At 43.4% G+C, this 72,089-nt stretch overlaps 1 long non-coding RNA gene across 3 annotated transcripts; it reads right to left on the bottom strand.

The window, feature by feature from the left end:
* Positions 1-31,963: 31,963 nt before the first annotated feature.
* On the bottom strand, positions 31,964-57,316 carry LOC110343743. 3 transcript variants are annotated; one of them, XR_005881644.1, is made up of 4 exons: positions 45,677-45,762; positions 45,323-45,443; positions 32,568-32,647; positions 31,964-32,318 (listed from the first exon to the last, which is right to left on the bottom strand). It is a non-coding gene; the product is annotated as an uncharacterized LOC110343743 (long non-coding RNA). The 3 variants fall into 3 exon arrangements; XR_002386070.2 differs by lacking the exon at positions 45,677-45,762 and adding an exon at positions 57,226-57,316 and having other exon boundaries at positions 31,964-32,647; XR_002386073.2 differs by having other exon boundaries at positions 31,964-32,647.
* Between the last annotated feature and the right edge of the window lie 14,773 nt (positions 57,317-72,089).

Below are 72,089 nucleotides of genomic sequence, written 5' to 3'. Positions count from 1 at the left end.
AGCACCATGCCCAGTGAATATATGTCAATCAATAAATCTGGAGTAAGCACCAAATGAGTCAATTGTTGATTTAAAAAATGCACTTTGGGCTGCAATATCTTGCCTGTTGTGGAGTCAGAACTAGGAGGGAGTGTGGTGCTGGGCCCTTCCTGTGAAGCTCTTTTTGCAAAGCAAGCCTGAAAGCTAAGGGGAACAAGTCAGGATAAAAGCTCAGCACTTTGGCTTCTCACCGTGAGGAAAATCACCCAGTTCTCAGCCACAAGCGAAGAAAACGTCACATAATATGTGGGCATAGGACACCTGAGACTCTTCTAAGGGTGCACCCCCCACCCACCTCCACCAATAAGGGACAATGCTCGCTGTCCAGGCCAGTTATATTTGAGCTTCAGAAGGCACATGGCCTTCACTCATCGCCTAGCAAGCTTCTAGAGGAATCCTTAAACGTACTCTGGTGGCAGAACTTTCTTCCGGAAGCACTGATTGGGTTAGCAGACAGACACCTCACAAGAAACCTGTTACCTGTTTTACCCCAGAAGAACTGGAGCTCATTTCAGCCTTTGTAGCATAGAGACAAGCTACCAAGAAGAGCTGCTTCTCCATGAACCTCAGATTCCAGAAGAGCTCCTCATCAGATTCAGCACAAAAATCCAGGAGCAGAGCATTCTCAGAGGAGGGTTCTACAGCTGTCCCTCTGTTCAGAGGAGTGAGACAAGGGAAAGACCTGACAACCCCATCTCCAAAGAGCTAGTGGGGTATCCCCACCTGCTAGTATTTACTTACAAAAGGGATGGGGGCTCCCTTCATAAAACCCCCACCATATCATATATATATATATATATATATATATATATATATATATATATGCATGCATGCCACTGGAAAGACAACTTTGCGTGGAAAAGACAATTTTTAATATAAAAATTAAGGCTATTCCTAGGGCTACAAAGGAAGGTGCCAATTTAAAAGAAACAAAAGATTAGGAAATAATAATGAAAGCTGTATGCTTATCACTTCAGGTAGGAATATCTTATGAATAATACAATCATCGTCTCTGGTTATTGGTATGAAGAAGATAAGTATTCACTGTACAGAGCGACAGAGGGATGGCTGGCGGTAGGCACAAGCTCATCACCGGGTTAGGGATCGCTGGGTCAGCCGTGAGCAGGATTATCCCACACAAGGGCCCTGAGGTCAGTTTAGATTGTTAAATTTATCTCTGTGACTGCAGGGCCAAGGCAAGACATTTTGTGTTTGCATGTTATCTTTCAGTTCTGTTCACTGTGACTTAGCAAGGGGGGTGCTGGTGATGACAAAGAAAAAAATCAGAGGTCCTGTCTCCTTTTTCTTTCTTTCTTTCTTTCTTTCTTTCTTTCTTTCTTTCTTTCTTTCTTTCTTTTGTTCTTTTCTTCTCTTTTAAGATGGGGCCTTACCTGGTGCTCCCTGGGTAGCCCAGCTGACCTGAAGCTCCAGAGATCCACCTGCCTCTGCCTCCTGAGTTCTACAATTAAAGGCAAAGGCCACCACACCTGACCCTACTTGGGCTTTTAGTGAGTTACTAAGCCATAGGAGAGTCAGACAGGTGTGCTTCATAGCATCCTCTTGCAGAGTGTTGCTTTAACTTAATTTTGACATGGACACGGTGGTGTTGTCTTCGTTGGGGTTCTGGAGCTATGAGGTCATCAGAAGGGTTGCCAGTGGCTGCTCCAGAGTCATTCTTATATCTTGGGTTTCTTGGGATTTCCCCAGCATTAGTGTAGCCCTGTTTAAGAACCAGATGGGTCCCACTGAGTTTGTTCGATCACCCCAGGTATCCTGCTGTCTCCACCTCCCTGGGAGCTGGGATTACCAACTTGGACCTCTTTAGGCTTCTTTGTGTATGTTGTGGGACTTGAACTCAGGTCCTCAGGTTTTCATGGCAAGCACTTTAACAACTGAATCATCTCTTTAGCTCCCAAAGAAAGACACTGTATAATCCACTACCCATGGGGATGAGTGAATACTGTGCTTGATAGCTTAAGGCCTCTATAATTATCATCTTTAATAAATTACATACCCAAGCATAATCATTACTCTCATCTAGCCAACAGTCATAATTTAACAAAGGCCCAAGTGTCCACTCTGAACTAGCTATGCAGAGAGCATGAGGGTGTAAAGGAGCAGTGTCTTCATCTCCCTAAGCCTATAGTATAGAGAAGGAAGGGGTAAAAGAAGCAATGAAAATTGAAGAACGCTGGATATAAAGCAGGCTGTGTGAGAAAAGATAGTCAAGGAAGGGGTGTGTGGAAAGGTGATGCCCAAGAGTAGAGAAGGAACCCGCCAGGTAAGCTGGTGGTGTGCCCATTGGGTAAAGAGAAATAAGAGTCCATCTGGAGAAGTCAGACTTTGGTCTATGAGAAGACCAAGTGGCTGGTGTGCCCTAGAATCAAGAAGCAAGGAGTGGAATTGGAGACGGAATCAGAATCCATAACAGAGGTGACCCCTATCCTGGAAAGAAGTTTGAGATTTGTCACATGAATAGTGTGGGAGGAGTTGTAGGACCTGACGCCCGTGTTCAGCAACCCTCCGTGTTGTTGCACAGAGAAGAGACAGCAAGGAGCCACTGTGACTGAGGACAAGGCCACATGCAGTGGCTGCCTTCAGCTCTTTCTCTAGTAAGTCCAACAGCCGGGTTCCCGGGGAGGGGAGGTGCTTTCTTTGGGTTACATTTCTTTTCTATGTATAATCCACGCTTTCCCTTTTCTTTGTGTGTCCATAGTATTTTGTTGAAAACTGGACAATTTGCATAATAGAATGAGGCAACTCTGGGATTGGATCCTATTCTCTTCCCAGGGTGGGTCAGGTCACTACAGTTGTTTTGTGTTTATTTTCTATAAAGCTTGAACTTTCTCTCATGAATGACTGCTGGTCTCTCGGCTTGATTAGCTTAGCTTTCAGATAATAACTTGATGGAGCCAGTGAGTCTTCCAGGACACTTTGAACACTTTCTCCATTTCCAGTGCTCACGCCTTCCAGTCACTTATGGGAGGGGGAGGGGGAGTCGAGTGAGCAGGAGGAGAGGATGGGGGAGAACTGGGATTGGAATGTAAAAAACAAATTAATAAAAATGTTTAAAAAGAGAGTAACTGGACATGAGTCACTGGGGACCCTTTTGGATCTCTCTCTCTCTCTCTCTCTCTCTCTCTCTCTCTCTGTATGTGTGTGTGTGTTTATGTGTATATAAGTACATGTTGGGGAAGTGTGTATGGAAGTCAAGCAGGCTACACTGGGTGGCCAGTGAGCACTGGAGATCTGCCCATCTCTGTCTCCCCAGAGACAGGTTACAAGTGCTCCCCTGCAGACTGAACTTTTTATATGGGTCCCTGGAGTTGAACTCGGGCACTCATTCTATCAGGCAAAAGCTTTACTGGTTGAGCCATCTCCGAGTCCCTTCAGTCTCTTTTAAAACCCCAGAAAAAACCCAGAGCCGTTAAAAGCCCCCAAGTAGAAGTTATGTTGTCCAGATACTTTAAAAAGAAGTTGACCTTCCTTGCCTGATATTACATCTTTAAAAAAACAACACAGGTAGTCAATTTTTCTTAGTAAATTACTTTGATACAGCATTTCCTCATGAAGCCCTGGGTCGGATTAAATAGTGGGAATGTCCTTGTGAATTGAGCTACATCAAGAAGCTATGAGACACACCTAACAGTGCCTTAGGGATGGGTCTTTTCCGACCCTTCAAAACTGTTCTGCTGCCTCTGGTGGCTGAAGGATGTTTGTTGTTCTTCAAAAAGAATACGAGTTTGTAACTTCTGGTTGTCAAGGATACGACAAAACTGAGGAGAGAGGGATGGAAGTGGGCCAAGAGAAGACATCACAACATGGGGTTCTTACCAAAGTTCAGTAGTGTATCTTGAGATGATTCTATTCCGGTTCCTATAAATTTTTGGCTAAGTCTACGGCTCTGTGGGGTGCTGCAAGGGAGCCAGCTGACAATTTCCCCAGTATTGTCATGGTACGTATGGAGGAGTATATGCATGGAAGGAAGCCTTCATTCTCTCATTCTGAAAGTCTCTCCCTCAGGAAGTGGTTGGATTTTAAATATCTGAAACAAATCCAGTAGAAATTACCCCAGATTTTGGTATGAGGAGTGGAGGAGAGGAAAACCCAAAAGTAATTTCAAGGTTTGGGTTCTAAGAAACTGAAAGAATGAATTTCTGTTTTCCGACCTGACGGGGGAGACTAAGAGAACAGTCGTAAGCAGGTTAAATGTGATGTCTGTGTTAGGCATTCTGAAGAGACCTTGTGGGATGCTGCATATTCTAGTCAGAATGGAGACTGGAGAGTGAAAGACGTCACTTAGGAGCAAGATTTAATCAGTGGAATCTTGCCCTAAGGAAAATGCATCTTCGAAGAAGTTCTAGAGCGTGGGAGATTCACTTATTCAGAAATGAAAACTGAGAAGCATCTGCTGGAGAGGAAATGACGTGACAGGAAAGGGGAAAAGGGGAAGAGGAGAATGTGAACAGGACAGTGGTTAACCCAGGCATGGGCAGCCTGAGAAAACCAGGAGGGGGATCCCAGTTGTCTTGAAAGGATCCAGTTTAATGGAGTAGAGGGACAAATCTGTGAGTGGATTCAAGAGAGATGCAGAGGAGAGGGAGTGGGGGTGGCAGATGTGCCTGTTAGTGCTATGACAGCTTGACACAAGCTGGAGTCATTTGGGAAGAAGAAACAAAGATCGAGAAAATGCCCCCACCACACTGGCCTGCAAGCTCACCTGTGCAGCATGTTTTTCTTTTTTCTTTTCTTTTCTTTCTTTCTTTATTTTTTTTTTTTTTGGTTTTTTGAGACAGGGTTTCTCTGTGACTTTGGAAGCTGTCCTGGAACTAGCTCTCGTAGACCAGGCTGGTCTCAAACTCACAGAGATCCACCTGCCTCTGCCTCCCGAGTGTTGGGATTAAAGGCGTGCGCCACCAACGCCCGGCACCTGTGTAGCATTTTTAAATTAGTGGGTGATGGCCAGAGACCCAGCCCTGAGCAGGAGGTCCTGGGTATATAAGCAAGCAGGCTGAGCGAGCCACGAGTTGCAAAGCAGTAACTGCACTTCTCCCGGGCCTCTGCATCAGTTCCTGCCTCCAACTTCCCGCCCTGGCTTCCCTGGATGATAAACTACAAACTGAATGGGAAATCAGCCCCTCTCTCCCCAAGTTGTTTTTGGCTGTGACATTTTATCACAGCAATAGAAACCCTAACCAAGACAGTAAGTTTCTAGGGTTGTTTTTGTTTGGGGGGGGCATGTTCTCATGGAAGTCCTAGGCATGAAGCAGTCCACACAGGTCTCAGGTTGCTCTTGGCAACACAGAGATCAGTGCTTCAGTGTCTGGGAGGGGGTGGTGTGGTGGCTGAGGAGCTACACAGGGCTCCATTTTAAAAGCATTCCAAAATGCAGTGTTCAGAGGGATTTGAACCCAAGGCCTTGCGCTTGCTAGGGAAGTGCTTGCCTATTGGGCTACACCGCACCATCTCACCAACAAGCACAAAACTTTTCCATGGGAGGACACAGGAAGCAAGAAAAGGCTAAGCAAAGCAGGCCATGAGAACAGGAAAGACAAAGGGGTCTTGGAAGCCAGCTGTTGGGGCTGACTTCACCTAACCTTCAGGCAAACTGCATGGCTGGGGAATTGTCATCATCGAAAAACAGGAGACCCCTGCAAAGACCCTGCAGTTTCCCAGGACCGGCCCAGTCAGAGACTGGAGCAGCAGCAGGCACCGAACCTCTTACAAAGGATGAGGATAAGGTTTTCTGGCAGGATTTGCTGGTTTCGATGCATGCCCTGACCCATCCCCCCATCTATATTTGGGGGGACCAGTTCTGTAAAGGAACTAACATTCATACCCCTTCAAAGAAGTTCTAGAGTGTGGGAGATTCACTTATTCAGAAATGAAAACCGAGAAGCATCTGCTGGAGAGGAAATGACGTGACAGGAAACTCTTTAGAATTGTGTGCATTTGTGATGAAGTACATATTGACAACACAGACCATCCACATTAGAGAGACATGAACAGTCCTCCTTGCCAAATACTGAGGTCATCCCAAAGCACCCTGAAGTTATGATACCCCTAAAAGACAACTGAGCCCCTCCATGACAGTCTAATCTTGGCTCCTAAAGTAGGCACGCCAGGGAAACAGCCACCCGTAAGGACATTGTTTAGCTACATTGTTTTTTCCCATCTGGACATGCCACATGTTATAATACCGTGCGGTGTCCTCTCATAGCCTTCTTCCAGAATGCAGATTGCTAACTCTTACACCTTAGCAGCCGCCAATTGTTCATTTGATAAAACGAACCTTAACATATTTTTGCCTCAGATATTCTTAAGGATGCCTTTGTTTCTCTTGTCTCTGAAACCCAGCATCTCTCACCACACTGTCCAAGTTTCTCCCCTCCTGTCACCCACAGACAGAAGTGAGGCTCGTAGCAACTGATGCCTGGCCCAGGCTCCTAATTCCCTGTGCACACCTCATTTACCGCCCAATCAAATTCAGCGGTTGCAGCGGTTACCAGGCAGACCTTACCCTGGAGCTTAAACTTCCCCTCCTACAATATATATAGTTAGTCTTAATAAATAAATGACTTGGACCATGCATTATATATCACTCAAATCCACGAGGACACAAATTATGTATAATACATCGGCTGTGTAATTTATTTATTAAGCAAAACGTGGATTTCCCATGCCTGTGTATGGAGCATAGTTTGTCACACACGGCTAAATGATGTATTCTTATTAGTCCCACTCAATTACCAAGTCATCCCTCTGTGGTCCGTGTATTTGTTAATGATAGCGCCACAGCGCTGCGTCTACAGTACCTGTGATTTTAGTGATTCATAACGGCTCGCTAAAACTGTGAAAATGATGAATCGGCTGCTGTTGATTAAATGCCGCCAATGGTATGTTTCAGATGTGTTTGTCGAGGTTAGGAGGTAAAGAAACAGCGTCGCTCCCGATCATTTACATATCTAATTAAGCCAAGCCCTCGCTAGATAGGAAGAATTCGTCAGAAGACAAGAATGAAGAGGAAGTGTAGTGGGGGGCGGGGGGAGCATCCGCACATACCATCCAGCTTCCCTGGTGATGAGTTCTCATCCTAACGGTTTGAAAGGGACAACATCCTCCACCGAGAAGAAGGGCAGTGGAGTTTGTCCCTTCTGCTTTGAGGGTCTTAGGCAGGCTGTCTGGTGATGGTTCTCATCTTCAGGGTTCATCTTAGACAACAGTGGGTTGTTAACATCTGAAGACTCAACAGATTGAAGGCTTTGCAACCAAAGCTAATTCCTAGGGACCTGAGAACGGATGACACAGGGGCAAGAAAGGGTCAGGCCCATTTCAAGTGATTTCCAACAGCTCCCATTTGGCTTCCACCTCTGTTAAGGGACTTCTTAATACTCCTCTGTGACAGGTGGCAGCAGAAAGGAAAATGTCATTTCAAATCAAGATTAATTATCTTTACAGCTTCAGCTAAGTCTCCCCCTTATCTAGATCCATGCAGATCTTATAGCTAATATTAAAAGCAGAATAGAAGCCATGCTGTGGTGGCACACACCTTTAATCCCAGCATTCAGGAGGCAGAGGCAGGTGGATATCTGTGAGTTCAAAGCCAGCCTGGTCTACAGAGTGAGCACCAGGACAGACTCCAAAGCTACATAGAGAAAAATAACAATAACAAAAAGCAGGATAAAATGAGATCAGACTAGAGAAGGAGCTGGAGTCACTCTGCTTATAAGTCGGGCTGTGGAGCAAGTCCACACAACAACAAGAATAGACGCTGGGGAAAGTTGATGGTCTTCAGAACAGTGAGAAGGTGTCTGTCTTCCTGAAGCCAGCTGAGAAATCTACATGTAAAGTGAGCACCTCTTTTGGAAATGAAACTTCCGGAATTCGACTACATCTCCAACACATTCAGAATAAAGAGCAACAATGAGCAACAACAGGAGAGGAACACTTTGAATTTCAGAATTTGTGTGCCTAGAACATTTTTAAACTTTTTTTAAAAGAAAGATAAACTTTGACAGCGTCTCTTTGGTGGCCTTCCCCTAGAATGGTGGTTCTGAATCTAACTAATTCTGAGACCCTTTGATACAGTTCCTCATTCCAGGATGACTCCCACCACCACAAAATTAGTTTCATTGGTACTTTGTAACTGTAATGTTGCTACTGTTATGAATGATATTGTAAATATCCATGTTTCAGATGGTCTTAGGCAACCCCTGTGAAAGGGCTGTTCAACCCTGAAGGGTCATGACCCATAGGTTGAGAACCAGTATCATCTTCAAATGAAGGAGGACCATTCACTACCAACATCACAAATCTGTAAATGACAGTGGAGGAGGAAAACAAAGCAAAGCAAAATGTTATGCTGTCTGAGATAAAGCCATCTTCACCCTTAAGACTTGAAGTCCATCTACTGAGAGTGACATGCTGCAGTCTTACACCTCTGTGACAGTCACAGCACAGACTTAGGAGGAACATGGGACACAACTCAGGTACATATATGTCAAGTTTAACTGACTTTGTGGCTTTATCCTCAGCTCTGAATATAACTCCATGGTGTCCCAACAACCCCAGATCTTGCTGGCTGCCCACTCTTGACCACAAGGAATCACAGCACTTGGTCCCTCGATTACTGGATACTTGTTGACCTGCTTGCTTTGTCTCTCCCTGGAAGCTCAGAGCGTAACTGTGAACCCATCCTCTGAGCAAAGAAACCCACTAGATATGTAAGGTCATGCGAGGATGGCAGGGCACCCCCAAGACCTGAAGTCTGTTCTTCTCAGTCGCTGTGAGGGATGCAGAGCTGATGCTCTCCCTTTTCCCGACTAATTAACCAAATTACTTTGGGCAGTTAGCTTACATTTTGCACTTCAGACTCCACATTTTAATTACAATGTGGGGGTAGGTGGGGCAAGAGAAGGCAATGGTGGGATGAAGATGAAGGACAAAGTAGGTGTGGATGAGGATGTCATCAGTGGTGGTGATGGGGGCTAAGTACATAGTAGGTATGAGTGACAATATCATGCAGAAACCCCTTCATTCACTAATTAAATTAAGTTTAAAAAAAAAGAGAGACAATCCCAGCTTCCCTCCTCTACAATTTAAGTTCCAGGCTCCACCAATTCCCACAACACCTCCAGTTCTCCTGTTGCTTGGGGTCCTTCTGTAGCTGTCATAGGGAGCACCAGCCCAAAGCACTCACGGTGTGGCATGTGCAGCACAGCTTCACACGGCACTTCTCCCCCAGAGGGTCTAGGTGCCCACCCACCACATCAAACCGCTAACTCGATACTAATCAAATAGCAGCCCTCTGGGATCCGGTCCCCTTCACTCCTCACACCCTTTGCCACATCCCTCACAGGGACACGACGCCGGATTCCCCCCACGTCATTAGTGGTGGAGTACTCCACGCCCCAACCCTTCCTTGACAGTCTTCCCTCAGTATTGGCGGGATGCTTTCATAGCATACAGTTCTGCTCTATGTTCGAAAGCAACATCGTCAATTCCAAGAGTTGCAACATTTCCTCTCAGTCCTGTAAGTGCATAACCTACCCTTATACATAGTTTCTAGAAATTTCTTCACTATCTTGGACTGATTCCTTCTTAGACCTCTGAAAAGTTTTAAATGCAACGTTGTTTAAGAGGGAGAAAAGTTCCAGTTCTGTTCTGTGCAAGACCCAAAATGAGAGTTGGCAATGAACAAGAGCTCTGTTGATTACCACAAATGAAATTTGTAGTCACCTCCTGTGAGAAGATTTATATAGGAAAATGTAAACTGGAAAAGTCTTAGAGGAGTGTTTGGCCTTGAAGCCTAAGCCAGGGTGTGGGGAAAGTCTTGGTTTTATCTGGCAGGCATGTAGTAAAGCAAACACAGAAAGTCAGGTCTGAGAATGAAAGTAACTGTAAAACAAGAACAGGGTCCTTTGCCCGGCCCTTGGGAGGTCCTGCCCAGAGGCTTCAGGAGCCATTTCTGAAAGGAGCATCTAGGGCCTCTGACCCAGTGCCAGGGCAGGTAGCAGGCAGGGCTTTTCCTGTCCTCGGCTGAGTCTGGGCTGCAGACGGCAGGCAGAAGGAGCTCTGATGCCGACGCCATCTCCAATGAAGCAAAGCCCAAACTCAGATGACCTCTCCCTGGAATGACCTGTAGCCTTGCGACTCTGAGACCTGCTTCCTGGGGTGGGGGTTGAAGGGGAGCATCCAAAGAAAGGAAAGGTCCAAGTTAAAATGCCTCTCTGTAGTTTAGACGGTGGTGGCTTGCTTGCCTGCTCTCAGAAGTCTCTCTGAAAGTACAGTGCCCCTGGGAGTGTCAGCATCTCCTTTATTAACACCTTACCGGGGTCCAGTTTGAAGAATGCTCTCCACAATAACTAGCTGAGCTCTTTCTCCTTGGGGAAAGAAGGGCAAGTACCTTGGGCTACAGAAGACCTTGTCTCAAAGAAGCAAAACCAAATCCAACGTGTGAAGGAAAGAATGAGAAGAGAAAGAAAGTCTTTGTTCCTTTGTTTTGTTTTTGTTTTGATGTGGTTCATCCTAGGGAAGTAGACAGCAGGGTGTAAGGGCCACACTCTTGGTCCGAGATGTTCTACAGACATAGGGTTGAGTTCCTTTCCATATGCTTCTGAAAATTTCTTTGTGTGCATGCGTACGTGTGTGTGTGTGTGTGTGTGTGTGTGTGTGTGTGTGTGTGTGTGTGTGTACCTGGGTGAATACACATGCGGAAGCTATCCAGAGTTCACTACCATGTGTGTTCCTCTATCTCCCTTTACATTACATTTTGGAGATGGGTTTTACTGAATTTCAGCTACAGGACTGATCAGCAAGCCCATGGGCTCCTTCTCTCTCCGTTCCACAGAGCTGACATTATAGATATGCCTTGTGTGGTGTGTGTATTCTATAAATTTTTAAAACCAGGAATAAAAACCTCTAGCTAGAAAATAACTGGTCCCTCATAGTTGGAGGCAGAGTTAGCCTCAAATCAGACAGTAGCTCTTGTGACTTGAAGCTTGGCTTCCTCATTTGAACCCTACTACCATTCATTTAACTGTCCATGGTAGATGTTTGCAATTGGCCCTTTTGTCATCCAAGTCCCTCCCAACACTGTGTTCATAAGAGTACACTCATGAACACATGATTTACATTTTAGAAGAACAACAAATCACACTAGACCAGCCAGACAAAGCAATGCAAACAATGTTTATCCATGAAATAGGAAAAGACAGGGGCAAATAACACCGAAAATATCTCTGCTGTAGTGCTTCTCTGGACTCCTTTTCCTGTGGCTGTAATAAAAACACACTGACAAGTCATCAGTAGGGAGGAAGGGTTTGTTTGACTCCGTTTCCAGGTTACAGTCCATTGTGGCAGGGAAGTCATGGCAGCAGGAACTGTAGGGGCACTGCTAACATTGTACCCCAATAAGGAGGCAGAGAGAGGAGACAAGAGATTGTACTCAGCTCACTTTCTCATTTTAATTCATCCAAGGACCTCAAACCAAGGAACAGTGCTGGACACAATTAAAACCGGTCTCCCCAATTCAATTCATCTAGATCATCTCTTGCAGGAAGGCCAAAAGGCTTGACTCCTAGGGAATGCTAGGTCATCCTATCAAGTTAACAATCTACACAAATTGTCACATTTTCACAGATAAGATGATACAACAGAGCAAGACATGCTTTACTTCCTTACTTCCTGGTGATTCATCTCTTAAGACTTGCTGTCCTAGGTACTGGGAGGTCAGCTGTGACAGTGGGGGAAACTGTATCTAGACACGTAGCATGGACTTCATATGTGGTCAGCTCGTCAGAATTTAAAGGGAGTCCATGTGAGAGTGCCCAAGGTATGTCATCACTGTAAACAGAGGGTCCTTGTATTAGTTACTTTTCCATTGCTGTGATAAAACACCCTGACCAAAAGCAACTTATGAAGAGTTCATTCTGGCTTGTGGTTCCAGAGGAAGGGTTCATAATGGCCAAGAGGGCACAGAATGGCATGGCAGCAGGAGCAGGAAACTGAGCCATCACATCTCAACCACACACAGGAAGCAGGGAGAACTAGCAGGAAGTGGGTGAGGCTGTAAACCTTCAAAGCCCGCCTCCAGTGATGTATTTCCTCCAGCAAGTTTCTAGCTCCTAAAGGTTCTATAACCTCCCCTAACAGCACCACCAACTGGGGAAGTGTTCACATATACGGTGACTCTGAGGGACAGTTCCCACTCTGACCACCTGACCACCACTGTGTCTATCTTCTGCTTAGGAAGACCTACGAAATCCCTCGAAACTGGTTGCATGAGGGATAATAGCAATAACAAGAAACTGAAAGAGACTTAAAGGTCAAAGATGGAGAAAAGCGAAGGAGGGAAGAATGAAGGAAAGCATTTTTCAAGTTGTTCTTGCAAATGTTCATGGGGAGACTGAAGATTGGGGTGAAGAGAAAGGGGGAAGCCTAAGATGAGATTCTCACACCAGGGATGAAGAAAAAACCTTGGGTCTAGAGCGTGACAGTCGGGAAGAGCTGAGAAGTTACTGCAGTGCTGAGGAGTCCCACAACAGAGAAGCATTTGAGAACAACTGCATTTCCATGCTTGTTTCCAAGGTCCTGGAGCAGCAACATCCACTGAGTGCAGAAGCAGAGTTGCTGATGGCCGCACAGGCAAGGAAGAGGAAACCATTCATGGGACAGCCATTTTAGAAGTACATTGTGGACAGAGACTGCCTACAACCATGTAAGACCTGAAGGCACTTGTAGAGTGAGTGGAAAGGGGTCCCCAGCCACTGGCCTCTAGGGACCAACAAGAGAGTGATGCTGGCTGAAAGGGATGATGTGTGAAGGGGTACAGCAGAGAGCATCATTCTTGGGAGAGGGATGGAGAGAAAGGCTCAATGATATCCCAGGATGGCCCTGGAATCCTCTAGATGGCAGAGGCTGCCTTAAGCTCTTTGTTCTCCACCTCCAGTGATAGAATTATAGGTATGCAGTCATTTCCAGTTTATGAGTTGCTATGGGCTGAACCCAGGCCTTCATGTAGGCTAGTCAAGTACTCTGCTAACTGATCTGAATCGCTATACCTATAGTGGGTGTCATATAAAGAGAGCAATTATTACCTGGATTGGAATGCTGGGGACTCATGGGACTTGTGGCAATTAAGGAAGGATTGGTGTTTCCCAATTATAGCCCGGAAGCTTCTGGTAAATCAACATAGCTTATGGGTGTGACGGGCAGCACATGGAAAGATCCCATTTTTATCCCACCCATTTCCCCTGGCAGCACATTTGACCCCTACTCTCCTGTGTCACTGGTTGAGGCCAGAGCCAAGCAGTGACGGCTGGAGTCCTGAAGTCTTAGCTGACCCTGCTCTCTACACAGCATAGAAAGAAAAGGAACCCGATGTCTTTGGGGCAGAGAAACACAAGTCAGGAACTGCTCCGGTTCGTACTTCAGTGGCTCCCACTGTATGAGAAATGTTTAAAGCCAGAAATATAAGTGCTACAAAAGGCCAAGGTCTGACACAGACTATCAAAAAGCTCCGAGAGCTGTGTCATCCTTCCTCTATGAGGGCTCTTATTTCTCTCTTTGGAGAATCCTACCACGCCGTCCAAGTCTTGTGCTGGGTCTGAACCAACCTTAGAGCTCCCGCCATGCTGTTGCCCCTCTGTCCATGGCATAATTAACTCTCTTAATAAACCTCATAGTTTTCAATAATCTATCTCCATGTCCTCTTGAATGTGCCTGACAGCAGTGGGAAAGCGCCACACGAGCAAAAGCCTCTCCTGGCCACATCGGCTTCACTGAATCCTGGGCGAAGACTGGGTGGGAAGATGGCTCCTTCTTTTACAGCTCCAGGATAAGTCAACTGAAGCAGCATAGAGAAAAATCCCACATAAAACCCTTGGAAACAAGAAGACGTCATGCAGCCAAGTACAGAGTGGGACAGTGATGGACCTCACTGCCTCATCGGGTCTTGGGATAGACTCTGTCTCCTCAGGTTTGTCTGACTGAGGTGTGCAGAATAAGGGAAATCTCTGGAAGCTCCTTCAGGTCATTAGCGTGGCACCGGGTCTTCTGTGCTTTGGCTCAGTGGTACAGCACTCACCTCGTATGCACAGGGCCGTTCAACCTCAAGCATAAGACAGGACCACGATAAAGGGAAAGAAAGTGGGAAGAGAGAAGGAGAACAAGAAAAAAAAGGGTAAAAGAAGATGAAAGGGAAAAGAGAGGAGGAAAGGAAAAGACACAGGAACAGCTAGCCCTCTGGTCCGCATCAGACTGAGTGCCAAATGTGAGCAAGGATGTGTAGAGTCTCATCTGTCCTAAAAGAATGACTCTGAGGTCATCTAAAGATGAACCACACCCACAGACCGCTAAACACCCTGGGGATCTGCCTTCCCCGAACTCACCACAGGTTAGGTTGCAGCCCAGTTACATAACACATTCTACCTGGTGTTACTCTGCATATGAACACAAAACGTCCCCAACACTGGGCAAAGTTAGACAGCTACCGTAGATGCTACAGTGAGATACGCTCCAGAGGGCAAAGGGAGACCCAGAACTCGCTGTCTGTGTGTGTCCCATCTTCATCATCACCACCAAAAAGAGCACTCACTGAGGGAGCATTTCCTCTATTTCAATTCCGTGTGTTAAATCCAATTTGATGCTGAGAGACCTTGCAAATGAAGAGTTTACAGGAGCCCCATGGGGTTGCCAGGACCTTAGACTAAAGTATGCCAGAGCTCATGTGTGTACCATATTTTCCCCCATGCCAGTAACCATGCTTTAACCCTGCTTTATAGTGCCTCATATTTAAAAGGTTTTCTGTTAAAGAAAGCCCATGTCACATCCTCCGTGAAACCTGGGCTTACCCAGAATAATGTGCCTGATCACAGCCACTCAAACATGGTGAGGTGTCATCCTTCAGCTGGCTGGGAACAGACCACAATGCCAAGCTAACTACACATGTGTTCTGTCCCCTGCAACAATTAAGTGGTTTCCCCAATGTTATCCCACCCGTTTGGTCTCAAAACTGTCCTGATTAGTTCATGGTAAGTCATGAGAAACTGAGGCACAGCCCTGAGTGTCAGGAAATAGGTATGTGCCTTCGAGAAAGGGAAAGGGCAATTTAAAGGAACTGTTCTGGCCAAACACATGGCATAACCTTGGCTATATCCTGTTCTACTCATTTAAACTCCTTTATCTTACAATTATTTATTTTATTGGTGTTTTGCTTGCATGCATGCCTGTATAAGCACATCTGATTCCCTGGAACTAGAGTTATAGACAGGTGTGAGCTGCCATGTGGGTGCTAGGAATTGAACCCAGATCCTCCAGAAGAGCAGCTAATGCTCTTAACTGCTGAGCCATCTCTCCAGCCCCTTACTTTATTATTTTAAAGACAGTTTGTTTTTCTCAATATGTAGTCCAGATTGGCCTTGAACTTGTAATCCTCCTATATACGCTTCCAGAAAGCTAAGATTACAAGCAGATAGCACCACACTCAGCTCACTTAAAAATTTCTTTAATTTCCCTTCCTTCCAATTTAACAACTAGCCTTTTCAATGTGGGATCTTGGATCGTTGAGTGGTAATAGTAGCAGCTGCTGTTGCAATAAATTGCTCCTAAGCTTGGACACAGACATTTTGTGCCCAAGTTGATCTTTCCTTACTTTCCAGGGGGTTCCATTTCTTCCCTCAGTCACCAGTTGCTGCCTAGGAGAATTATTGGCAAGATTCCAATTCCTTTCTGGGTTTTTTTGTGAACCCGCTTAACAGAAACCAAGTATCCTGCCCCAAGGGACCATTAAGCAACAGAAGCTCCAGTATGGAGAGATGGACAGCACTATAAGGGCCCCTCCACCCCGCCCCGAGAGGGGTGGGGGTTTCCCCAGCCTCAGTTCCTGAAGGAGCTCTGGGCATCCAGGGCAACCCTAGGCTCTCCCTTTTGTAGAAGGGGCCAAGTGTGGCTCCTGGCTTTGCTTTCTCACACTGTTTCTGTTTTGTTTTGTTCTTTTTTCTCTCTCTCCTTTCTAAGAGGAGACTCAAAAGAAAGAAAAGAGAAAAAACCCACAGATGTGAGAGGCTCTGTGGTGGCTGTCCTAACGTCCCCGTGTCCTTCCCAGGCCCCGAGTCACACATCACTCATCTTGTCACATTGAACTCCGGATGCTCCTGCCCTAGAGAACGCTCTGACTCCAGCAATCTTTCTTCATTCTCACTAACAATTTGGTAATGAAATATTGATTTTTAGTTAGATTCATATTGATGCTATTAGGTTTGCATTGATAAATCATGCTTGCCTCCTGTCTGGGAGCTGGAGACCGCTACCAGAGCCCTGGAGATTACAATCAACTCATTGATGTGTTAATTTGATGGATTTTTTTTCCTTCTCTTAGAAGGAGTGGGAGGGTAGAGGAAGATTTTTCAGTGGAGCTGCTGTAAAGTTTTCACAGTGAAATCAGAGACAGTAATTGCAGGCTTCACTAGGTACAGTCGCCTGAAAGAATCCTCAGCTTCCTGGGCTAGGACTTTAAAAGCAGGAAGAGGGTAGAGGCTGAAGGGGGGGACATGTGGGAGGATTTGAGCAGAGGTCTGGGAGGATATGACACACCTTGTAAACACCACTTCACTTGGGTTAAACCCTCATTAAGCCATTCCCAGGCCTTCCTGGGCAGGCCTGGCCCCACCACTCTGATCTCTGGGAAAAGGCAGGTGGGCTGTGGACTGGGCTGCCCCCTCCTTGCTACTGCCTGGGGCATAGTCCTGGGGCATTTTCATCCGTTTCCCCAGGCCCCAGTCTCTGTAGACTAGTGCAAACAGCCTCTGGGTTTGATTTATGATCCTGTGCTAATGCAATGCCTGTCATTAAGGGACAACACTTGGCCACACCAAAGTATGACTGTGATGTCCTTCAGAGACCTGGAATTTAGAGGGAGTGTTGTGAGTGGGGGCACTGGGAAGGAGTCTTTGAAAGTGCTTAGGTGGGGATTCATTTTATTTGGTTTCCTTCTAAAAGCAAAATTATTTCACATTTAAGTACAGTGTCTACTTTGGGAGCTTACTCCCTGTCCTCTTGGCTTCAGTGAGACTATTTGCAAGCGTGAGCGTGCACATAAACACATGTTTACACATGTCTTACTCACACACGTCTGGTGTTGGTGGTTCCCAGACACTGGAGGAGGCTGGAGAGAAGAAACGGGAAATTCATCACTTGGCCAGCCATTTGGGAGTGCCACGTGTTAATATGTAAGCCTACTCATGGTGCATCCTGACCAGTAGATGGCACGGTATAGACCGTGTTAGAAAAGCTACATGGATGAGGCTGAAGAGATGGATCGGTTCGTAAATGCTGACTGTGTGAGAATGAGGATGATAGTTTTGGACCATATGTATGGTATCCAAGGAAGAAACTGGGTTTGGTAGCAAGAATCTAGAGTCCCTGTAATGGGGATGTGTTCAGTGGGAGACCCCAACTTAAATACATGGTGAGAAAGACTAAAGAAGATATCTGATGTTGATCCCAGCCTGCACAGGCATCCACACACATGTGTATGTGTACACACACACACACACACACACACACACACACACACACACACACACGGTGTCTGTGATCTTTGAGGTCCCAGGCTTATCCCAGATCAGACACAGTTGAAAGAGCTCTTCCATGCACAAGCTGTTGATTTAGCAGTTTCACATTGTAGGGGAAAGAGGCAGGATTCTGCCATAACTATACATGGAGGTGAGCCTCTGGTAGAGCCTCAAATGTCCCCAATGTTCCAGACTGAAAATCAGAATCAACACTATTCTTGTGAGGACTGACCCTAGTGGCCACAGGCCACAGTGACAACCAGGAATGTGAACTTCATATGGTTTGCTTTGAATTTATCTTTTGAGTTTGGAGGCAATGTTTAGAAATCAGTAGATTTCTCATGTACCATATCCGATTAGTTACAAGGCTGGAGACGACAAGGCTGTAAACTAGACTGCTCTGCTGGAAATCTGGCTGCCAAAGCCTGCTGCATAGTCTCATGTGGGTTCCTTGGTCCCTGTGATTGCCTTATTGATAACATGAAAGTCACCAAAATACTTAACTTACCATCTTGCTATGAGCATTGAATGAACAGATACACACACATATATGCATAGGCACATGTGCACAGGTCATTACATATATGCAAACACATAAATATACATATATGCAGACACACGTTTATATGGATGCATACATTTATACACATACAGTACATGTATATGTATGTTATACACATATACGCATATGTATCATATGCCCATATGTACATATGCACATACATACAGTATACAGAACAGACCAGAGACTATCCAAAGCCTAAGATGTGCACCAGCACATTATTTTTTTCTGAAGGTAGACTCGGGTTCCTGCTTGAGGATGTTAATGGATCCGCAGACCCTGTCTCCTTTAGCACCTGCCTTGTCTCCTCTCCATAGACTCTACTGCTCCTGTCATATCCAGCCAGACCTTCCCTGTCTTCCTTACTGGCCATTGTCAATGGCGCTCATACAGCACTCTCGGCAGAATTCTGTCAGGTACCAAAGGATGGAGGGGACCTGGAGCAAAGGGACAGCGTAGGCAGTCAGGAGGAGCAGCCAGGCGGGGGCAGATAGGAGAAACACAAGTGGCAAGTCAGCTCAAGACCCTGGACTCAGGAATGAAGGCCCAGTATTTAAAGGGAGAGAAGCCAGTACTTGGTCACCCGGGGCACCGAAGGGCTGAAGAGCAAGGCCCACAACTCAGCCCGGAAGACATGAATGTGTAAATCAGTGAGGGAGGTCAGGCCAGGTGTTTTGACCACTGATCGCAGAGCAGGAACGGCTGCCATCTACCTGGTTTTATGATCCCTCTCTCCCGGATAAGCCAGCTGAGAGCAAAGGCCAGAGGAGGCCACCACCCCGATTCCGGGCATGCACTGCAGATCTAGGACTGGACTCAAAGATTTACAAAAGCTTGCCCACAGAATAGACACCACACAGATTGATTCAGGCACCTCAGCAGTCTCCTAATCAGCACGGACAATTCCCCCGGCCTGGAAGGTCCATTGCTTCGGAAGGAGTGGCGGGTCCGGCGATTGCCGTATTTCTAAATCTAACGCAGCATCAAGGCAAACGACTTGCTGTCCCAGGGCTTGGCCTTAGCAGTAGCTACCAAAATAATTGACTCTACTTACCGAACCCAACATCCTAAGTCCCAGGAAGTTGTCAAATTCCAGGCTGTTTGGTTTTCAGTGGAATTTTCCCGCTCTCTTACTGTGAGCTTTACCCAACGGACAAGAAGTCTCTAAGGTGGTAGAGAAGGACGCGGGCTGAAACTTTTCACATTGAACCTCAGCGCTGTGCTCCTTTCTTCCAAGACAAACGGGCTCCCACTCTTGGATCTCTCACCCCAGCTTCAATCACAGCTTTTGCTGCCTCTGCTAGCAGGGGCAGGTCAGAGAGAGTGACAGTAGGGGATCTGACTTCAAGGACCGGCTCACAATTCCCTATCTGACAGAAATAACTTCTTTCATGGGCCATTTGAGAATCTGAGCCTTGGTGTGCCTTCTCAGTAGGAGACAAGCACAAAGCGAGGGCAGAATATGCAGGTGCTTTCTTATCGGAGCCGGAAAACTTAAGGAGCACCTCTGGATGCGTAGGTCCCCACCTTAATGCTATTCTTTGGGTCCTAACAATAAAAGGACATTGTCACCAGAAGCACTTGTTCCCGTCCATTGTATTTAGACTGTGCACCTCTTGGGGTGTGAGCTGTATTCCCATTACCAGGGGGCCTTCTTCTCAGGGGCCCTGGAGGGGGGCCTTCCTTGACTCTCTTGGAGAATTCAGCCTTAAATAAATCATTGTCAAGTAGACATTCAAAGAGAAGTTTTCTCCCTACTCCTAGAGCCACCCATTGTCTACAGCTCCAGGTATTCACCGTGACACAGGAAGGTCCCTGTAAACGGCTGTAGGCAGCAGGTGACCCTGAAGGCTGTAGATGCTCACCACTTCATTTCACCCACTATGAATTCAACACACGGTGTAGTGGACATTACGAATGCCAGCACCATCCAGATCCCAGCTCCTTACTACATCGCTACAGTCACTAATGGTGCCTTCATCCTGTCTGTGGAAGTGTTCTGCAGTTAAAGTCTGGAGTCAAATGTGATTATTCTAGGATGGAAGAGGGAGAAAGGTGAAGGAGGAGGACCCAATGCAATGGAGTCTAAAGGCAAAAGCTCCCTTCAGGGACTGCAGCATGGCTCTCACTTCACCTGGTTCCTGCTGTTCTCTTCCACTGTCCTTTCCTCCCAGACCCCACAGAGACGTTCAGAACTGCACACCTTCTCATGTTTGCTTGCCATCCGCAGTGTACTCTTTCCTCATAGTGCAGACATTGGTTCCTGTGCTTAAGAACTTGGGCCAAAGGCCACCTTTTCCCGGGTGGTGTTTCCTCACCAGCCAGGCCAGTGAGCTGCTCATCCTGTGAGTCCCCACACCAGGAGTCCCCCATGTGTTTGATGTCTCTACCATAGTCTCTCTCCTTCCTGCTACTCCAGTGTTTCTGAGGATCCACGATGGCTTGAACATCAGCAGGACCAATCCTACAGCTTAGCCCTCACCACGCTGGACAAGTACACTAGGGTACAGGCTCACTGCTCATGAGCCAGCTCAGCAGGACCAGAGCCTCACTAGGGTACTCAGGTGGGAGTTAAGAATAAGTAGCAATTTCATTAGACGTCTTTGCAAGCACTCTGTAATGTGTCTCCCTTTAAATGATCAGAATGAGCCTACTGTTTGACAGCTGTTAGCCTCCCTCTTCATCAGTGACAGGAGTTCAGAAGAGGAATGCAGTGACTACCCCAGGTTTGGCAGACACTGGGGCCAGATCAGTAGCTGGTACAATGTGCTCTACAATTCCTGATCCAGGAGAGGATGGGAGAGACTCATCGCTACCACTTCTGAGGATGCATCAGTGGCAACTACAACGTTGGTCCTGCCGTTTATGCAGCAACCACCAGCAACTGTCAATCAAACAGCTGTTATTTTGTCAATGGAGAATTTTCCAGCCAGCCACAGATGCTCCAAAGAGGCTGGGTTCAAGAAATGGCCATCACTACAACTGTCACAGCCTCTGTACCAACAACATCTTTGCTCTGGGAAACTTGAGTTTGGCCATGAAATGTTCAGATGACCTTTAGATAATTACCTCGACAGCTGTTTAAGATGACCCTACCCATAACGTGCCCAGGATCTCCCTGCAGATCAGAAAAAGCATCCATAACAGCTAGCAAACGTGAGTCACTAGCCACACAAGCAGAGCTCCTCTTCCCTTGCAGCAACCAGAAGACTCCTGTGCAGTGTCTGCCTTGATCCTACAGCCAAGGCCCCATTCCTCTTGTAGCCTGTGTGTGCTTTACATCAGAGTGGGCAGAGTTTATTGTACAAAGAGCAGACATTCTCCAAGCTGTCAGCTGCAGGCCCGTCCAGCAACAACAGGAGGGTGGATAGAGAGTCCCAGAGAGCAGCCAGGAACACTGGCAGAGTGAAGACCTCAGAAAGCAAGAAGCTAGGCAGGCGTGAGCCCATAGAAGAACTACGAGATCCAGCCATTTCATGAGTTCCAGAGAGCCACCAATAGCTAGCTATTAGCCTCTGCTTCTGAGGAGCCACCTAGAGTGGCTGTCCTAGTTTGCTTCTCTGTTACTGTGATCAAACACTGGCCAGAAACAATTCAAGGGAGGCAGCGATTTATTTCAGCTTGTACTTCCAGGTCCCAGCTCATCACTGAAGGAAGTCAGAACAGAAAGTCAAGTAGGAAGAGACCATAGAGGAGTACTGCTTACTGGCTCACACCCTGGCTTGTGCTCATCTAGCTCTCTTCTATAGCCCAGGGCCACCTGCTCAGGGATGACACCACCCATGGTGATCTGAGCCTTACCACAGCAGTCATCAATGGGCACAATGTCTTACAGACATGGCCACAGGCCAGTCAGATCAAAGCTATTCTCCAGCTGAGGTTCGCTTTTCCCAGGTGACTTTAGTTGTGTCAAGTTGACGATAAAACTAAAATTTATGGTCTACTCTTTGATAATAAAGCTAAGAACTGGAGACCCCCAACACCTAGAGCTCAGAACTGTAGTACCAGCTGCTGCAGGCTGAGCCACTGGGTTAAAACCCCAGTGATATAAACCTCTGGCTTTAAAAGCCTCCGCTGCAAGTCACTGGATTTGAGAGTCTAGAGCTGTAAGCTATAAGGACTCAAAGCTCAGAACTGGTGACACTCAGGGAGGGTTGACCCTGCTGGTTGGTCTCACATGCCCCGCCATGCTAGTGTGCAAAGAGGGCATGCTTCGTCATTACCCAACGGACTCATGTACAAACGGTCACACTGGCATTCGTTTGTTTTGTTTTTCAAGATAGGGTTTCTCTGTGTAGCATTGGAGCCTGTCCTGGAACTCACTCTGTAGAGCAGACTGGCCTCAAACTCACAGACATCCGCCTGCCTCTGCCTCCCGAGTTCTGGGATTAAAAATGAGTGCCATCACGATCTGGTCACACTGGCATTCTTAGCTTGCAATCTGCCTCCCTGTCTTGACCACCCCTTGAGTCTTTTCAGTACTCCTCTATCATAGCTTTGTCAGTGTATCTCTGTCTCCTAGAATTCCTCATGCTGAAAGTCACCTGAACTCTGCCACCAGATCTCCGGGGTCTATTAAATGACTATGCTTGGTCATTTAACCCTGTCTCAGGATTCCAAATGCCATGTGAATGCCAGAAACTCTCAAATCATTATCTCTGAGATCTCCCGTGAACTCTAGGCAAATTCACCCACTCACTGCTCCTCTTCCTGTCCCCCTAACCAGCTCTTCCGTTTGGAGACTGACTGAGTCGAAGCTACACCCTCTCCTTTCAGACATTGATCTTTAAATGGAAAGAAACTCAGTTACTTAGGATGTTCAGGCATATGAAACGTACCTCCTTTGTGACTGTTTTCTCCTCTCCTTCAGGTCGACCTACCTTAAAAGTGTACCCGAGTGTCCTGTCACTCCTGAGTCACCATCTCAGCACCGGGGAGCACGTGCCATCCCTTCCGCTCCCAGCTCCATACAGCTGCCTCCCACTGACTTTCCCTCTTGGAGTTGTGTCCCTCTCGGTCTCCTCTCTGCACCCAAGGTAAGTGAAGAGCACCTTCCAATATAATGACCAGTCCCTACCTCTCTTCTGGTCAAAAATTCCCCACAGTTCCCAGCTTCACTTAGAAAACAAACCCATGGCCTAATTGAAGTTCTGGGCTTCCCTTGATCTCCCATCTTGCTGTAAACTCCACCACACCTGAGTCCTGGCGTCTGGAGATCATCAAAGACACTTTGTGGAGAATGGTCTCATCTCCAGCAGGGATTGCCTTTCCTCTCTCCAATCTTCATGCAAGAATGCTGGCCTCACACTAGGTCTCTATGAGCCCAGGGAGGAAAACGCACTGCCCTCCCCTGACCCTGACAACATCCTGCCCTGGTTTAGAGCAAGCAGAGCATGTGATGAGCGATGGATGAATGAGAAAGGCAGTGCCTGCTAGCACCCACATCAGAGTCTTCTTGTCTCTTACTTACCCTCTTATTTCATGTGAATAGCAGAAAGCAATTGTTGTTGAGGGTTTTCTTTCCTATTTAGCTAATGTTTGGGACACAAATATCAAGTCCCCCTTAGTGTTTCAGAACATTCTGTCAAAAATTTAAAGTGGGCCAGTACACAGGAGTTCTGTGGTGGGATTTAGGTTTTGCAGTGTGCTGCTTGCAGTATACTGTGGACTTAGTTGTATTGTCTGTCCATCTCTAAGTGGCAAGACTAACACAGCTTCTGTTCATATCTACGCAGGCCAATTTGCTTCACTTATCATTCCCAGTCTAAAACCATTCTGCAGTCCATAGATACTATCATAACTAACCCATCCTTAGATAGCATGTGGTACTGCCCTGACCTCTAAGTTGCATTCCTTTGTGCAATTTATTTGTGAGTGTGTGTGTGCATGTAAGCACATGAGCTCGCATGCATGTGTAAAGACAAAGCATGATCAACGTTTTTATGAGGCAAGGTCTCTCACTGGCCTGAGACTTGTCAGGTCACCTAGGCTGTACTTTCCAGTAAGCCCAAGGGATCCACGCTTCCCTGCTTCTCCAACACTGGGATTATAAGAGCACATCACCATCCCTGGCTCTTTAAAGTACATTCTAGGGCTCAAAATCAGGTCCCCACACTTTCAAAATGAGCACTTTATTAACTGAGCCCTCAACCCAGTTCACGTTTACTTCCTCACTTAGACTTCCATATAGAAGTCCAAACATCACTTGAGTTAACTTCCTGACTTTTATTTGACTCTGGCCAACTATTTAAACAACAACAAAAAAAGCCCCCAAATTATTATGGGCCAATTTAATACAAATCCAAAGATCCTTTTTGCTTTGCCTAAGCCACCGAAGAAATACCTGAAATGACATATATAAATTGAAAATCATTTCCCTCTTGTGAATGTATCTTAAATTGATATGCCTCATACTGCTCTCTGTTAAATTCATTTAGATTTTTGTGATATATTGTTCCTTGCATGAAAATCACTCATCATTCCTTCTTGTTCATGCATACCTGTTTTGTAAAGACAGAGAACATTCCACAGCCACACCAGCACCACACTGTTTCCAGGACAATCTCAATTTAGTGCAAGGAGACTATGCTCCAATGGCACAACACTAAGGTCCAACAAGGGGTTTTAGAATGCAAGAGAGAGACTGAGATTTTCCTACGAGGAAAATACAGATATATAATTATGCCTTTTGAGTATTAAGCCTAAAACCTGAATTGCCTCCAAGGCTCAGTGTCTGCCCCTTCCCTCACTAGTTAGCCATGTAGGAAACAATATTAACTAAATGTCAAGGCAACTACACATTTCTTTGAATCCTACTAAACCATCTCCTGATTCATTGTAGCTCAGAGCTTGGCTTCATGTCATAAGAAAAAGAGAATAATCCAAAGAAATGTCAGAGTTCTGAGGCATACTGTTCTCAACTGTGACCCTTGCCCAGCAAAGGCTAATTGATGTCTTGTGATCTGCTGCCCTTCTCTTATCATATGGATAAAAATAAGGATGGTCAATTTTCACAACTCCATATGCATTTGCTAATCTTAAGACTATCTATTATGTTATAGAGTAACATATGGGCTAACTTTTTAAAGCAATTTGATTCTGTGAGACATTTCTTGTTGAATAAAATGGAATTGATAGCAAATATCTCATGTGAGTCATAATTCAACATTGTATTTTCATTTATATTCTGTGGTCGTTTGAATGTAATTGGCACCCATAATCTCTAGGGAATGACATGATTAGGAGGTATGGCTTTCTGGGAGTGGGAATGGCTTTGTTGGAGGACATGTGGAGGGGTGGACCTTGAGGTCTCCTATACTCAGGATACCACCCAGTATGTCAGTCAGCTTCCAGTTGTCTGCAAAATGTAGAGCTCACAGTTATTATTCCAGCACCACATATGTCTGCATGCCACCATGATTCCCACCATGATAATAATAGACTGAACCTCTGAAATTGTAACACCTCAATTAAATGTTTCCTTTATATGAGTTGCTGTGGCACTCTGGGATCTCCTGGCCTGGGAACTGCAGGCAGGTCCACACACCACCAGAGCACCAAGCAACCATGAGTCTGCTGACAGCACTGTGCTAGTCCAGCTCCCACCCATGGGGAGAGGGAGTGCCTCAGACACACCTGCATTCACCATGAGACCCATTAGAGTATTGGACCTGCTTGCATCCACTGGAAGAGAACCTTGGACCCATACCTACCAGGAGAAGAAGAGACCCCACTGCACTCATGGGAAGAAGAGATGGGAAAATGAAAATATAAGAACACAGTCAACAACAGAAAAACCAATATGATGTCACTAGAGTCTAGGGACTCTAAACCAGCAAGACCTGATGAATCAGAAGAGAATGACCTTAAAAACAACTTCATGAAGATGATAGAGACCTTAAATGAGGAAATGAGAAAATCCTTTAAAGAAATGGAAGAAAAGACAAACTAAAAATTGCAAGAAACAACTCAAACAATGCAAGGTTTGAAAGATGAAATAGAGACAATTAAAAAAAACCAGTCTGAGGGAATGCTGGAATTAGAAAAGATTGGTAAACAATCAGGAACTTCAGGAACTACAGATGCAAGCATAACCAAGAGAATAAAAGAGATGGAAGAGAGAACCTCAGGTGTTGAAGATACACTGGGACAAAGAGGTCCATCGACTAAAGAAAATCTTAAGTCCAACAAATCCCTAACACAAAATATCCAGGAAATATGGGATATCATGAAAAGGCCAAACTAAGAATAATAGGTATGGAAGAAGGTGAAGAAAACCAACTCAAAGGTACAGAAAACATATTTAAAAAATTAATAGAAGAAAACTTTCCCAACCTAAAGAAAGACATGACAATGAAGGTACAAGAAGCCTACAAAACACCAAATAGAGTGGACCACAAAAAATCCCCTTGCCACATAATAATAAAAACACCAAACATATAGAACATTAAGAGCAGCAAAGGAAAAAAGGCTAAATAACATATAAAGGCAAACCTATCAGAATTATACCTGATTTCTCCATGGAAACTCTGAAAGTCAGAAAGTCCTGGTTCATGTTCTACAAACACCAAGAAACCACAAATTCCAGCCCAGAGTACTGTACCCAGCAAAACTCCCAATCACTATAGATGGAAAAAGCAAGATACTCCATGAGGAAACAAGATTTAAGCAATACATATCCACAAATCCAGCCTTACAGAAAGTTCTGTAAGGAAAACTCTAACCCAAGGAAGTTAACTACACTCATAAAAACAGAAGCAATAGATAATCCTACTTTACCAAAATCCAAAAGAAAAAGTGGGGTAAATCCACATACATTACCAACAACAAATCAAAAACAAACAAGAATTAACACTCAATGGTCCTTAATTTCCCTCAATATTAATGGCCTTAATTTGCTTATAAAAAGACACAGGCTAACAGAATGGATACAAAAACAGAATCCATCCTTCTGCTTCATATAAGAAACACACCTCAACTTTAAAGACAGACATTAGAAAAGGGTTGGGATAAGATTTTCTGATCAGATGGACCCAAGAAACAAGCTGGTGCAGCTATCCTAGTATCTAACAAATTAGACTTCAAACTAAAATCAATCAAAAGAGATAAAGAAGGTTATTTCATATTCATCATAGGAAAAATCCATCTGGAACAAGTTTCAATTCTGAACATCTATGTCCAAAATACAATGGCACCCTGGTTCATAAAAGAAACATTACTAAAACTCAAATCACACATAAGAACTCACACAGATACAGTGGAAGACTTCAACACCCCACTCTCACCACTAGATAGGACCATGAGACAGAAACTTAACAAAGAAACAAAGGAACTAACAGAAATTATGACCCAATTGGGTTTAACAGACATCTACAGAACATTCCACCCAAACACAAAAGACTATACCTTCTTCTGAGCACCACATTGGACCTTCTCTAAAATCAACCACATACTCGGCAACATATCAAACCTCAACAGGTACAAAAAAATTGGAATAATTCCCTGTATCTTATCAGGCCACCATGCTTTAAAGTTAGAATTTAACAACAGCACTAAGTGCAGAAAACCTACAAAGTCATGGAAATTGAACAACGTGCAATTGCACCATTTCTGGGTCAAGGAAGAAATAAATTAAAGAGTTCCCAGAATTCAATGAAAATGAAGACACAATGAACCCAAACTTATGGGACACATGAAGGCAGTACGAAGAGGAAAGTTCATATTACAAAGTGCTCACATGAAGAAACTGGAGAATAGTCACACTAGAGAATTAACAGCACAACAGAAAGCTCTAGAACAAAAAGAAGCAAACTCACGCACAACCCCCCTACCCTGGGAGGAGTACACTACAGGAAATAATAAAACTGAGGATTGCAATCAATAAGTGGAAACAAAAAAAACTACATAGAATCAGTGTAACAAAGAGTTGGTTCTTTGAGGAAATCAACAAGATAGACAAACCTTTATCCAAACTAACCAAAAGGCAGAGAGAGAATATGCAAATCAACAAAATCAGAAATGAAAAGGGGGACATAAGAAGGGACACTAAGGAAATCCAGAGAATCTTCAGGTCATACTTTGAAAACCTGTAGTTCACAAATTCAAAAATTTAAAGGAAATGGGCAATTTTCTGGGTAGCTATCACTTACCAAAATAAAATCAAGAACAGATAAACAATGTAAACAGACCTATAACCCCTAATGATATAGACGCAGTCATCAAAAGTATCCCAACCAAAAAAAAAAGCCCAGAGTTAGGTGGCCTCAGTGCATAATTCTACCAGAAATTCAAAGAAGAGCTAATACCAATACTCCTCAAAGTGTTCCACACAATAGAAGTAGAAGGTTCATTGCCAACTCTTTTTAAAAGGCTACAATTACCTTGGTCCCCAAGCCACACAAAGAGACAATTAAGAAACAGAACTACAGATCAATATCACTCATGAACATTGATGATACTCAATAAAATACTGGTAAATCGAATCCAAGAACAAATCAGAAAACTCATCCACCATGATCAAATAGGCTTCATCCCAGGGATGAAGGAATGGTTCAACATATAAAAATCTATCAATGTAATCCACCATATAAACAATCTAAAAAAGAAAAACCACATGATCATATCTCTTTAATATTGTACTTGAAGTTCTAGCTAGAGCAATAAGACAACAAAAGGAGATCAAGGGGATACAAATTAGAAAAAGAAGAAGTCAAACTTTAACTATTTGCAGATGATATGACAGTTTACATAAGTGACCCAAAAAACTCTACCAGGGAACTCTTATAGCTGATAAACACCTACAGCAAAGTGGCAGGATACAACAGTAACTCAAAAAAATCAGCAGACTTACTATATATAGATAATAAGTGTGCTTAGAAAGAAATTAGAGAAACATCACCCTTTTCAATAGCCACAAATAACATAAATTATCTTGGAGTAATGCTAACCAAACAAGTGAAAGACCTGTATAGCAAGAACTTTGAGTCCTTAAAGAAAGAACTTAAAGAAGATAACAGAAAACTAAAAGATCTCCCATGCTTTTGGATAGGTAGGATCAACATAGTAAAAATGCCAATTTAACTAAAGTAATCTACAGATTTAATGCAATCCCATCAAAATACTGGCACATTCTTCCCAGAACTTGGAAGAACAATAATCAACTTTATATGGAAATGCAAAAGACCCAGGATGGCCTACTTCTGGAGGCATCACCATCCCTGACTTAAAGCTCTATTCTAGCGTTATAGTCCTGAAAACAGATTGGTATTAGCACAAAAACAGAAAGGTAGGCCAATGGAATCGAATTGAAAACCAGGATATTAACCTACACACCTATGAATACCTGATTTTTGATAAATCAGCTAAATCATACAATGGAATAAAGAAAGCATCTCCAACAAATGTTGCTGGCATAACCAGATGCTGGCATGTAGAAGACTACAGATAGATCCATGTCTTTCTCCATGCACAAAACTTAAGTTCAACTGGATCAAAGACCTCAACATAAATCCAGCCATACTGAACCTCTTAGAAGAGAAATTGGGAGGTACCCTGGAACGAATTGGTACAAGAAACTGCTTCCTGAACATAACACCAGTAACACATACACGAAGATTGACAAATAATAAACGAGACCTCATGAAACTGAGAAGCTTCTGTAAGGCAAAGGACACTGTTAAGAGAAGCTTTTTCTTTGAGAGGAGCCTTCTCGCCCGCCTGGTTCCAGATCCGCATCAGTCCCAAATAAACACACAGGAGGCTATATTAATTATGAAGCTGTTGGCCTTGCTTGTTTCTTACTAGCTAGCTCTGCCTTAAGTAATTACCCCATAATTGTTAATCTAAGTATGTTTCTTACCGGAGAATAGTTCTGGGCTTCCTACCCCCATGGCGGTTACATGTTGACTCTCTTGTGTTTCTTCTTCTCCCAATCCTCCTGGACTCCTAGTCCCTCCTATCTAGATTCCCTATTGGCCAGACAGTACTTTATTGACAAATGCACAGGCAAATAACAGGACTTCCCCAACATCTCCTCTTTTCTGTTTAAACAAAAAGAAAGGTCTTAACTTTAACACAGTCAAATTGTATATAACAGAACAGTTATCAAATAAGAACATAGTTACAATATTTTAGCATGATTTAAAGAAAATACCATCCATCCCATCTTTGTGAGTCCAAAGTCCTATATGTAGCTTATCTTTTATCATAACTAAGGAAAACTATAATTATAACCATCTGTCTTCAACTCCATCAAAGACCACAGAAGGATAATATATAAACACTAGGATTGACAGAGACATCTTACTGCCTGGACAGTCACCCGAAGTTCCACTGTAATGTTGGGGCATCCATCTTCAGCCCGTAGGCCACAATGTATCCAGAAGATTTCTCAGCCAAGCAGGAAATTTCAAACTGTCCATCTGCGTTGGCAGTCTGTCAGTCATTTTTCTTTGTCCTGCAGAAAGTCTCGTAGACTCTTCCATGAAGCAGGAACCCTGTAAGACTGAGTTCAGCATTCACTTTCCTGTGGGTCCTGCATGTCCAGTTTATACAGCAACAGTCAAACAGTCTAGGCAAGAGCAGTTTCTTGCCCAAATGGCTAATCTTGCCATGTTGAAAGCAAACTCCATAACAAGTTTCTTCGATGCCCATGTTCCTCTCAGACGTAATTAGTGCTGCCAGGAGCAGACATTTCTCATTGTCAAGAAAAGCCCTAAACCATTTTAAATGCCATTTTCTGAAGGTCTTTGAGAGGTTTGAAGACTGTTTATCTATCTCAAATATTTTTCTGTATATCTAGAAAACCTAACTAACCTAACTATAAGTTTTGACTATTAAAAGTAACTATCTATAGTCTGTATTCAATTATGCATTACGTTTTAAAAGATCAGTATAAGCACAATACTTAATCAAGAGGAGAAATATAAGCATCACAAAATTGACCTTGAATTTGTATCAATAAATGAAAAACAATACCCATACCATAACTCCCCTTTTTACCATTAAAAAAAGAGCGGCTGTGACATTAGCCAATTATAAACAATCCCATTTAAATGAAAACAAAGATTTATAACCAAGATGGGAATTGGGACGTCGCTCATTCCAAACTGCTTCATGCTGGAAGGGGGCGCTGTTCATACCATGGGGATCATGACAAAACTCAGAAACCTGTATAAGTCCGTATTTTCAGGGTCTGTAAAGCTGCATCATCTTAGCTGTTTCAGTTGTTGGAACACCTGGTCCACTGCTTCCGGGGGTCTTGGTTCGTCGAACCACAGAAGCCTGGAAGGAATCCTCAGCTTTTCATTTTCTGTAGAAACATAAGCAAGAACTCCTTTTCCGAGTAACATATCCTTATACTTAAAATTTGAAGTCAAGGCATTTTCAAAAGATAGAAGTTGGATTAATTCAGCAGCATTTATAATCAAGTGTACTTTAGCAACTGTTCCTTCCTGAGCAATTATAAAACTGCCCACTCCGGACACCATTATGTTAAGAGAAGCTTTTTCTTTGAGAGGAGCCTTCTCGCCTGCCTGGTTCCAGATCCGCATCAGTCCCAAATAAACACACAGGAGGCTATATTAATTATGAAGCTGTTGGCCTTGCTTGTTTCTTACTAGCTAGCTCTGACTTAAGTAATTACCGCATAATTGTTAATCTAAGTATGTTTCTTACCGGAGAATAGTTCCAGGCTTCCTACCCCCATGGCGTTACATGTTGACTCTCTTGTGTTTCTCCTTCCCCCAATCCTCCTGGACTCCTAGTCCCTCCTATCTAGATTCCCTATTGGCCAGACAGTACTTTATTGACAAATGCACAGGCAAATAACAGGACTTCCCCAACAGGACACAGTCAACAAGACAAAAAGGCAACCCACAGATTGGGAAACACCAGGGCAGAGGATGTTCATACCAGGGCAGACACTGCTCACACCAGGGCAGACACTGCTCACACCAGGGCAGACACTGCTCACACCAGGGCAGACACTGCTCACACCAGGGCAGACACTGCTCACACCAGGGCAGACACTGCTCACACCAGGGCAGACACTGCTCACACCAGGGCAGACACTGCTCACACCATGGCAGACACTGCTCACATCATGGTAGAGGCTACTCACTTCATGGCAGAACAGGAAGCAGGGACTGCAATTGGAACGAGGCCTCAGTGTTGTTTACAAAGTCCCTCTCTTAGTGATCTACTTCTATTAGCACAGCCCCAACTCACCTCCCAAGGTTCTCAAGCCTCCCCCAAATAATGCCACCAGCTAGGCAATCAACATTCAAAATATGAACCTATCGGGAATGTTTCAAATTTAATCCTTAGCAGTTTGTCCTGGACCCCACAAAGCTCACAGCCATTCCATAATGCAAAATGAATCCCCACAGCCTTACCAGTTCCAAAATTGTTTTTTAAAAAAATCCAAGTTCGAAGTCTCTTCTGAGACTCAGGGTTAAGTCTTAAGTTTGAGCTCCTGTAAAATAAAAAGAAAGTTATGTGCTTGGGATGCACAATAGCTCAGGGTGAACGTTCCCATTTCAAAACACAGGAATTGGGACACGAGACAGGAGGGATAAAACTAGCGCAAGACAGAAATCCAACAGAGCAGATGTTAAACCCTGCAACTCCGTGTTCATCATGTGGGGCACACAGTGGTACTGCATGAACTCCAGCACAGGCACCTGTGTCATCCTGTACCTATGTCTTAACACCTGCAGCCCACATGGGCTCTCTCCTAGGCTGGTGCTTAAAGCTGTCACTGGGCCACATTCCTGGAAACTCTAATATGTGGGAGCTTTCATTAAAATTGGGATCACCTCAAAATTGTAAACAGAACATTGTAAGGGTTTCACTGGGGAGAGTCCAACCCTGACATATATCCTGCCTAGCCTCGCAAGATTTCCTTACAAGTCCAGATAGAAGCTTCTGTAATCCTGTAGGTTTTATATCTGGAACCTGACCACTTCCCCACCCCGCCCCCGCACAAATAAACCAGCACTGCACATATAATTGAGTTATCTTGTAGCCGTATCAGGGCTTTGCCTGACCACAGTTTCAACAGTCTCAACTCAACATGGGAAAATATTCCTATTACTTGAAGAGAACACTAACATCATTCACCTCACAAAGGGAAACCTTCCCATTATACCGTAGAGCCTTTGGTAGATAGGATAGCACCAGCATCTGAAATGCTACCACAGTGCCCTTCATGTCATCCCGGCAAACTTGACTTTTTTTTAATGATTCCATTCCCTTAATAGCTACAACTTCCTGTACAAATTTGAATGTGCAATTTATTTTTTTACACAAAAATCACATCTTTCTGCTTTGCTTTATATTTCCGATGTGCACTAAAAACCTGGCTAAAAGCAACTGGTAGCAACCCTGCTGGTAAGTTATCTTAAAATCTCCGTCACAAAACTAATTAGCTAATTACTCTTGACAGTTGTCTATCTCACCAGAAGCACCCACGAAGCTCCACTGACAGCATCCTCATCTCTAAATGTTGGCCCTAAATCCCTCCCATTAACCAGTTTCAAAGGCTTAAGAAACGCATAGACATGGGGGTGGGGATCCCAGCTCTCTACCTTCCAAATCTGTATTTATCAGTGTTATTTAGAGGAACTTTGCCAAGAGAATAATAAATAAATTATATGTACATGGATACACATGATGTATACACACAGGTAAATATAAACTTTGTGTGAGTCCTTGTAGAAAGACTGAAGAAAAAGCAGCATGGTGGCCTCAGACCATGACAGTTGTGACAGTTGTCTCTATTTAGGGAGAAGCGAGTCTGCATTCCTGTGCTGGCTGCTTCTTTCACCTTTTCTGTCCCCACACTCAGGGTGGCTCTGACATGCTCCTAAACTCTATCCTACATGTCACTGAGCAGGCTAGAGACTGATACGTCATCCAACTCTGAGTCAGCATCTTCCCTTTGACTATGTGATTGGGCCTGGTATGGCCTTTACATCTATAATCTCTGTACCCTTTGGGAACATCAAACAGCAGCAAGAATCAATTACTGAATGACACGGTTTTAGCAGAAAGGTTCTCTGCTTTGGGGGAATTTACACCAGACCCAGGGAGTCCGAGATGGCTTCTAGAACAAAGAGAGATGCAATGCCTATCTAGAGCCTCAGAATATGAGTTACAGAGATTGAAAGGGCAGGAAGGCAGTCCAGGAAGAGGGCACCTGGAGCTTGGACAGCAGTGTAAATAACTATTAGTGCAGCTAATACAGAAGGCAATCTCAGTGCAGCTTGGCCAGGAAACAGGCCACAGGAGTGCGTACAGCCTCCCACAGAGCATCACTGGTGTGCGTGATGGCAGCGGGTGTTCAAAGTCATAATTTAAATGACCCTGCAAACCATTAGCGTCCAGGACCAGAATTGCTGTAGACATTATGCATGTATAATTGGGTCAAGGACACCTTTCTTAATTAGATCTGAAGTTCTTCATTTATTTTATTTTCTTTGAATAAAAGTCAAATTTTAGCCACCTCAAGTATAATGGCACTTTTATGCCATTTTTAAAGTGCTTTCAAATGCTTGGGCACACATGCTGACAGTTTCCTGTCTTAATGACAAGACTGGGACTCTGACCCAAGGAGCATGCACAAACCACCTGAAGGGACTCTATACAACATCCAGGTGGTACTGAGAGAAGGGACCATAACTCGCAGGACAGTTTCCAAACTGTGTTTTCTTCCTATATTCCACTCTGCATTCTATGGCGCTGTGGGCCCTACCAGCTGTCACTCAGCTTGGCAACATATCTAGTAGCTAACAATGTGATTAACTCCTGCTTTGGATGTGTTTTTCTGGTCCCACAAGCTCCTCTAATTGACTGCTGTGTGGACCTTCTTAGGTTGTTCTAAGTCAATATCAACCATCACATGTACCTTACATGTGGAATCACATGTACCTCATATGTAAACTATGTTCCAATGTTATATGCCTTTGGCAATGCTGTTGAAGGAATCCCATTCCCATATCAAACAATGAAACAAGTACATACAAGTACTTAGAAGATGGTTGGAAACTCAATGTCACAGACACTCCACCCCTGCTTGCTTTCTTGTCTCTGAAAAGGACTGTATTAACTACTCTTCTTACGGTTGTGAATGAATACCTGACAGGAAGCAACTGTGAAAGGAAGGTTTGTTTTGGCTCATGGTTCAAACCACAGTCCCTCATGGCAGGGAAGGCATGGTGGTGGGTGGTTCCAGGTGGCAGGAACTTGCAGTTGCTGCCTGCCCTGGTCTCCCAGATCAGGAAGTCGAGAGAGCAAACAGGAGCAAGAATAGGTCATAAGTCTCAAGCCCACCCCTCCCCATCTACTTCCTCCAGAAGGACCTCTCCTCCTAAATGCCCCTTTCTAAATCCTACCACCAGAGAATTTCTTTTTGAACATGTAAGTCTATATGAGCCATTTCCCATCCAGACTGTAGCAAAGATGAAATTTATATGTTGAACTTTGTTTCAGATGGCCTTCATGTGGTCCATGCAGCCAGATTGCCATGCTATCACACAGTCACAAGCCAGGGTGAGGGCAATTTGTGATCTCTGGTGTGGGAAAGTTTCCATTTCCTAAGTCTTGGGTCTACCTTTTACCCCATATCTGCTTAGGCCTGTTAGAACCATAGAGCCAATGTTGAAGCTGCCAAATACAGCTTTGAACGCAGGAAACCAGAGGGTGGGATGGATGCTCTATCACTGCTGCATGGTTCTATTTCTCCTGTTATAACCAGAGATCATTCTTGTTATGTAGCCATAGCAACTACATCAGAACAACAACACAGTGGTAGACATGTCTTTGGTAGTGACAGTTGAGTTATTGACACACTTCCTGGAGAGTTTCAGGAGACTATCACACTAGATTCCAGGTACTACTCTCCTTCCCCTAGAGGCAAGTAATCTTGGAAGATGCTAGACCATAGAGAAGTAAAAGGCTGATTAAAATTGAGATGCCATGAAGCAGCATGCAGCAGGTGGTCCTTAGAAATAAGCCATGACTACAAAAGTTGATTGACCAATTATAACTTCAGTGGTGTGGGGAGGTTAGAGTATTACAAAATCCATGGCCAGATTATCTTGGGCCATCTTTAGTATCTTTAATGGCTGTTTATTGTCATCCTCTGTATCTGACCAAACATCTTTGTAATCATTAGGTCAATCACTTGGAACATACAGGACCCAGTTTAAAATCCACCAAAGGGCTAAAAATGCTTTAGACAGGACTTGAGATCTACAATGGAGTTTCCCCCACCTTTCTGTGAGTTGCCTACCTGGTATTTCCTCCAATATATTTGAAAAAGTATGCTATTTTATGACCTTACTTGTCCAGTTACTATAAAATAGTCATGAAATTGCTAGAACATGGCATTAGGGAAAAATTAAATCTGGGTTCCCAGGCCATTGTCACTCATATTCAGTTCCAGAATAAACCATCTCTCCTACTCCTTTGAGATGAGAGTTAATTGTTTGTTCTACAGTATGCTGGGTCTTTTGAGTGATACAGCATGGGAGTGGTCCATGCGCCTCTAAGCAACTCATCTGTACTCTGTGAGAAAGCACAATAAACTCATTGGTCTCACCAAATTGGCCTTTGGTGAATTAATAATTCCATCTGTCATTGGTGTCCATCTGAGGTGACTAGACATTCATTTGTGTTTCCCCTGAAAAAAAGTTGACACAGCAATCACCATAGCAATAGTGCCACCATGAGAACAGAGAAGTACAGGAAGCTGGGGTTGACCTCCAACTTCACAGATGAGGTCTACAGGAGAGGTCTACAGGAAGGTATCCTGTGTTGAAATAAGAACGCTGCCTTGCATGGTTATCTTGAGGTGCAAGTCCTTCCCTCAGCCAGCAGAAAGTCCTGTGACTGTGACAGAGCCTCTTCAGGTGCATATGAGTAAAGCCTCAAGTCAGAAGGGAATGCCATACTCCTCACTGGAGAGAGTAATTTGGAAACTGACAGCAAGTTTACTAATGTGTGCACCCATGTATAACATGAAAGAAGAGTCATACGAAAGAGGCCTCAACTTCAGCTGTTTATTTATTTCACTTTCTGGTCATGGTAGGATCAAACCCAGGACCTTACACATGCCAAGTAAACACCCTACCTCTAGCTGCATCCCTGACTCAGCCAAAATTTTTGTAAATTGTCTTCAATTACTCTTGCACTTTTTAAAGTATTTAGCTCATGTAACATGGATTAAATATCTTCTATTGTATGTGACTACTAGGACCTATTTTTATGAACAAAAATATTTCACATTATAAGTATAACCACATCCAGTTTTCAGAAAGTAAGACTCATTATTTTTTCAAGTAAATGGCAGTAAAATCTTATGATCTCCAAAAAGCTAGAAGTTCTGTGATTGCATTTCTCAGTTTCTGCTGAGATATTAAAGTCCTCTAAGCACTGACTACTTGAGACATCCAGGAGTAGAGGGGGTGGGCATCTGCGTTTTCAAAGCAATGCTGCTGACTCTACATGCAGTCACAAGGTTCAGAAGGTCTTAGATGACTGCAATAACATCTCAAGACTCCTTCTGCCATTGTTCTTTTACTCCAGAACTAGCCCACGGTTAATGCTGCATAAGTGGGACAATCCACAAGGATGTCACTCACGAAGCATGGAGACACTAAAGCAAACTGAGCCAAGCCTCACATAAGCACACAGGAGCTTGTTGTAGCAAAGCAATCAGATGTAGGAAGGGGAGTTCCTCTCTCTGTGTCATGTGCCTTTGCCTATTAGTCAAGATCTGGCCTTTGAACCATATAGTCAAAACCCATCAGGGCTTTGTAGGAAATCCCATTCTAGATGAATAGAAACTGCTTCCTGATTGCACAGAGAACCTCTCACTTCCAAACTAACAAAATACACTGCAGAGAGTAGTCCAATTGCATTAAGATTCTTGAACAAAAGCTATGAATTTTAAGCCCTAGCTTCATCAATAACTTAACTCAGCCAATAAGCATCACGTAAAATTGATTCCTAATAAGGAAATGAATAAATGCTACTTAATGGCTTTGGTAAGTATGTAGATGTGAACGAATTATGGCCCAATAAAAACAGCCATTCTGCCTTCCCCCGAATATTAATGACCACAGAGAACACTGCCTGGTATGGTGTCCCACAGTTGAGTGTGACAAAGCTCACAACACCACCCACCTCTCCCCCTTATTTTCTGTACAGGTGACCTCCAGTTGTGTGGGACAATTTCACTGCCTACCAGCTTAGTGGCTTCTATAGGCCCATTAACCATGCCGTGAGACAGATGTTGGCACCTTCCTGCCAAATTATGTAGCTCTTACACTGACATGCAGAAGCAAAGTGCAGGTGACATGCCTGCCTGGTAATGTGGCCTATATATTGTATGTTACCCCAGTACTCCTCAGAGACACTTCACACACACATTTGCCCATAAGTATGCATTCCTCGACACAGATACCGCATATATACACATATACACAGTTGCACATAAATATGTGGTCTTCAGAAGCAAATGCCACATATACATACATGCCCACATTTACACACAAATTTGCACACACGTGTATCTTCCAAGCAGCCGCCAGTGAAGCAGTCCATAAATCTCCATTGTATCGAACTGGTGATGAATTTTTAACAAACTCTAGAGATTATTGTTTTAAATAATACATCATTTTTTCCAAGAGACTCAAACATTCTCAGTTCAAAGAGCTTAATTGGGTGCCATCATCATTTTTTTTGTAAGTTTGCACGTAAAACATTATTAATGACATGCTACAAAAGGATTAGTCCACATCATCTAGGTTGCTTAGCATTTTGGTTTCAAAAGGAGGGGCTCATCACAAAAGCCTGAGCAAATGGCAGCTCCTGTCTGAGTCTTCCATATGCAACTATCTGCCCCTTGGCATTCAGACACAGAGGCAATCAGTGATGCCCTGGAATCAAGGTGAAACGTAAACTGGGAAGAGGAGCAAGAACAGAGAAGGGGCCTTCTACTGATTATAGGAGCAAACAAATAAAAAGAATGAAAGCTCATTAGCAGATCCTTCTCCTTTGGGATAGATGTGTGCATAAGCAGGATGCCTAGAAACACTGAGCCACATGTTAGATAAACACGCCCAGAGAAAGCAGCTTGACATTCCACAATGAAAAGAACCAGCATGCTTTAAACTCTACTTCCCTCCTGCCAATGGACCTTCGGTGTGCTGTGTAAGGTCATGTGCTCTTCCTAGATTTACTGATGTATCAAGACACAACAGTTGAAATTTATTAGAGATTTCTAGGGCAAGGTTTAAAATGTTAAGAATGTTGAAATGTTAAGGTGTCAGTTATATGCTTTGGGACAGGGTCGTTTCTCACTGCAACATGGACTTACATCATACAAATTGGATACAATTGATCTAATAATTAGAAGATGTAGTTTGAGTTATTGCAGACCTTTATTGATTGGGAAGGACTCCTATCTAGTGCCCAGCTGAGGGAGAAGGGGTTGCTGTCCCAGAGAGAGCTTTGCTGGACTGGCCACTGCTTTGTTTGAGAAGCATCAAGAAAGCATGAAAAGGCATGGGTTGCTAAGTTAGAGCCAGCTCTGTCCTGATTGTCAGTTAGAGTAAGTCAGCCAAAGAGCTACACAAAGCATTTGTTACATGGTTAAGAAGACAAGAACACCCAGTGTGTGCCTTGGGTTCATCTAGAATCTACTCGGAACATCCAGTGATATTTATATCTCACAGAGCATCATATATAGCTAGTGAAGAAAGCCTTTTCATTGAAATTTATGCAAGAGAAGACTATTTATTCTGCAGGAATTTCAATAAAAAGGAGAACTTTGGGTTCTCTGGGGCTTGGAACTCCTTTGTGACAAATAAATTCAGTTTTGTGGGAATTTTATAGGTTACTCAAAGGGAAGCAGGTGAACAGCTGCAAAAGTAAACTTGAACCTCCCCCCAGAGAGGCAGCTCTCCCTGCAGAAAAATGAATTGATGGTTTTGGGGAAGGGGAATTCTTGTTTTTCTCTCTCACGCATATGTTGTTGTTGTTGGTGGTGGTGGTAGTGGTTGTGTGTGTGTGTGTGTGTGTGTGTGTGCATGTTCCCATGCGTGTGCATGTATGTAGCAGTTGGAGGTTGACAAGGAGTCTTCCTCCATTGGTCTCCACCTTATTCACTGAGGTTTAGTCCCTCATTGACCCAGAGCTTTCCAATGTGGCTTGATTCTGGGATCCGCTGTCTCCACCATCTAAGCGCTAGAATTATAGGAGGGCCTTAACACCCATACATTATTTACATGGGTTTGTAAGACCTGAACTCCAGTCTTTATGCTTGCTATATGTATAGCAGGCACGTTAATCATTGAGCAACCTCCCCAGTCCCAGGCTAATAGTTTTTTTTCAGAGTGTTAGCCGTAGTATCTATTTTCTTAACCTGCTCTGGTGTCAAGTGAAGCTGTTCGTCTGCAGAATTTCATGCCCCTAATGCTAGCTATGTTGTGTAATAGACAAAAGGTTGTAAAATGCCATGCCTTATAGGTCTACATGTTAAGCATGACATTCAATCAAGCTTTTTTGTTTGGATGAGACTGGAGAGGGACAGTCCTCCATGCACACAGCAGTCATCAACTCGAACAGGCAGCACCAAGAAGTGACCATGTACATACACACTGCAAGTCAGGAAAGAGTGGACAGGACAGACAGAGCAGCCCTGTCACAGGATTGCACAGCACTCCCACCCATGCTATCCACCACCAGGAGAGGTCCTCACTGGCTCTGCAGTTTGCCACTTTGGAAATGACCTAAGGGGCTGAGGACAAGACTCAGTAAGAAGGCTGCTTTCCATGCAAACAAGGAGACCCGGGTTTGAATCCCCTGCACACGAAAAGCCACAGGCAGTGCTGTGCTCCCTTAATCCCAGCACTGGGGACGTGAGGAACCTTGGAACTTGTTTGTCTAGTCAATCAGCAAGCTCCTGGCCCAAGGAAAGATGCCTGTCTTAAAAAATAAGAGAGTGACTGGCAAAGACATCTGACGTTGTCTCCTGTCCTCCACAGGCACATGTATGCATACCAACACAAAAACAAATACGCACATAAAGCAATGCATTTCCTGTTTCCAATCAACAGTGGGCCTGGTACCTAGAATGTAGGGGAACCACTCACTCTCTGCAGTCTTTAGTCGGCCGTATTCTCCTCCTATGATCCTCCAGGATGCCCTTTCAGCCCCTAATACCCCTCTAGGAGCATCTGTTAATGTGATCAGGCTCAAAGCTTACATTTCTTTATTTCTAGGTAAGAAAGGAATTCTGGAGAGATTTAACTGAGTAAAAGGCATCTCTAGTTGAACAAGATGACAAAGGACTCAGGGCAGATATTCTGGAGTGTCCCAGCTGTAAGTCCTCATGCCTATGATGGTTAGTGGTCACCTTCAGCTTAGGGAATCTAGAATCACATGGGACGGTAGGCACACCTGTGGGGGATTATCTTGATCTTGTTCATTGATGTGGGGAGACACATTAATTGTGGGAAGAGCCATTGCCAGAGCAGGGAATCCCGAATTGCACACATGGGGGCCGGGGGCGGGGCAGCTTGCCTGTCTTTCTCTCTTCCAGCTGTGACTGTCATGCTTCAAGTGCCCACTGCCTCGACTCCCCCACCATGACTGACTGTACTTTGAGCTGTGGGCTAAATCATCGCCTTTCTCCTGTAAGCTGCTTTGCCAGAGTGTTTTGTCACTACAGGACAAGGAACAAAGCAATACTGATGGCACAATGAAGCTGTTTTGGTGGACAGAACAGCACAGAGACTTCTGTCTCTGGGGCCTGAATTCAGCTCCTTGCTATAAACTTGAGAGGTAAGTATAAGATGCTTGGGATGCACACACTGTTCAAGGCCTCACTGTGTGTTCGATAGATTTCTTTTGTGGAAATGCCTGGACCAAGGTCGCCACATAGTCCTCGTCACATTAATTAAACTATTATGAGAGAGTAGGTGCACTGACTTAGAAACCACACAGACCTGGGTCTTTTTATTTGATAATTCTTCCTTCAAAAGTAAGGATTGAATTACGGCACAATGTCTGAAAAGGCCACCTACCCCCACATCTGCCACTCTCTTAGCCATTAATCTGGGGGAAGCTATTTCGTTTCAATAAGCATGGCTCTATGGGTTATGGAACTGAGTCTGTGATGCAATCGCAGGATTGCGGTGAAGATGGAAGGGACAGAGGGGAGAATCGACCATGCTGAGACACTCTTGGTGAGTAGTAACACTTGTCATTGGTGAGAATCTCATGAAGAAATCACTGTGTTCACATTGGCCTCAGTCTGGAAGATGTCCCAATGCTGCTTCCTCCCTACATGCAGCATCCTTGCACCTTGGAATAAATCACTCAATATTTAACCCAAGTGGAATTCAAGCCAAAATACTAAGTATAAAGTTGTGTGCACATCTCTTCTGTGGTCTGGGTCTGGTGTCAGAAACACTTGTGGGTACACATCTTGCCTGTTTGTGGTGTCCCTTGGGAATGGGCAAACAAAGGAAGTTCTGGCTGCAGTAACTCAAGTCCTAGCTTCTAGACTGTTCTTTCATGCATACCAGCAGGGAGTGATTTTTGTCCTTTATGTCAACTCATCAGGTGACTGGGGGCAGGGTGGCAGGAGGGTGCACAGAAAGGACAGTGAGCATAATCTAATCTTCTCCCTCTTACCCTGTCATGCATGCAGGAAGATAGAATATTGTGAGTGAAATCAATTGGCTAAAGTGTTCCTGAAACTGCTGACATCAAACTGCAGGTTTGTGAAGATCACTGATGTTGTTTCTTTGAGCCCATGTTCACTCATGCAGCACTAAGCCCCCAAAAGCCCACCCACCCATGAGCAGTATAGCATGGGTATCTTCTTTTCCACAGGACCTCGAGCATGGGGAAGTGAGAGGATTCTAGTCACCCCCACCCTGCCTCCTCCATACCTGCCACCTTAGCATGCTCCATAGACCACATTTATAATAGAATGCCAAGTAGTCACCACCCTCTAAAGTGCTAAGCACCGTGTGGTCAACTGTCCTAGGAGAACTTTTATTCCTCTCGAAATTCTTACGAAGGTGTCAGTCTTTGCCCCAGTTGATAGAGGTAACCTGAAGCAACAGGAGATAACTGGCCTCTGCTTGCCTGGTTCCATATGAGAGGGAGCTGGGTTGGCTCTGGCTGTGTATGAGGCTATAATGCCTATCGAATGTCAGAGTATTTCCTCCCTATCTGTGAAGTTCATGGATGTTCCTCTGGAAGCCCTGGTGCCTAACATACATTTACAAGTGTATCAGTCTCCCCCCCACACACACACTTTCTGTGCAAGCTACACATCCTCTAGTCAGTCCTGGTGGTCTCCTGGCCCTATCCTCCTGAGTCATGCATATGACCAGTATGATGCTTAAGGTGGGGGGGGTGTTGATATGAAGTGAACCAAAGAGGATGCCAGGGCACCTCACAGCAGCTGACTGGTCATCTGGGAAAGATACCCAAGGATCCCTTGAAGAGGACTGAGGTCTCAAACCCAGGAAATAATGCAGGGAGAAATATATTTGGGAATGACTCTGAAGTCAGAACAGATTGAAAACATAAATTGTGTGCAGATGATGTGTTAACAGTGTTGAGGGGAAAGGGGGCTGTGTTTGCATATGGACCACCTGGGACCTCATGCACAGCTTAGCCCATGCTGGAAGCCCATGACTGAATGCAGGGCACAAGGGGAAATAAAAATAGTTAGACCTCAAAAGAAATGACTGGCCTGTAGCTAGACAGGAAGTGACTAGGTGGGAGAGCCAGACTAGGAAGAGGCTGGGAAGAAGGGTGGAGTTTGAAGATTCTTGAGCCAGAGGTAGAGGAAGCAGAATGTGTAGCAAGAGAGGTAGCAACCCATGAGCCACATGGTACAACTCAGATAAGAATATTGATTAATTTAAGTTGTAAGAGCCAGTTAGTAACAAGCCTAAGATATTGGCCAAGCATTTATAATTAATATTAAGTCTCTGTGTAGTTATTTGGGAGCTGGCAGTTGTCCCAATGAAAAACTGCCTACATGTTCCTCCCAAAGACATGTGCCAAACAAGGATGTCATAGCCCGTAGAACAAAGCCCAGGGACAGGCTCAAAAAATGAATGTTGGCTCCTTTTATAGTAATGGGATCTGTTTTGAGTTTAAACATGGGTTAGGGCTTCATCGCTATTATATAAGTCTGACTGCATGTATTTAAACTGGAACTTGGGGCTTCAATTTAACATCAAATCACTTTTACACAACAAGTCTGCACTTTCTGATTTTCTTTGGGGAAAGCACTATTAGATAATACTGGGGCATTAAACCCAGGGCCTTTTGCATGCTAAACAAGAAGTTCTCTACAGCAGAGCTAAAGCCCCATTCACCTGCTTCTTTTCCAAAAGACCACAAAATCTGATTTAATATGTTTATGTGTGTACATGTATATATGGGTGTGGGTGGTTGTATTCATCTGTACATACATGCACACATAAGCATGTATATGAGAACACATGCACACATGTGTGTAGTCCTGAGCTCGTTTCTAAGAAGGAGAGGTATACTGTACAGTGCTGGTCCTGCGCTGGGCACACACAGAGCTAGCCCACTGAAGAACAGGCTCCAAACACAGAGCAAGGGCATGGAGGGATGAACCTCTAATTCAATGAGAAGCAAATAAGAATAACATTCGCTCTACCTCTGAGTGTCTCAATAGCCCTGCATCTCATGAAGGCTTTTTCCCCCTAGTGTTTCATGTAGATCTTACATAAGAGTCTAACTCCACATTGGGATCAATGATAGACATCTTCCAGAGTTATTGACATTTCCACAGGAGTTATGTTTTCAATAATGTATTTTTCCAAGAGTGATATGACTGGTGAGCTGTTCCCACAAGAGGTAGGGGTGTGTGTGTGTGTGTGTGTGTGTGTGTGTGTGTGTGTGTGTGTTTCTGCAGATTCAGATTCACTTTTCAATAAGCATTTATCACACAGTATACCATGAACAAAGCTAGAAATTTAGAGAACCTGAAATTTAGTTGTAGAAATAAGACATTCCTGCAGAAACAAAGATCATTGACCCCATCACTAATAGACCATTTATAAATGTAAACAAAGCATACCGTGGCAACAGAGGATGCCAGCAGATAGCAGAGGGCATGGCAGATGCTGTGGAGTGCAGGATGACCTTCCCAAGCAGGTCACTGTGCCGGAACAGGCATCCAACAGGAGACTACCACAGCCCTGTAGAAAACAAACTGACCATGTAGACTGTGTGCGGGTTAGAAGTGACCATTCAGATATGCTGAGATTCAACACAGCCAGGGGTCTCCCCATGAACATGCAGGCCATGTAGAACTCAGACCTCAAGTATGTCCAAGTGAGGTGCACACAAGAAGCTGTCTTGGAGAAGTTTCTGGAAGGGGCAGGACCCTCTGAGGACATGCTACTCAAGTTCTGCAGCAGGCAAAACCTACCTGAAGTCCCAAAGCCTCGTCTCGGAGCTTGATCTTGAAAATATTCAAGGAAAATGGAGATTCCAGAGCTACAAATGGATTGAGACCTAAGGAGAGGACAATAACAAAGTCCTCTAGGGGCCCTAAGAGCATCCTGAGGTCAGTGCTCATCCTCTGTCCCAATGACTTGGTCCTAGATACAGTTCAGATGTTGCCTATCCACACACCCCAAAGTATCTCAGCAAGCAATGTTATCACTAGTACCATTGGTTCTATAGGACTTCAAACTTGATATTAGAAAATTAGATTGTGAACAGTTTTAAAGGAAAGACCAGGACAGAGGTTTTGTTTCATAGTTTTCGATCCTTATAAAACTTTCTTCATATGAGGCACCTTGTGGGTCCTCTGAACCCAATTCTGAAGCAGGCATTTTGATCTCCTCCATTTTATCACTCACCTGACTGTCAAGCCGTGTCAATACAGGGCATTCTTGCAGGTGCCCTGTCCCTAGCTGAGAGTCTGTATTTCTGCACCTAGTGCTGCCATTACAAGGAAGAAAACAACACAAGAGAAACTGAGACTTTCCCATACGCAACCAGGACAGTGTTCAATGGCTCTTCCCATGATGCCATGTTGGATGCTGCTTCTACCATGTGCAGGCCTGTTGTTTACATATTATCCACCACCCGCAGTCTCTTTCTCCCTCATGTATATGCACAATGTGCACTTTTGTGCTTGTACATGCATGTGAATATGTGTTCGGGTTTACATGTTCACATGCACATGTATGTTGTGTGAATGCGTGTGTGAATATGTATTCACCTGCTCTCTCATCAGTCTTGTGACTTTCATGTTTTCTACCCTCACTGTTTGGACTTAAACAAGTTAGGCCAATAGCTTGCTATTCATAACGAAGAGATGCTTTGAACATATGACATGCTCAGGACAAACAGAGACACCTGAATGACATGTCAACAGTCACACTGCGTAAGGAACACCCACATCCAGGGAGAAGGGAGCGTACTTACAAAACAGGGTGACAGCACAGAGCACTCAGCCTTTACCCATCTTTGTTATTACTGTGAACTGCCGTCTGCACATTGGCCTCCTTATAGTCATCTATCTCACTCTTTTAATGTTAGAAGCAAAATATCCTTCACTCTGAGAGAGGCAACATCTAGGTGTGTGAATGTACAAGTAAGCTATGTGCATGGCAGGTCGAGAGAATATTTGTATTAGTTTGCTTTCTGCTGCTGTGATAAACACCATGACCAAAGCAACTTGGGGAGGAAAGGGTTTATTTTGCTTACACTTCCATGTCATGGTGTATCACTGAGGGAAGTCAGACCAGGAACTCAGTCAGCAATTGAAGCAGAGGCCATGGAGGAATGCTGCTTACTGGCTGCTAGCTGTGGTTTTCTCAGCCAGTTTTCATCTATAACCCAGGACCGCCTGCCTGGGGTGGCACCACACACGGTGTGCTTGGTCTTCACACCTCAAACATTAATCAGACAAAAGCTCCACAGGCATGCCCACACGCCAGTCTGGGGGCAGCAATTCCTCATGTGAGGTTCTTCCCAGGTGACCTGTATGTGTGGGTTGACAAGAACTAATGGCACGATACTATTTCTTTGAGGTTCAGGAACATGGCTGCTGTTCACCACAGATGTTGAAGGTGCATGATGTGGTGGTTGACTGAGTATGACTGAGATGTGCTGGTGACTATGCTATGTTCTTAGAATGAGTGAAGAGTGCAGAGTTCACTTGCACACAGACAGCCCCAACACTGGCAGATGGCATACAAGCCCATAACTGCTATCACTGAATGTGCCACTAAGGCCTATACACTCTGAAGTCACTCCCACAATCACAGTGATTAATGCATTTGTCATATCGCTATCTTTTAATTGCAGCAAGAGCACCTGCAATCAGCTATCTAAGTAGACTTCGATTATGCAATATCACTAATACTCACTACATGATTGTATATTAGGTCCCAAAAGTATGCTCACCTTACAAGTGAGGCTTGGTGCCCTTGGAATGGAATCTCTCTAAGCCCCCCATTTCCCAGACCCTGACAGCCACATCTTCTCCCCTTTTGATTGTATATGTAAGTGAGATTACTCAGTATCTATCTTTCTAGGTTTGCCTTATTTCACTTAGCATAACATCTTGTAGGCTCCTCCATGTTGCCATGGGAACATGTCTCCCTTTTATGGATGAATGATATTCAATTGTGTGCTTACATGTATCCCACATTTTCTTTATCCATCCATCCATCAACAGACATTTAGATGGTCTCTCTCTATATAGGCAATTGTGATGAGTGCTGCCATGTACACAGGGATATGGATATGTCTTTGACTTACTGACTTCATTTCCTTCAGGTATAGACTAAGGGGTGGGATGACTGACTAGCGTTCAATTTATTTTGAATTTTTTAGGGGAAAAACACAATAAGTTTTTCCATTGTGAGTATATAAGGATTTCATTTTCTTTAAATTTTTTCTAACACTTGTCACCTCTTAGCAATTGTCATCCTAATGTGTGTGAGGTAACATCTCATTGTGTTTTAAAACTGCGTTTCTGAGATGATTGTGAGATAGCACACCTTTTGTGTACCCCAATAGTTGTTTTTCTTCTTTGTAGAGTATCCGTCTAAACCCTTTCTCTATTTTTGAAAGACACTATTTTATGTCTAATTATGTGTATGGATGTGTCTCCATGTGGGTATGTGATGTGGAATGCCCCTCTGTTGCTGTGAATGTGTTTTATTACCATTGGATAATAAAGAAGCTGCTTTGGCCTATGGTAGAGAAGAATATAGCTAGGTGGGAAACCCAAGCAGAGAGACAAGGAGACAGAAGTCAGGGTCACGGAGATGCCAGAGTATTACTGCTGAGTCATGGGCCACCTGGAAATATAGACTGATAGAAATTGTTTGAGTTGTGAGAGCTAACTAATACGAAGCCTGAGCCATGGGCCAAATATTTATAATTAGTATTAAGTCTCTGAGTGATTATTTTATAAGTGACTACAGGACTGGCGGGCAGGACAAAAGGCTTTCATCTACAGATGTGTGCTCATGTGAGACAGAGACCAAGGAGGCCAGAAGACATCACTGAATCCCTTGGAGCTGGAGTTACAAGTCATTGGGAGAGCCTTAAGTGGGTCCTGGGAACTGAACTCAGGTCCTCCGCACTTAACCGCTGAGCCTTCTCTCCAGCCCACCTCCTTTTTGTTGGTCTTTTATTGGGTAGCTTTTTGCTATTGAGATGTATGAGTTTTTTACTTAGGTGTTATGGATACTAGCCACCTTTCATGTATAACTCTGGAAGCACTTCTCACATCCCACAACTTGTCTCTTCATCATTCTACCTGCCTTTAGCAGTCTGGGACTTAATGTATGTGGTCTCACTTCTCTGTTTTTACTTCATTACCTATATTTTTGTGTCAAATCCAAAACAAAATCTCTACAAAGACCAAAGTAAAGGAAGCTCCCTGGTCCAGTATTTTCTTCTAGGATTTTTGCTATTACAAGTCTTTAGGGAGGCAGAGCAAAGCAGCCAGCTTCATCAGCTGCAATTCCAGTCTTGCCCCTCTACATTCTGATTGAGAGCTGAGTCCCAGGGGCTCTTCTAGTCTTCTAGCCAACTTCTGCCTCTTTCAGTTCCCTGATCGGCAACCGCCAGACCGTCTTTCCCCTCTACCCTCAGAGAGAGAGAGAGAGAGAGAGAGAGAGAGAGAGAGAAGAGGATACAGCCTTGAACCCATACCCACCAGGAGAGGGAGAGACCCCACCTATACCCACTGGAAGAAGAGATGAGAAGACACGAGTATAAGAGCACATCCAACAACAGAAAGACTTATATAACACCACCAGAGTCTAGGGACTCTAAACTAGCAAGACCTGAGCATCCCAATGCAGATAAAACAAAAGAAAATGACCTTTAAAAACAACCTCATGAAAATGATAGATGCCCTCAAAGAGGATATGAGAAAATCCCTTAAAGAAATGAAAGAAAAAACAACCCAAACAATGCAAGAAATCAAATCTCTTAAAGAAAGTAAGGAAAGCCAAGAAAAAACAATCAAACAGATGAAAGAAACAATTCAAACAGTCCAAGACCTGAAAACTGAAATAGAGTCAATAAAGAAAACACAAACTGAGGGAATGCAGGCAATAATAAAGCTGAGCAAATGATCAGGAACTCCAGATGCAAGCATAACCAACAGAATACAAGAGATGGAAGAGAGAATCTCAAGCGCTGAAGACAAACTAGAGGAAATAAATTAATTGACCTAAGAAAATCTTAAATCCAACAAATCCTTAATACAAAATATCAAGGAAATATGGGACACCGAGAAAAGACCAAATCTAAGAATAATAGGTATAGAAGAATGTGAAGAAGCCAAGCACAAAGATGCAAACAACATATTCAATAAAATCATAGAAGAAAGCTTTCCCAACCTAAAGAAGGGCATGCCTATGAAAGTACAAGAAGCTTACCAAACACCAAATAGACTGGACCAAAAAAAAGTCCCCTCACCACATAATAATTAAAACACCAAACATGAAGAATAAAAAAAGAATATTAAAAGCAGAAAAGGAAAAAGACCAAGTAACATTTAAAGATAGACCTGTCAAATTACACCTGACTTCTCCATGGAAACTCTGAAAGCCAGAAAGGTTCTGGATAGATATTCTACCAACACTAAGAGACCACAGATGCCAGCCCTGATTACTATATCCGTCAAATCTTTCAATCACTATAGGTGGAAAAAACAAGATATTCCATGGCAAAACCAGGTTTACACAGTACATATCCACAAATCCAGCCCTAAAGAAAGTTCTTGAAGGAAACCTCCAACCCAAGGAATTTAACTACACTCACAATAACATAGACAATAGATAATCTCACTTTACCAAAAGCCAGAAATAGGGGAAACACACACAACAATAACACCACCAAAAATGAATCCAAAACAAGAATCAACAATCAATGGTCATTAACATCCCTCAATATCAATGGTCTTAACTCACCTATAAAGGGACACAGGTTAACACAATGGATACGAAGACAGAATCCATTCTTGTGCTGCATACAAGAAATAAACCTCACCTTCAAAGACATATGTTACCTCAAAGTTAAGGGCTGAGAAAAGATTTTCCAATCAAATGGACCTAAGAAGCAAGTGGGGTGTAGCTATCCTAATATCTAGCAAATTAGACTTCAAACTAAATTAATCAAAAAAGATGAAGAAAGTCATTTCACATTCATCATCATAGGAAAAATATATCAGGATGAAGTCTCAATTCTGAACATATATGCCCCAAATACAAAGGCACCCACTGGATTCATAAAAGAAACATTACTAAAACTAAAATCACATATTAAACCCCACACACTTATATTGGGAGACTTCAACACCACACTTTCATCACTACCACACAGAAACATAACAAAGAAACAAAAGAACTCACAGAAGTTATGACCCAACTGGGTTTAATAGGCATCTATAGAACATTCCATCCAAACACCAAAGAATAAACTTTCTTCTCAGCACTACATGGGACCTTCTCTAAAATCGACCACATACTTGGAAATAAAGCAAACCTCAACAGATACAAAAAAATTGGAATAACCCCCTGTATCTTCTCGAATCACCCTTAAAATTAGAATTCAACAACAACACAAATTGCAGAAATCCCACAAACTCGTGGAGATTTTACAATTCTCAAATGCATCACTCCTGGGTAAAGGAAGAAATAAAGATATCAAAGACTTCAATGAAAATGAAGGCCCAACATACCCAAACCTATGAGACACTCTGAAAGCAGTTCTAAGAGGGAAGTACATAGCACTAAGTGTCCACATGAAGAAATGAGAATAGCCACACTAGAGAGTTAACAGAATACCTGGAATTTCTATAATAAAAAGAGACAAACTCACCCAGGAGGAGTAGACACCAGGAAATAATCAAATTGAGAGCTGAAATCAATAAAGTAGAAACAAAGAAGACAATACAAAGAATCAGAAAAACAAAGAGTTGATTCTTCCAGAAAATCAACAAGATAGACAAACCATTATCCAACCTAACCAGAAGGCAGAGAGAGAATATGCAAATCAACAAAATCAGAAACAAAAAGGGGGACATAACAACAGACACTGGGGAAATCCGGAGAATCATCAGGTCATACATTGAAAACCTGTAGTCCACAAAATTGGAAAATTTAAAGGAAATGGACAATTTTCTGGATAACTATCACTTACCAAAATAAAATCAAGAACAGATAAACAATTTAAATAGACCTATAAGCCCTAACGAAATGAAAAGTTATCAAAAGTCTTCCAACCAAAAAAAGTTCAGGGACAGATGGTTTCAGTGCATAATTCTACCAGAAATTCAAAGAAGAGCTAATACCAATACTCTTCAAATTGGTATTAGCAGAAGGATCATTGCCAAACTCTTTTTACGAGACTACAATTACCTTGGTACCCAAGCCACAGAGAGATACAGCTAAGATAGAGAACTACAGACCAATCTCCCTCATGAACATTGATGCAAAAATACTCAATAAAACATTGGCAAATCAAATCTAAGAACACATCAGAAAAACCATCCACCATGATCAAGTAGGCTTCATCCAAGGATGCAGGGATGGTTCAACATACAAAAAAACATTAATGTAATCTACCTTATAAACAATCTGAAAAAGAAAAATCACATGGTCTTCTCAGTAGATGCTGAGAAAGTCTTTGACAAAATTCAACAACTCTTCATGATAAAGATCTTGGAGAGATCAGGAATAACAGGAACATACCTAAACATAATAAAGGCAATATACAGCAAACCAACAGCTAACATCAAACTAAATGGAGAGAAACTCAATGTGATTTCTCTAAAATCAGGAACAAGACAAGTTTGTCCACTCTCTCCATTTCTCTTCAATGTTGTACTTGAAGTTCTAGCTAGAGCAATAAGACAACAAAAGGAGATCGAAGAGATACAAATTAGAACAGAAGAAGCCAAACTTCCACTAGCTGCACATGATATGATAGTTTAAAAAAGTGACGCTAAAAAAATCTACCAGGGAACTCCTACAGCTGATAAATACCTTCAGCAAAGTGGCAGGATACAAGATTAACTCAAATAAATCAATAGCCCTATTATAAATAGACAATAAATGGGCTGAGAAAGAAATCAGAGAAACATCACCCTTTACAATAGTCACAAACAACATAAAATATCTTGGGGTAACTCTAGCCAAACAGGTGAAAGACTTGTATGACAAAAATTTTTAGTCACTAGAAAAAGAAATTAAAGAAGATACCAGAAAATTGAAACATCTCCCATGGTCTTGGATAGGTAGGATCAGCATAGTAAAAATAGCAATCTTACCAAAGCTATCTACAGATTCAATGAAATACCTATCAAAATCCCAGCACAATTCTTCACAGACCTTGAAAGGACAATTCTCAACCTCATATGGAAAAGCAATAGACTCAGGATAGCCAAAACAACCCTGTACAATAAAGGAACTTCAGGCGGCATCACCATCCCTGATTTAAAGCTCTACTACAGAGCTATAGTAATGAAAACAGCTTGGTATTGGCACAAAAATAGACATGTATACCAATGGAATTGAATTGAAGACCCTGATATTAAGCCACACACCTATGAACACCTGATTTTTGACAAAGAAGCTAAAAGTATACAATGAAATAAAGAAAGCATCTTCAACAAATGGTGCTGGTGTAACTGGATGTTGGCAGGTAGAAGACTGCAGATAGATTCATATCTACCACCATTCACAAAAGTTAAGTCCAAATGAATCAAAGAAAACATAAATCTAGCCACACTGAACCTCTTAGAAGAAAATGTGGGAGGTACCCTTGAACGAATTGGTACAGGAAAACTCTTACTGAACATAACACCAGTAGCACAGACACTGAGATCGACAATAAATGAGACCTCATGAAACTGCAAGGCAAAGACACAGTCAACAAGACAAAAAGGCAGCCCACAGAATGGGAAAAGATATTCACCAACCCCACATCTGACAGAGGGCTGATCTCCAAAATTTACAAAGAACTCAAGAAGCTAGTCTCCAAAATACCAAATAATCCAATTAAAAAGCAGGGTACAGAACTAAATAGATATTCTCAATAGGGGAGTCTAAAATGGCTGATAGACACTTAAGAATGTGCTCAACATCCTTAGCCATCAGGGAAATACAAATCAAAATAACTTTTAGATACCATCAGAAACAATCCTGAGTGAGGTAACCCAGTTACAAAAAGACACACAGGGTATGTACTCATTCATATATGGATTTTAGGCATGGAGAAGGGGATTGCCAGGTTACAAATCCTACTGCCAGAGAATCTGGGAATCAAGAAAGACCCTAAGAGAGATACACATGGTACCCCAGAGAAAGGGAATGGGACAGAATCTCCTGAGCAGATTGGGAGGAGGGGAGAGGTAGCTGGGAGCAAGAGAGGGAGAGAAGAGGAGGGGAGAGGAGGACATGAGGGAACAGGAAGGTTGAGTCGGGGTAAGAATAGAGGAGAGCAAGATGAGACATACCATAAGAGAGGGAGTCATTATAGGTTTGAGGACAGATCTGGCTCTAGTGAGATTTCCAGGGATCTACAAGAATGATGCCAACTGGCAATCTAAGCAATAATGGAGAGGCTACCTTAAATGCCCTTCCCCTATAATGAGATTGATGACTACCTTACATGTCATCCTAGTGTTTTCATCCAGTGGCTGTTGGAAGCAGAGTCAGACACCCACAGCTAAACACTGAACTGAACTCCTGGAACCCAGTTGCAAAGAGGGAGGAGTGATGACCAAAGGGGTCAAGACCAGGTTGGTGAAACCCACAGAAACAGCTGACCTGTACAAGGGAGAGTTCATGATTCGCAAACTGATGGCTGAGAGGCCAGCATGGCACTGATCCAGACCCCCTGAACGTGTTTTCACATACTGTATAAAGTCATGGCTAGATTTTCACCTACTGTGCGTGTACCTCCTTCCCCAGGACTATTCACTCAAGAGTCTGTTTCCTGATGAATTTAGAACACATGTGTGTACATGTGACTAGGTTCTCCATTCCAGTGACCTGTTTTTGTTTTTATACCAGCACATGTTATAATTACTATAAATTTGTAATGTAGTCTGAAATTAAGAAGTATAATGCATCCAAATTTAATCTATTTCAATTTGTTACAATTTAATATGAAGGGAGGTTTTCTTCTAGTTATGTAAAGAATTCTATTGGAATTTTTATCCAGATTGGATAAATTCATGAGTCACTTGAGATAGTGTGGACACATTTAATTCTAATCCATGCATACATGGTATTTCCCTGTAACTTATTTCTTTCATCAACATGCCACACTTAAGTTTGCAGATACTTCAATTGCTTAGCTAAATTTATTCCTATGTGTTTTGCTCTTTGTGATACTACCCTGTGATCATTTTCATGATTTCCTTATCCACTAGTAAATTAGTAGTTTGTAGAGATGCAATTGAGTTTTTGTAGGTTGATTTTGTGAATTTACTGAGCTTATCAGTTGAAAGGAGTTTGTAGAATCTTTAACTGTTCCTACATTCAGACACGATTTAACATCTTTCTTTCTGGTTTAGATAGTTTTTCTTCTTCATGACTAACTGCTTTGGCTGGGAATTCCAATGCTGTGCTCAACAGAAGCTGTGGGGGTGGGACATCCTTCTCTTACCCGACCTGAGAGAAACAGCTTTCTGCTATCCAACATCAAGTATAATGTTAGCTGGTAAAAGAATCATACTCAGATTCCTTTATGTTTAATATGTTACTGGTAAATACAATTTATAGATTTTTATTATATTGGGTCTTATCAAATCTTTACCCACACCTATTGAGATGATCCTATGACTTTATCTTTTTCATGGTTAATACAATATATTATCTTTACTAATTTGTACATATTGAACCATTTATTCCAGAAATGAATCCTTTTCGTTGGTGATATATGATCATTTTAGCATTTTTCAGAACTTTATCTGCTATTATTTTGTCAAGGGATTTACAGCAAAGTTTAACAGAGATATTGGCATGTCCTTTCTATTTTTGTAGTCTCCTTATCTAGATTGAATACATGGCTAATTCTAGTCTTATGAAATGAATTTGAAAAAGTTTGGTCTTTCGAATGACATTGAAAATCTTTAATAATTGAAGGAAATAAGCCAGGACCCTGGTTCTTCTAAATATGTATATAGTCTCTATACTCATTAGTCATTTGTTCAGATATTTTTATTTCTTCATCAATAGATGTTGGGGAGTAGTTACTTTATTCTAGGGTGTCCAGGTTCTTAGCCTGTCTATAATAGCCTCTTGTAATGTGGTGAGTCTTTGCTACCATTAATGTCTCCTCTGTTATTTATAATTTTATTTATGTTTTCTCTCTCTCCCTCTCCATCTTTCTCCCTCTCGCTCTTTCTTCCTCTCTCCTTCTTTTCCTGGTTTAGGTTAGTAATTCTTTTTTTTGGTTAGCAACTCTTGAGTTTCAATTATTGTCTTAATTGTTTTTTAGTCTCTGTTTCATTTATTTCTGCTGAAACCTTTACTATTCCTCCATTCTACTCACTTTGGGCTTTAGTTGTTTTTTACCTAGTCCCTCAGCTGTGAAGTTATCTATTTCAGGGATTTCTTTTAGATAGCATAGGCTTTTGTTGACATAAATTTCTCTCTTAGAACTGCTTTTACTGCATCTTTTCGTATGCTTATGCTGTAATTTTTTAAATTTCCTTTTTGATCCTGATCCAATATTTGTTCAGCGACATAATGATTAATTTCTATGAATCCTGAGTTTTCTACCTTTTTTCCTATTATTGGTTTTTAGTTTCACAGCATTATAGTCAGGAATCTTTGATTGTTAAAATCTCCTTTAATTGGTTAATCCTTGATCGCTGGCCAAGCGTGTGATCTATCCTGGAGCGTACTCTATGTCACTAGAGGAATATTGCATTGTACGGCTTCCTGCCCTACAAAAAAGCTAGAGCCAGCGTTTTCACTTCTCCTAGTGTGTGAAAGTTGCTCTTTGCTAGCTACTTACCAAATTCGTTGTCTTTGTTCTTTTCTTTCTGGATGATCTGCCCATTGGTAAAGGGAGACACTGAAGTCACCTACTATTGATGTGTTGTGGTTAAATTGGTGCTTTATATCTAGAAATACTAGTTTAATAAAGTTGGGAACATTTGAGTTCGGTACATATATGTTTAGTAAGTGTAAAGATCTTCTTGACTGATTGATCCCTCTGTCAATATGAAGGACCTTCTCTATCTCCTCTGTTTATTTTAGGCCTGAAGTCTATTTTGTTGGGTATTAGAATAACAACTTAGGCTTTTTCCTTGGTTTCATTAGAGCATTTACACAATCTTTCACTCTAAAGTGGTTTCTATATTTAATTGTGAGGCATATTTCTTAGAGGCAGCAAATGATAAAACTTCGTTTTCAATCCAATCTGATAAGGAAACAATGCAATGGGGAAACAAAGACATTAAAGGGAGCAATCACTTACATGGGAAGCTCTCTCCGAAGTACCGCCAGCCTCCAAGAGAAAGAGAGGGCCCACCTGTTCCTTCTTTTATATCCTGAATCTTCCCACAGACGCATGACCACACCCCAAGGGGGCGTGGTCAGCTGCATGTACCAGGTGTCTCCCTACAATTCCCCTTTTAGTCTAAATAAAAGGTTTAGACTTTATACAAAACTCAAACATATCCAGCATATATACATAGAAGATGATGGGCAAATTATAATCTATTTATATCCTACCCTAAGTATATCTATCCCATCTAAACCTTAAACTTATTTGAAAGAGATGCCCAAATCTGAGCACTCCCTTTTAATTTCAACCCTAAATAATTGAAAACTAACCCTATCAGATGTAAGCTATCCTGCACTATCAAGAGTAAGGAAAGGGGGTGTAGTATTTCAAAATTACTTCCTGCTGAAATGGGATGATGACAACCTCATGGGATCCTGTAGGAAAAAAAAAGTTAGTGTAACAAGAGTCTCATATGCATTCAGTCTCTGTTGGCTGGAGATGATTGATTGAAGTTTTTGAAGTTCTAATGTTGATTGAAGCTCTTGTCTAAGGCTCTGGTCCAGAGTTGTGTCGAGCAGTGTAATTCCAAACCAGTTTCAGGATGGTGCTTGTCAGGTGGAGTCGATGATGTGGGGCCCCTCTCCCCTAAACCAACTTGATGGGAGAGTCCTGTGCTTATGTCAATAAAGCACTATTGGCCAATAGGGAAGCAAGATAAGAGAATTCTGGGAAATGTAGTGAAGAGGCTGGTTGCCATGTGATTCCCGGGAGGAACAGATGCGGCAGGAGTGTGTCCTAGCAAAGATAAGTTCTTGTAAAATATATATAAATAATTATGGGTTAATAATCAAGTCAGACCTATCCAATAAGAAACCAAGCAAACAGCCAACAGCTTCATAATTAATATAGTGTCTTGTGTGTTATTTGGGGGTTCAGACAGCTCGGTAGGGCCCAGGCAGCTGGCGGAGAAAACTATGCATTACACCAACCTGCTTTGGGAAGTTGAGACCATTGATGTCCCAAGTCACTACTGAAAGATGTGTGGATTACTGTCTTCTTACTAGGTTTTGTTCTTTGTTCTTAGTCTTGCTTTGTTTAGTCATTGATCACACACACACTCACACACATACACACACACACACATCAACATTTATATGCTATTACCCCTTGAATATCTTTATCAATCTTTTCTTTAGTTCAATTCAAAGTATTCCTTCCAATGCTTTCTGTAGGACTGGCTTGCCAATGATAAAATTCCTTAGCCTGCCGTTATCATGGAAAGTACTTTTTTCTCCCTCAGTTATGACTGATAGTTTTGCTTGGAAGGTAGTTTGTGCTGGCATCTGTGGTCTTTCAGAACTTGTAGAACATTGGTTTAAGTCAGTGGCTCTCAACCTTCCTAATGCTGTGATCCTTTAACACAGTTCCTCAAGTTGTGGTGACCCCCAACCATTAAATTATTTCATTGCCACTTCATAACTATAATTTTCTACTGTTATGAATCATAATGTAAATAACTGATATGCAACTTAAAAGGGTCACAACCCACAGGTTGAGAACCACTTGTCTAAGCCTTTCTGGGTTTTCACGTCTCCATTGAGAACGTCAGCGGTTATTCTGAAGTGCCTACTTGGTCTTTCTCTCTTGAAGCTTTCCATATACCTTCTTTGTTCTGTGAATTTAGTGTTTTGACTTCTACATGACACAGGGAGTTTCTTTTCAAGTCATGTGTATTTTGTGTTCTGTATGCCTTTTATACCAGGAATAGCATCTCTCTCTCTAGGTTTAGAAATTTTTGTTCTATGACTTTAAGATGTTTTATGTGCCTCTGACCTAGATCATTATCATCATCATCATCTGATTTGTAGGATTAATCATTTTGCCATAGAGTCCCTACACATCCCCTTCATGGGTTTTACTTTAGATTTAACATTTTCTTTAACTAACTGATCTAATTTCTCTATCTTGTTCTCAAGCCCTAATGTCTTCTCTTCCATTTGATCCATTCTGTTGGGGAGGTTTTCCATTGTAGTTTGAATTTGACTTACTGAATATTTTATTTCAACTTTTAGTTCATTTGGGGCTTTCTTCGGAAATTATATTTATTAAATTTTATTTTCATGTCTTTAGTTGTTTTCCTTATTTCATTCAGCTATTTGTGTTTTTGTAGTCTTCATTCAGGCATTTATTAATATCTTTTTTAATTCCTTGAAAATATTACTAATTGCTTTTTGAGATAATTATCTTGTGTTTCATTAAAGATGTTTTTCTCAGAGAACATTACTATGTGAGAACTGAGTTTTGGAGGGGACATATTATATTGGTTATTCACACTGTATGTATTCTTATAATGAACCTAAGCAGCTGAAGTTAGATCATTGCTAGTGTTTTTTTTTTTCATATGGATGTCTGTCCCACCTTTGTTGGGTGGATATTTTGATTTCCATTTCCTATTACCCCAGCTTGTCAAGTTTTATAACAACTGGTTTTCTTTCATGATGTCCTAGTCTAACAGGACTTCCTCTAGGATTATAATCCAGTAGGGTCACAGCCAAGTCACATGACTACTGCCAGATCTGCATAGTAGGATCAGAGCCATGTCACATGACCACTGATGGGTTTGCACTGTAGCAGACCTGTTGTCAAAAACTTGAACTGGCATGGGTACTGCATGGGTTGTCTCTGAATCAAGGATCTGCTTTAGAGTCCAGACAGGCCCAAAGAAGAAATACCTATACCAGGTAGATGAATGGGTGTCCATTCCACGAGGTCCTTGGCTGCCCCCTAGGTGAGTAGGACATTCAGACACCACAGCTAAGAAAGGCAAGAATTAAGACATAGTACCACATCATGGTCTGTAGCCTTCTCAGAGTTAATGGATCTTCCTCTGGGACATAGGTGGGCAAGCCTCCTGGCAGGTCCCTGAGTGAGTGGGGCCTCTAGGCTATATCTGAAGCTCATGTATATATGGAGCTGAAGACACATTAGAGGGCCATTTTAGGCTCCCAGTGATACCCAAGGCAGCACTTGCTTCCTGGGACATGGTAAAGTATGTCTCTTGCAGAGCCCCTGGGCAGGTATACTTCCTATGACCACAGTGAAGCTGTAACATCAGCCACAGGCAGGAGTAAGCTCCTGGGCCTACCTACTGAAACACAGTGAGGTTTAGCTCCTCCCCATCCCTTAGTAGATGAAATTGGTGGCAGATGAAAGTTAAAAGTTAAACGATGTTGCAGCTGATGATGAGAGCTCCTTCTCTACAGAAGCCACAGCTAGGGTACCAAGCTACCTTCTCAAAGGAACCACCTTGGTTGTAGACCCTAACATGTCACAGATTCCTTCTGGATTCTAATATTCCTGTAAAGCTATTTCCCCCCTCTGATAGCTGTCAAAATGAAACCAAAGTGGGGAATATGGGCGAAAGATGTCCAAGGGAGCAATCCTAATGTTGAAAGAGCTATTGTGGGACTTGGGGTGGGGTGACTATAAAATGCAAAAGCAAACTGACCATTAGCAGAAAATTATCACACATTTATGTAAATAAAAACAACACAGAGAATTTACGAAAATTGAGCCTATGATCAGAGAGAGAGAAACAAATACCACATTTCATCCTTCTCACTGAAGTTATGAATGGCTTTCATTTCTCTATGAGATTTTTCTGTGTTTCAAATTTTCTACAATGATGACATTATTGTTGTAGCTATTGGGGGGATATTTCTTTAGGAGACTATTGTAGGACTGGTAACACCTCAGGTAATGCAAATAAACTTAACAAAACACTATGGTGGATGTAATGTGACATTTTCCCCAAAACCCTGTGTCCAAACAGGAGGAAGAAGGGTTAGACCCTCTCCACTAAGTGTATATAGAACACATGAAAGCATATATAGAATACACAAAAGCATCCTTGCTGGAGAAAGCTCGGGACCTCTTTAAAATTTACAGAATCAAACCAGGCATTGTGAATTATGTATATAATTACATGATTAGGAAGAAGGGGGCAGGAGGATTGCCATGAGTTCAAGAACATCCTGGCATACAGAGTCAGATCCTGCCTCAATAAATTAATTAATCACCAAAGAGTCTACATATGTGCTGGAGGGTTTCCCTGCACCATCCATAGGGCCAGCCCAACAGTATTCTGCCATCTTCCCTAGGGAGTTTAACTTCAAATTTCCTATAGCAACCAAGATCAGAGGCAAGGCCACAGAATCCAGCCCACGCATGGCATGCACTCTCTGCCAACATTGTGTTTCTTCTGGCCCTCAGCCAGGAGCAGAGGCAGGAGCTCAAGCAGGATTTCCTGCCTTCACCCAGAATTTGAGTACTTGTTTTTATGTGGGGGCAGATGTTGCGACTTCTTTTTTAGAAAATAGTATGACCTAACAAAAAGAATTCTAGAGCTTACTTTCAGGGAAGAGAGGGGGAGAGCACATGTGCACACTATCCACTGCCCTCAAGAACACATTGCTCAATTTTCATCTTCCTCTTGCCACTGGAGGATCATTGAGTGTATTCTCTGTGAAACTCAAACTTCTGAACAGTTCTTATATCTCAGAGCAGATTGGGGGGTGCTTCTTCTAAACCAGGAGCAGCTGTAAGAGGCAGCATGTTCCCCAGGGTGTGAGCAAACTTGATGGACTCTTCATGTAATAACTTTACATGGCTTGCTCAGGGTTAATTCTCATGAAGTCAAATCCTTCCTAGCAAGTGGAGAAACATGTATGGTGCCGGGCTTGGAATTGTTAAGATACCTACAGGACTGACTTGCAAACAGAAATCCATTTCTTTCTGCATCCTTTGCAAAATCCAAGCATATGAAGAAACGTTTGTTCTGCACAGGGTTTAAAACCACTTGGAATGAAGAAAGGGGGGGATGGATCTCAGCAGAGTGACAAGTCAGTTTTTAAAAGAGTCAAAGAGGCCTGATAAGGTGACTCAGCAGGTTAGGACAGTTGCCAGTGAGTCTGATAACCTGAGTTCTATCCTGGGGACACACATGGTAAAAAGACAGACTGACTCCTGACGTAGAGGAGAAACAAAAATCTAAAACTACAACATACTTATTTTAATATAATAGAGTAGACTGCAAAATGGAAGAAACAGAGGGATAAAAGAAAAGAAAAGAAGGAGACAGGAAACTTACTTAAAGAGGAAATAGAAAGGGAGCCAGCTGGAATGGAGACGGGCGGGCAGGGGGGGGGGGGAAGACAAAGAAAGAGAGAGATCATCTGAGGCTTGCAGCCAATAACAGACAGAGAACCCGCATTTGTATTATGATATCACATCCTTTCCAGAGATGAAGGGAAACGGCCGAGAGCACACACAAACAAACCATGGAGGAAAGCCACCAACAGGTTGAGCACTACATATGCACAGGCTGGAGTGAGTGAACAAGACAGAGCAGAAGAGGCCTGGGAAATTGATGCCCGTCATGCCGTGGTTACGTTATTGAACACTCAGGACCAGGGAGCACTAAGAGGAAGCATTGATGTATCTCCAAGGAGGCCTGAGTTCTGACCAGCTCGTGCTTCTCGCCGAGCACCAGCCTTCAAACTATCCTTCACAGATGAGGGGATAAGTAAAACATTTCACATGAGAAAGAAAAGGGAATGCCTGACTCTCTGATCAACTCTTAAATCGCAGCTGAAATCAACATTTTAAATAGAAATAAAGTGTGAAGAAGAAGGGATTTTCAAAAATCAGAGAGAAAATGATGGAGAAAGCAGACATGAGTTTCCACAGTATTCTACAACTGAACAGAGACTAATGGAATCTGACAGAGGAGAGAATGATACTTAAATGTAGAGAAGGCAAAGGGACCTAACTGTAAGTAGATGCTCAACAACACTAATATTGATGCCAGTGGATTGGTAAATTATATATATATATGCATATATATATATATATTCTAATGCCCAGAGCAGCCACCAAGAAAACAGTACAAAGTGATACGTTCAAAATGATGCCTATAAAACCAGGTAGAAGCCTAACAAGTGTTCACATAACACAAAGGAAAGCAAGAAAATGGACATGGAAGACAGAAAACCTGGACCAAGAAGAACCAAGAGAGAGTAACACAACATTAGGCCTTATCACTATCAATAAAGTATAAATGGTCTGATTACATTGGGTAAAATACAAAGATTGGTAACACAGACATGAAAAAACATTGGGACCCAAATACCTGCTTTCTGGAGTTCAAAGACAGATTGAAAGTAGATAGATATTTCTTAAAGCTATATATCATGCAGACATTTACCCACAAAAGGAGATCACCACAGTAATGCCAGATAAACTTCAGAGCAAAGAAACTTACTACAGATGAAGACATACATCACAAAATGATTTTCAAAAGATATACCAACTGGCAATGGCTAAGGACTCCATATGTGTATACACACTGAACAAAAGAACCACAAACTATATGATGCAGAGCCTAACAAGAGCTAAAGGGAAAAAGAGAAGCCCACATGTACAGGAGGGGAATTTGTAGGTGTGTTCTGTGCAAAGGACACCAATAGACAGAAATGGACATAGGTCTGAGGAAAACAATCCACCAAGCACACATGCAGAGTGTATGGCTCTCTACCGACCAACAGAATACAGAATAAACGTCTTTGCTTTCAAATACTCACAGGCTATTTGCCAAGGTAGGGTGGCAGGGGGCAATCCTAGTCAACTGGGCCACAAAGTAAATCTTCACAAATCAAATATATGGATCTCTTATGATTTTAAATAAATGTCTAAGAAAACTACAAATACTAGGGAATGTCCTCAGCCTACAACAGCCCTCCATCTGATGCCATATTTACTATATAAACCTCAGAGGTGCCTTTCTATGACAAAGATAATATGCTCCATTCCATCTTTCTTGACACTCTTATTCTAGTAACTATGAGACAAGAAATCAAAACAAATAAAATGTTTATGTGGAAAGGATGGAGCGTTAATGTCTCTATTCATAGATTATGTGATTTCCATCATAGACACTGCAAAGAATATACAAGAAAACTTTTAGACCTGAAATACATGCCCAGAAAGTTTTCAGGGCTTAGGTCACAGAAGTATGCTAATCTATAACATGAAGTTTTCTTGGTTCAGCAGGTTCTGCCTCCCTTCTCTGACCCAAAGAAACACAAGGATGCTATATTAACTAAGAAACTGTTGGCCAGTGACTAGCATTTCTTATTGGCTAGCTCTGGCTTAATTATTAACTCATTTCTATCAATATAAGTATTTCCACATGATCTTATCTTACTGGAGAAAGATTCAGGGACCTCTTACTCCTCTGGCATCCTACATCTCTACTGTTCAGGGTCTCTGCAGAGAAGAGGGTGATTTCCTGTTTGTCCCTGTTTATATCCTGATTCTGCCCAGCTATTTCACTTCCTGGGATCACCAGACGATTCCTCTCTGCCTATACTTCCCAGAATCCTCCTTGTCTCCTAATCCTACCTATCATCCTGCCTGGCCAATCAGTATTTTATTTATCAACCAATAAGACAAACATATATACAGAAGAACATTCCCCATCTCTAATCACATGCTGGGGCATTAGTAATGAACATTATGGAGCTTGAGAGGCAGTTCAGAGGTTAAGGGTACTGCTTGCTCTTTGAGGGAAACCAAGTTCAGTTCTCAGTTCACATGGTAACATGAAACCTTCTATAACTCTACTCAGGGGATCCACCACCATCTTCTGGCCTCCAAGGGTAACACATATGTCTGTAGTACACAGACATACCTGCAGAAAAGCACCCATACACATAAAACAATATTTCAATTTTTAAAAAGGAGTATATGGAAGCCAAACATTCAAGGAAAATTAAATACCTTGGCATAAATATAACAAAACATGCATAGGAACCATATTGTGTAAACTTTTAATCACACATGTAAGAAATCAAAGATTTAACACACGTGCTGAAAGATGCCAAATCTTCCCAAATTGATCTACAGTAAGATGTTCCCACCAATGAAAGGCTCCCTGCTGATACAAACAAGTTCATTAACTGCAGAATAGCTGAAACTATGTTGAACAAAATGATCAGTTATGATAAACTACCCCATTTGATATTAAAGCTTACTCTCTGGCTCCAATAGTCAAGTCAGTGTGGTATTTACAGAGAAATACAGACACACAGATCAATGAAATAAAACAGAGAGCCCATAAAAAATGAACAAGTAAAGATTTGCTTAATCCTTATTAATGATTATGTGTGTGTTTGCAAATGTGTGTGTGTGTCTGTGTGTCTGTCTGTGTCTGTGTGTCTCTGTGTCTGTGTGTCTCTATGTCTGTGTGTGTACACATATATTTGTAGAGGTCAAAGGACAACCTGTGGGAGCTGATTCTCTCCTTCTATCTTGTAAGTCTCAGAGATTTAACTACTCAATTTGTCAACCTTGACAGCAAGATATTTTACTCATTAAGTCATCTCTCTGGTCCCCAGATTTTGTTTATGTATTTACTTACTTGTTTATGAGCTTGGGACTTGGAGAAGTTAGACAAGAAATCTGCACCAGAGCCACAGCCACAGCCCAAGCCAAGGTTTTGTTCACAAAGATGCAAAGCCATTTCATTGAAGGGGAGACTTTTAAACATACTGTCAAAGTAAGTGTTATCCATAGACAAAATAAATCTCAATTTAGTCCTTATCCAGAAACCAAACTCCCTCAAAGAAAATCACAAACATAAAAGTAAAACATAAATCCAAAGCCCTTTTAGAAAAGAGGAAAATATATGTTGATTTTGTGGATTTAAAGCTGGGCATACCGTTCTTAGATTTAACTAGGAAGCGCAATCCAATGAACACGAACTTGACAAAGAGCAAGTTATCAAAACATGGTGAAATTTGATCCATGAAAGATAGTAAGTAGGAGGAGGATGCAAAGACCACGTGCACAATGGGGTAAATGCTTGCAAACTGTTTATCTATTAAGTATCTGGAATCTAGATAACAAGAGTTCTCAAAAGTCAACAGTAAAGTCATTTCACAAAATGGACAAAGTCATGGACAGACATTTCTCCCACAAGGTCATGTAGATGGCAAGCAACACAGGGAAAGGTACCCAACAGCCTGAGAAACAGGCTGTCTCTGTGTTTTCCAGAATGGCTAAAATAAAAGAGGTTAAAGATTCTGAGTCCCCTAAATTTCTGTGCAAGAGCACAAGGAAGTGGACCACGCACGTCGCTGTCAGGAACGTGAGGAACAGGAAAGGTACAAGGGTTCTGGAAAACAGTTCAGCAGTTACTGATGAAACTAAACAGACAATCACCACATGACCCAGCAATTGTGTTGTTTGGCATTTATCCCAGATAAATGAAAAGTTGTTCAAACAGAAACTTCTACAGGAATGTTCACAGCAGCCTTCTACAGAAGAGCCAAAACACGTCCAGACACCTTCAGTGAGTGTGTGGTCATTCAAGGCCCAATTCTTGAAATACTACCCAGCCATAAACATTACAGAGAGTTCATGATTTGAGCCAAGAGCCAACCCACAATTCTACTTATGGCACAAGTGCCATGGTAACCCGTTCGAGAAAGGACAACAGCACAGATGTGGAGAACACATGAGTGGTTGCCAAGTGACAAACATGTAGACTGGGAAGGGGTGATTAGGTGGGGTGTTATGGAACCAGGCTGTATTTTGACTGTAGTAAACGCTCAAAAAGTGACACATACACAAATGGGTATGAGTGAAACCAAGAGAGCTATCGAAGGCACAGCCATGGCCTGACCGAAATAGTACACTTGAGTTTTCACAAGAGGCATAAAAGAGTAAAAAGGATCACTCTATACTCGTTCTCCTTCTGGGGGGGTGTTGATGTGTGGATGTCATGTATGTCATGTATGTATGCATGTTCATGTGTGTGTGAGCATGCATGTCTAAAGGACAGAGGCTGACACAAATTACATTAGCAACAGAAAGGCAGGACTTTCAAGCCCAAATCTGTCTACGATTCATAGTCACACAGGCTTCTCAGAGCCAGCACACTCATGATTGAAGTAAGGTATATTTTCATTCATCTCCTCCCTGCCCTCCTACAGCCTTCCTGTCAATCACATAGTCCTTCTTTCCACCCCCTCAACACTTCTTCAGTGGTCCCAGCTGTCAATCACATGCCCTACCTGAGTGCACACAACCCTCCAGAGTCTCAGAAAAATATCAGGGTTAGTAGATATCAGTACCCGAAATTTGACTGCAAAAGGAATAACTAAGGAGTGCCTCATAAAAATGTATTGAGGGGAGAGAAGAGGGAAAAGGAGAAAAGAGGAAGACAGGAAGGGGAAGGAGGGAGACTGGAAGGGGAAGGAGGGAGACAAGAAGGGGAAGGAGGAAGACTGGAAGGGGAGGGAGACAGGAAGGGGAAGGAGGGAGGCAGGAAGGGGAAGGAGGGAGGCAGGAAGGGGAAGGAGGGAGGCAGGAAGGGGAAGGAGGGAGGCAGGAAGGGGAAGAAAGAAGACTGGAAGGGGAAGGAGTGAGACAGGAAGGGGAAGGAGGGAAACTGGAAGGGGAAGGAGGGAAACTGGAAGGGGAAGGAGGAAGACAGGAAGGGGAAGGAGGGAGTCAGGAAGGGGAAGGAAGGAGACTGGAAGGGGAAGGAGGAAGGGGAAGGAGGGAGGCAGGAAGGGGAAGAAAGAAGACTGGAAGGAGGGAGGCAGGAAGGGGAGGGAAGGAGACTGGAAGGGGAAGGAGGGAGACAGGAAGGGGAAGAAAGAAGACTGGAAGGGGAAGGAGTGAGACAGGAAGGGGAAGGAGGGAGTCAGGAAGGGAAGGAGGGAGACAGGAAGGGGAAGGAGGAAGACAGGAAGGGGAAGGAGGGAGTCAGGAAGGGGAAGGAGGGAGTCAGGAAGGGGAAGGAGGGAGACAGGAAGGGGAAGGAGGGAGACAGGAAGGGGAAGGAGGGAGGCAGGAAGGGGAAGAAAGAAGACTGGAAGGGGAAGGAGGGAGTCAGGACGGGGTAGGAGGGAGACAGGAAGGGGAAGGAGGGAGTCAGGAAGGGGAAGAAAGAAGACTGGAAGGAGGGAGACTGGAAGGGGAGGGAGGAAGACTGGAAGGGGAAGGAGGGAGACAGGAAGGGGAAGGAGGGAGACAGGAAGGGGAAGGAGGGAGAGAGGAAGGGGAAGAAGGGAGACAGGAAGGGAAGGAGGGAGACAGGAAGGGGAAGGAGAGTGACAGGAAGAGGAAGGAGGGAAACTGGAAGGGGAAGGAGGGAGACAGGAAGGGAAGGAGGGAGACAGGAAGGGAAGGAGGGATACAGGAAGGGGAAGGAGGGAGACAGGAAGGGGAAGGAAGGAGACTGGAAGGGGAAGGAGGAAGGGGAAGGAGGGAGGCAGGAAGGGGAAGAAAGAAGACTGGAAGGGGAAGGAGGGAGTCAGGAAGGGGAAGGAGGGAGACAAGAAGGGGAAGGAGGGAGTCAGGAAGGGGAAGGAGGGAGGCAGGAAGGAGGGAGGCAGGAAGGGGAGGGAAGTAGACTGGAAGGGGAAGGAGGAAGACTGGAAGGGGAAGGAGGGAGACAGGAAGAGGAAGGAGGGAAACTGGAAGGGGAAGGAGGGAGACAGGAAGGGGAAGAAAGAAGACTGGAAGGGGAAGGAGGGAGTCAGGAAGGGGAAGGAGGGAGACAGGAAGGAGGGAGGCAGGAAGGGGAGGGAAGTAGACTGGAAGGGGAAGGAGGAAGACTGGAAGGGGAAGGAGGGAGACAGGAAGAGGAAGGAGGGAAACTGGAAGGGGAAGGAGGGTGGCAGGAAGGGGAAGAAAGAAGACTGGAAGGGGAAGGAGGGAGTCAGGAAGGGGAAGGAGGGAGACAGGAAAGGGAAGGAGGGAGTCAGGAAGGGGAAGGAGGGAGGCAGGAAGGAGGGAGGCAGGAAGGGGAGGGAAGGAGACTGGAAGGGGAAGGAGGAAGACTGGAAGGGGAAGGAGGGAGACAGGAAGGGGAAGGAGGGAGACAGGAAGGGGGAGGAAGTAGACAGGAAGGGCAGTGTCATCTAGAGCAGTAGTTTATAAAGGGTGGTGTGATGATGCAGTTATCAGCTTGATAGAGCCAAGAATGACCTGGAAGTCCTCTGGACGAGTCTTCTGGGGGCTGTCTTGAGTGTGCTAACTAAGATGTGAAGACCTGGCCTCTCCTTAGGCAGAGGATCCAACCCAGGCTGTATGAGTGTAGGACTCAAGCGGAGCACTGGTGTGCATGTGTTCTTCACTCTCTGTCTTGACCATGGACGCAATGTGAGCAGCTCCTTTAGGCCCCTGACACTGTGACTCCACTCCCACGATGGACTACCACCTGGGACTATGAGCTACATAAATGCTTTGACACTTGGATGCGTTTGTCGGGGTATTTTATCACAGCCATGGAAAAGAACCCAAGTCTGCAGTGGAGACAGTCTGGGAGGGCAAGACACAGGGCAGAGCACTGACAACAGAGGCAGCCAGCCGTATCCAATAGCCAGGAGATGGCTGATGGGTAAAATGCACTGAGTTTAAGTTATCCACCTTTGAAGTTTGGGTTGGCAGATGGGAGGTTTCAGAGCTAAGGTCAGCTGTAAAGGAAAGGGGAGAGAGAGCAGAGGTTATATGCTAATGAAGGGCTTAAAAGGGTGAGCAAGGCTGAGTGACCCAGGCTGCAGGAAGGAGTCCACAGAAGATAAAGGAGAATACCAATCAGAAGAAGACTGGGCCATCAGTGTTTGCATTAGCTAGCTTTCTCTTTGCTGAAATAAAATACCTGACAATAGAAACTTAGCAGAGGGAGGACTTATTCTGGCTTATAGTTTAAGGGTCCAGTTCATCATGGTGGAGGGGCTGATGGTCTGAAACAGAGAAAGATCTAAGTGCTGGTGTTCAGTTCAACTTTCTCCTTTTATCCAGTCTTCAATCCATTATCACCCACATTTAGGGTGAGTATTCCTCCTCCGATTGACTCAATCAAGAAACGAGCTCACAGTCGTGCCCAGGTTTTGTCAAAGATGATTGTAGATTCTGTCAAGTTGACAGTCAAGATTAACCACCACACTGCTATAACAATATCCCCAAGGAGATAGAATAAAGTGGAGCATAGGCCAAATAAGCAGAAACTGGGAGTGAAAGGGGGAATGGACACAAAGAATCCAGCAAAGCTGTGCCCCTCACTGCAAACACCTCTGATGCCACCAGCAAAGCTGTGCCCCTCACTACAAACAGCCTCTGATGCCACCAGACTTGTGGGTGGTGAGCTGGCTGATGAAAAGCTATTCCAGGGAAGGCAGTGGTCTGTGGTAGAATATTATTTTAAGGTGTGTGATTTTTGTTTTCGCTGCATTTGTTTAACTCTGTGAAGTTGTGTTACTGTGCTTATGTAAAACACCTGATGGTCTAATAAAAAGCTGAATGGCCAATAGCGAGGCAGGAGTGAGGATAGGTGGGGCTGCCAGGCAGAGAGAATAAATAGAGGGAGAAACGAAGAAAGGAGAGCAAGAGAACAAGGAGAGGAGGATGTCAGCCACCCAGCCACCCAGCCACCCAGCCACCCAGCCACCCAGCCACCCAGCCACCCAGCCACCCAGCCACCCAGCCACCCAGCCACCCAGCCACCCAGCCACCCAGCCACCCAGCCAGACACAGAGTAAGAAGGAAAGGAAGATATACAGAAGTAAGAAAAATAAAAGCTCAGAAGGAAAAGGTAGATGGGTTAATTTAAGTTAAAAGATTCTGGTTAGCAACAAGCCAAGTGAAGGCCAGGCAATCATAAGTAATGATAAGACTCTGTGTGTGATTTATTGGGGAACTGGGGGGTGGGTCCCTCAAAAAAGCTGAAAGAGTAAAAGATCACACAGCAGTCTCTGTTTTCAGGTACAGAGTGGGTAACGGACGATTGACTCTGTGGGGAAGGTGCTGTTAGGATGGCATGTGTCACCATGAGCTGAACTGAAGTGCAAATCTGAGTCACTCAGCAAGATCACAAGGTACTGACATAGAAGCACAGGGGCTGCAGGAACCGTTCCCAGCTCCCTGCCGTGTTGTGAGCACCCACGGGCCCCTGAACCGCGTCTAACGTCCCTTGTCTGACTCCAATTCTCTGCTTCCACACTTACCATGTCCTACAATGCCCCTAGCCTACTAACAAACGTCATTCATTGTCCCAGCACAGAAAAGATTCCAAAATCCATGTTCTCCATCACTCAGACAGAGTCTGTACCATGGCAGGCTCTGGTACCTTGGCTGATTCACTGGCCAGGACGTCTCACATCCTCATCCATCACCATTATCAGCTGTACTCACAGCAGAAAGTCTGAAATGCAAAGGGACCGTTAGGATGGGGAGAGATGAACCAATGAGATACAGAGTCCCAAATATGTGCTTTGTTAGAGACGAAAATGGAAATCTGAATCCGGGGGAGAAGGGACTCTGTCGGAACATGGTCATGTGCTCCTTTCAAAACATGAAAAATAAATTCACCCTCCAGAAAAAGAAGAAAAATGAACCTGACAGATTCATTCTCTCCTATCTTGAGGCTTCTCCTCTGAGCCTGTGCATCAAGGATCAGTCTGAACAAGCAAGGCCAGGCCGGTAAGGAAGATAGTCTGGCTGCCATTGTTCCCCAGTGCAGGCACTCGTTGCCAGCCTGGGCTTGTAGCTCAAATGTGATTAAGTGGCTTGTCCCAGAAATAATAAAAAAAAATTCTGCTTCCAGCCCAAATGCAAACAGATTCTACAGCTGCCTTCCTACAGTTCCCTTCAAATTTGGATTTTCATACCTTTTATTGTATTTCTAGTCCAGAAGGGAGGGGGAGAAGAAGAGGGAAAAAAGCATATCCTGAAGCTGCTGTCTAATTGCAGGTCCTCACATC

The sequence above is a fragment of the Mesocricetus auratus genome, unplaced genomic scaffold (genome assembly GCF_017639785.1).
Source record: "Mesocricetus auratus isolate SY011 unplaced genomic scaffold, BCM_Maur_2.0 Super-Scaffold_100015, whole genome shotgun sequence".
Classification (NCBI taxonomy): domain Eukaryota; kingdom Metazoa; phylum Chordata; class Mammalia; order Rodentia; family Cricetidae; genus Mesocricetus; species Mesocricetus auratus.
This window is presented reverse-complemented; position numbering and strand designations above follow the sequence as displayed.